At 46.6% G+C, this 52,942-nt stretch overlaps 1 protein-coding gene across 1 annotated transcript; it reads right to left on the reverse strand.

Annotated features, from left to right (window-relative positions):
- Positions 1–239: 239 nt before the first annotated feature.
- On the reverse strand, positions 240–26,097 carry LOC119393612 (cytoplasmic polyadenylation element-binding protein 1-like). The gene is given in 11 exon segments (XM_037660720.2): positions 240–1,849; positions 4,220–4,314; positions 7,881–8,411; positions 10,425–10,604; positions 11,735–11,762; positions 15,852–15,935; positions 15,937–16,009; positions 16,663–16,912; positions 23,019–23,051; positions 23,794–23,953; positions 25,956–26,097. Coding segments are annotated over 11 exon segments (1,629 nt in total). The 5' UTR covers positions 25,965–26,097; the 3' UTR covers positions 240–1,663.
- Positions 26,098–52,942: the final 26,845 nt, after the last annotated feature.

Below are 52,942 nucleotides of genomic sequence, written 5' to 3' on the forward strand. Positions count from 1 at the left end.
AAAGCAGCTATGCTACTGGCTTAGTGGGTTTGCAAGAATAACAGTTTTTAAACACTGCATTGCATCTCATTACTGAGCACATGTCACCTCTCATCTTTTTCAGTGTCTAAAAGACAGAATCAGTGGAAGTGAAATACTTGTCACAACTGTTATTGAACCCTTGCCAAGTGTAATTGCTGCTATCAACAGCACACCTTGGAGCACTGCACATATCAGCAGAAAAGCAATAAAGCAAAGACAAAATTCATATGCAGGAATTTATTTTTCGTAGGATTACAGAAAAAAATGAAACATTGGTCTCGATGTTCCCAATGCACAAAAACATCAAAAATTTGCAGATCCCAAACTTCCATGCAGAAGGAGATGGCTTCAAGGCCTCCGATTGCATTTGAGAAATTTGGTCCGTGATCCATTCCGTAGTCAAATCCGTACAGAGCTACCGGTGTTTCTCACTATATAGGAAAAAAAAGTACCTCAACCTTCAAGCACCCTATTTGCCCAACAACAGCTGAGCCATTAAAACTTTGCACCTGGAAATATTTAAGGCATTCACAGGAACTGTTCATAACAGTGTAGAAATGCAGTAGACTACAATGACACAATGATGTCTGTATTTGTTTTACATAAAGAAGGAACAGTTTCAAATGTTTAAAAATAGACAAAAAAAAGGCTTGACTAGTAGAATGTGCTAACGGTGGAGGATGTCGTACAAAGAAAGGGCACGTATGTAAGAAAGGTCTTAAGAGCAGAGCCGGGGGGTGGTATTAAAATGGGCTTAAGAGAACTACAAAAGGCAATCACTGGATTTTAAATCCTTGCCCATGTATGCCATCTGTACAAGTAAAACTAATAAATATTCCCCCGAAGAACTCTAGTAAAAAAAAAAAAAAAAAGAATCACGTTGGTATCGCAGCACTTTGTGGACTACAGGGCTTTGAGAAAAACATTTGCCCCTGTGTAAATAAAAACACTTGTTCGAGCAGAAAAAAAAAGGTACACAAGAGGTGCTGGTGTAGGCAAACAACCTCCAAAGAGCATAAAAAAGGACTAGCAATTGGGAAAAAAAAAAGGCACACGAGCAACGACGAACATCCACCCTGCCAGTGCGTATCGACCTCCCCTGAGGCAAGATTATATTTTTTTTCTATGTTAGTACTCCGTACTAGTAAATGGCGACACACAAAAGGGAAAAGCGTCTGCAGACACGAAAATAAAGGCACAGCAGTAGCAGAGAGGATGGACGTGTGGGACACTTGCCCCTGTTTCTTGTACAAAACAATAGGTAAAGCACTTTTTTTTTTAGTTATCTAACAAAGGGAAGGAAGAACGATCTAACAACCACACATAACAACCAGTGCACACAGCTTAGAAAAACATGAGGGAAAAAAAAACATTCCCCCCATCTCTCTCCAGTCATCTTCGGCGGAGAGCGAAAAGGCAGGATGACAACAGAAAACAGGTAACAGCAAGAGGGTTAAAACAAGAGCGGCGTGAAAGAAGGAAAAAAAAGTAACAGCGCGAGAAGTATGTGCACAAACAACAACAGCGGGTGGTTAAAACAAACAACGGGGGTCACGCTGAATAAGTGGGAAAATGCTCGAGCAAGGAGGCTGCTTCCTAAAAAATACGGGCTGCTGGGGTTGTGCAGTTGGAGGGATGTGGCTCAGCGTGTGTTGGCTTTGTTGCGCATGAGAGGCTTGTGGTTGCGCATTCCATCAACGTTGTGGTGCCAATTCCAGCAGGCACGGCAGTAGTAGCGGAAGCAGACCATATCGCGGCAGAAGATGGGACCCGGCTGCTTCTGGCACGAAGAGCACATGGAGTCCTCCAGGTAGGGGTCCACTTGTACCTGCACGCAGTTTGCATGTTTACTTCGTGCAGATCCTATAGTTTCCTACAATTACCTAGAGGGAGCTCTGGAGCTGCGATCATTGAGTCACCATGGGAATGATGGGTAGTACACGGATTTGCCTAAACTTTGTGCTTGCAGCTTCAAACGCACTTGTGACTTCATTTAGCATTACTATGTTTTGGCATTCGTTTCAGATGAAAGAAACGATTTGTGAACTTAGTGACCAGATTTGAATTGGTGAGCCTAAAAAGGCTAAAGTGGTGAAGTGGAACTGCTGACTTTTGCTGAACTTTGTCTTGCAACAAAGCGGATGCAGGTGACACAGAGCCAAACGGAGCCGAAAGAAAGAAGTTGAGATAAATCCGTGTACTACCCATCATTCCCATGCTGGCTGAAGCGCCATGCATTGAAGCGCCCATAGACACTAGCGCCAGAGTTTCCTCTAGTGTATCTATAGGAAACTATGATGTAAACATTTGACAAATCTGTCTGGCTGGGTGTAAGATGACCAACCTAGTCACCCCCTGAGGAAGGGGTCCCGAAACCAGGCTCTCTATAAACTTGGTTGGAGCCATTTCAACCTCCAGGAAACTATGATGCACCCCACCACAGCCCAATTTCCCATCTATGTGCTGATATTATAAATGGGTGTTACGGACATCTTATTTGAAATCAAGAAGAAATGGGCATGGGCAGGGAATGTAATGCGTAGGCAATATACTGCTGGTCATTAAGAGTAACAGACTGGATTCCAAGAGAAGGCAAGTACGTGAGAGGAAGGCAGGAAAGTTTGGAGGGCAGATGGGATTGCAGATGAGTGGGCGTAGTCAGGCTGATGATGTGCGGGTTAATAATTGCTGGGGTATTCGTGCCAAAATCATGATTACGAGGCACACCTTAGTGGAGGGATTAATTCTGAACACCTGGGGTTCTTTAATGTGCACGTAAATCTAGGCATGCAGGTGCTCTTTGGGCTTCGTCCCCCAAGAAAAAAGCGATGGCCGTGGCCAGGAATGGAAACCGTGCCCTCGAATTTGGTAGCACAACACCTAATGTGCTAGGTTACCAAGGTCTTTAGAATGATCACTACTATGCGAACAAATTACTACGGATAGTAAATACAGTCATCAAACATCATATTTAAGAAATTCAGATCCTTTCTTGAAACAGTAAGCTTGAATCCACACCTAACAGCACTTGCACCACTTCCATGATACTACAGTCCTCCAAGGCAGAGGTTCATGGGGAAACGGAAGCTTGAAAGGGCCAGAAAACAGGCTCCGAATTGTTTTTTGGATCTCCCAGACAAGCTCGTGAATTCGTGCAGAAAGCCGCGGCGATCACATCTTTGAATATCACAGCGCTGCGCCCCTCTCCAGTGCCTGTCCAGTCCTTGTCTGCAAAGTGATGTAAAGTTGCCCATGGGCAGGTTTATGTAGCACCGACTTGATTGGTCCTCTGCACTACGAAATGGCACCTTAGCCCTTTGGTGATGCGGTTTTGGTAGCGCATTTACCATACTTCTTCACCGCACCATTAGGGTGGTGACCTTAGCACCACCCTAACGAAGGCGAATATGCTTGAGGCTTGTGTGCTTAGATTTAGGTGCACGCTAAGAACAACAGGTGGTCGAAATTTCCGGAGCCCTCCACTATGGTGTGCCTCATTATGATATGTGGTTTTGGGACATTAAACCCCAGCAATTGAAAATTATGACCGTAGTGCCGCTCTGACACGAGCGACACATGGAGGAAGCCTTTGCTCGGTCGTTTGTTGCGTGCCAATGACGTAACGCTGACGTGTTATGTTGCCAAGGTGGGCGTAATCACAACAACACGCTACGCATACCCCTCTTCACTGCCGAGAAGTGTGGGAAGGCAGAACGAAAAACCAAACCAAGCAAAGCGGTTGTTCCTTAACCTTTAACTTCCTTATTACAGCACTTATTCACAAAATTCTTGCAGCAGCATGTTCACATCATTTATGTGCGCAGTTATCGCACTTGCGCAGTCGCAGTGCGCAGTGCACGTATGCAAGTGCGCAGTCATCACAAATTTTTACCGCGGGGTTGTTTACTGGCCCTTGAAGAGGTGAAATTCTTGAACATGGGGTGTCACTGGAGCAGCTTTGGCAAGCAGTCTTCACTTCTCCAAGGCAGTCATTGTCTGCTGCCTTGAAGAAATAGTGACCGCGTGTCAAAACTGTCAAATTTCAGTCTCTACAGTCCTCTGGTAGCTTAATTCCTTCTTACTTTCATGGGAGCTCGAAACATGTCCACTCATAAAGTTGCCAATTAGCAGTCTCTGATTAATAAGCAAAATCGCAAGTCAAAGTTTCTTGTGTGAAATTGAATGCCTGTGTACAGACCTTTTTTGAAAACCGGGGAGTCTTGATCTCCACGAACGATGCTGCCACAGCCTTGAGATAACTCTTCTGGTTATTGAATGTCACCCTGCCAGACCCTGTACAAATGAAAAAGTACGGACTCCAGTATGAGGTACCAAACAGTACAAGTATCTGGATGTGTTAGTCTTAGGTATGCACAAGGAGGACACTTGTATTCGTTAACCGTCAAAATGCCGTGAACTGTTCTGCTATAGTATAACTTAGTTCTGGTTTTGTTTTGCAAACTAATTTGTTTCTGCTTTTAGCAGAGTTTTGGTTTCTGTTACACGCAAATTATCACTTAGCACTTAAATATGTCATAACTTGATCAAATATAAACTGTTACTAAGCTGTCACAATCTGAATAGGTCCATCATCTCTGCGGTGTTAAACATAACTTCTCAGAACAAACTCAGAACAAACTAGCACATAATCAAGTAGTGCCAACTGTTGGATAACAATGGTAGTGTACTAGAACTAACATAGTAGTATAAAAGGGAGGGGACCAGGTCGTGTCATTAATAGACTAAAAGCAGTCGTCCCGTTGGAATTATGCAGGTGCTGTTATTGCTGAAGCGACTGTAAATCTGAACGATATTATTACCTTTTTCCTGCAGTGCACAAATCTTGAACACTACTCACGCGTGACATCGTTGTGTTTGGCATTAGACAGTCTTGAGCTGCCTGTATGTTGGAAAAATACTGCAGATGAAGCAAGCTTTTGAATAGCAAGATTTTCACCAGAAACTTTGACGGTTTGTAAACAAAGTAGTCCGTGGCACCAAGTGTTGGTTGATTACAGCCACTCAGCCTCTAGTGACGATCACACCTTACTAAGCCCTTGATTTCACGGCATGCAGGTTTTGCTGTTGACAGCGTTGGTTTTAGATGTCGAAATGTGGTGGTTTCCAGACAGCATTAGTCAATGCAAGAGGTTTGTGTGAACTAATCCTGCGCCATCAGTTTTATTGTATCTATGTCCACAAAAAGTCTTTGCCACACAATTCTTTTCTGGTCTCGGTTACCACTACAGAGTAACTGGCTACCTCGTAAATTTTAATTTAATAGAATGTTCCTGATGTGCAATACATGTATGTAATCTTAAAAAATGGAATTTAAAATTTTCAGTGCAACTGTTGTGGTATCATTTTGCCATAATATTTAGTTACATTTTCTAGTGTTACATTAATCTATTTCTATAGGCTCATGCGATATCTTAATAGGAATTTTAAATTGTTTTTGACAATGCTCAGATAAGTTTCTTAAGTGAAAAAGAAAAAAATACTTTGAACATTTTGAGTGTTTTCAAAATGTGTCACCTTCGCAGTAACACACCTTTTCTAAATTCAGTCAATGTGTGACATGATGAATGGTGAATGCGAATATTTTAACATGTGGTCTTGTATGAGTCCTTAATTGCACGGACAGGTGGTTACCTGTGTGCAAAGTATGAATTACTGCTCCACACCGCAGTTTCCCCGCTCCAAAACACCAAGGGAGACTTCTTTCACTGCTACTATCTCCTTCCCAATTATTCAACTAGCATAATAGGTAGTGCCTATTTACAAACGTGTAAAGCTGGCAAGCTAAGCATTACATGTCTGAAACATTAACGTATTACCTTTACATGCCCAAAGCTCGATACAATTACCTGAACTACTTTTCCAAGTAATTATCTATTGGCCTCTGTATCGACATTTGTTGCCTCACAAATCCATCGCTGCAAAATTTTTTCGTATCCATCAAGAACAATCAGTTACTGGGATTTGTCGCACAATTTAAGCGCTTCCCGATGAGCGTGCTGGAAGCTACATGGAGGGGAAGCGCTGGGGAAAGAAGCTACGTCACGCGTGCGTCATGACCTTGAGCAGGCATCATGAGACACCATCGCTCTTTCCAAGCGTGGTTCTGGAGCGCATTACTGTTGTAGCTATGTAATTTTAACAGACTATAGAGTGCGGCGCATGGCATGTGGCGACACCCCGTGGCAAGAAGCACCTCTGATGCAAATGCTGCTCTTGGTTTATGCCAGCTATCGACCACAAGCAGCAATCTATTGTGTAACAGAAGATCTGCTGTATGACAGCCCTTCGAAGAGAGCGAGTATGGGCCTCTGTATGAAGACAGGGTGCTTGAGAAAGTGGCAACTTCAAACTCCGCTTGCGAACTTTCCTTGCCGCACATGACTGCGAGAGCTGGCCAAGCTGTTCACAGCAGCATTTACTACTTTCCATTGTACGTTTTTTCACCAAGCACGTGAGGTGGGTTCAGGACGCCCTTAGAGTAAAGCTTACACAAAATTTGTGAATGTTTTTTTGCCCGCAATCAATGGCTCCAGACTTGTTAATCATGACATAGAAAGTCATTCGCCCCAGTGCGAGACCTAATGTGTAATTGTATGCTCGATGCTCGTGTGTCACGACTGGTGGCAGTTTCAATTTCAAAGGGCACCTCATGGTCAGCAGCTACAATGTTCTCGTCACCGTCCACCAGAGGACAATTTCAGTGCGCCGTAGAGCCGCCACAATATTGGACTTGCAGAACTGTCTTCAAATCAAGTTGTTGGAAGGCAACATGTCAAAAACTCAATTAACATACATTTTAGGCTGCATTTGTGGCTGATATTGTACAGATGACACCATTTATGTTTCCAGCAATGCGATGTTAAATTTTCGTGTCTGGGCTCCTTCAATCATTGCTTACGCTGCTGCTGCTGCTTACAACTATAATGCTAAACGCTCCAAGTATGTGGAGTACTGTAAGGCTACGCGTTGCTAGCCGCAGGCTGCTTGCAACATTGTGATGTTGGTGCCCTTGAGTCTAGAGGCGTGCGAAGGTGTTTTAAAGGTAAAGTAGGAATCTAGTACTCTGCTATTTACTGTGAGAATGCATCATTCAATGTTGCTTCAGATACTGTTTCCATTCAAAGTATTTGTTTCTATATAAGGGATAATGGTGTTGAAGAGAGACCAGTGGAAGTGAGGACTGTCGTGAGCATTTCTGCTTCAGCGGAGCTATGGTTACTGCGCAGTGGTATGATTATGTACCCTAGTGAATGTATGGGGCTCAACTTCTGCTCAGTGGTAGTCATCTCTATTAATGCTTTACTTTAAGGTAGCCTGCATGCAAATTTATTAGCTTTAGCCAAAGCAGTTTTTAGTTTGGTCATTTGCACAGGTGTTTCCTATTCACTGAAAACACTGTGCAGTGCTGTAGTATCATTTCTTTCCTTGAATGAACTACACTTATGTTCATGTGATGGTGAGCTGTTCTCTCTTTCATTCACTCGTCCTCACGGTGCTCCAGATAACTAAAGCAGCCGTTTTCGATTTACAAGCTCCATGGTTGACGGCATGTCTATTTGTGGCATTGCATGCACCGAGTTTGCCTCTAAACAGTCGATGTAAATATGGTTGGTAGGCCTCCTTGTTTGTTTCCCAAGACCAAGGGCATTCCATGCTAAGAGTGTGCTTCACTGTGTTCAGTAATATGTTAAGTATGTGGAGGCTGTTTCTATCTACATATTTACGTTTCATTAGAAGATTTCACTGCTCAAACACTCCTAACTGAGTCGCTATGCATGAAACCAGTTTGTACAATATGAGAATCCAAATGCAATGACAAAGAAAGGTGTGGGCCTCACCAATAGGGTACTTGTACTTGTCCGTGTCAATGCCTGCGTACAGGACTCCCCCAAAGAGTTCTTCCATCACAAGGGCCAGGCCCTGAGCATTGAGCATGCCGTGCAGGGCTCCCACAAACACAGTCTTTCCCGGGTCCAGCCGCTGCGACGGGCAGCGCACATAGTTGCTGTCACTCAGCACCCACGGGATCACTTGCACCTCCTTGCAGCGCATGCGGCGCGACGATATCTTGTAGTACCAGTTGCCGCCATTCATGAAATCCTGACTGCACGAACGCAGCAGCATCTTGACCTGCTTCTCGTTCTCGAAAATGATGTACACGTAGCCCGCCTTGGGAGGGAAGCTCTGGCTCCGCTCGCGGCTCGGCCACTGAACCTTTATGTTGCCAAAGGAGGCAAAGGCCTCTACGAGGCCAGGCTCAGATATGTCCCAGGGCACCCCTCCCAGGAACACCTTGCATGACAGGGACGAGCTCTTGAGAGTGCGCGGAGGCAAGGTCCCGCTCCAGCAGCAACTGGCCTCCGAGAAACCTACGGGTGTCGCAGCATCAGCATTAACTCAAGGGACACTAAAGTGAAACAATAATTAGTTTAGACGACCAAATTATGCTATGAATATTCTAGTGTTAATTTCGTCACCATAGGTTTTTTTTAACAGATGAGAAAATCAATGTCAAAAGCTTCACTTTAAAATTTTTCACTGAAATTCCTAATGGCAATGTCATGGATTTCAAAGTTCGTTTTGCATTCTGGCAACACTAACCAAATCTCCTGAAACTTGCTATGTTAAGTCTCCGGCTCCTTCAGAAGACAATGCAGTTCAGCTTTACCTATTAGGAACTACATAGACCTGTAGTAGATGCAGTTAAAATCTGATGTCAGGGTGACTGGCGCGGGTACTTCAAGGTGTAATATGTTTTATGGGAATACGAGCTTCTCGGTGGAAAGGGGCACAGGTTTGCACAACAGTTCACTTTAGGGCAAGACTAGACAAATGTGAATTCAGTAATGAGGTACCAGCTAATAAATGCACCTGCATATCATATAATGTTCAAAGAATTCGTATTAAATTTTTGAAAATTTTCATATTTGCACAATGGCCATGCTTAGTTCGATTAGTAGTTGCAATTCCTACGATCACACAAATTCAGCTAGCTCTTTCACGATGCTCACTCTACCAGAAGTATATTTCCATTACCCCTCCCGTGTTCCATGTTGACACACTGCTTACCTCTTAGCTCCTTATCATTTCTTTTCTATAACCTCTCAAAATGAAAAAAAAAAAATATTTAACTAGGCTAGAACTTAGGAACGCCACCTCTCAAAGATTGCGACAGCTGTGATGCAGCAACAGCTATGATGCAGCAACAGCTATGCACTTGTGTTGCGGTTGACATTGCGCAGTTATCAAGATGACAGATTTTGTGCAAGGTGTGACGCGTTTATGTGAAACCCAACATCCCTCTCGTTTTAGACACCTTCGAAATGGGTGAAGGCTTTCCTATGCTGCCATAAAGAGATGTCTGACCGGTGGTGGGTTCAGCATTTATCTACTAGCAAAGCAGTTCAGTGCTCTAACCAGCAGACCATGACTGCATGCATCTAAGGATCCATTTTAGCACAAATAAGAAACATAGCTGAAGAAAGAAGAAAGCAACAGGTCGGTATTTCTTCCTCAACCATGTTTCTTGTTTGCGCTACAATGGACCCCTTGGATGTTAACCAAGTCACCCAGCAACAAGTCCTGCTCGACTGCATGCACATTTCTCTCATGCTGAAGTTGACAACCAATATTGCAGACTCCTAAGAGCCATAAAACCATCCATATAAGCAACTGCATGCAGTTTTATTGCCCTGAACCATCTCAGCCACATCCATAATGGACCTGAAAGCCTGCTAGTGATGACACCTATCGTATGTACTAGAGTGCACGCGTTTATAATTAGGGAACACAAATGACAGTAGCTCCTTTCCATTCGTGGAATGCACATATGCGTGACCGTACATCTCTCACTGCGGCGGATCTACATGCAAGAGCAATGGCTTCAGTTAGTACTCTTTCAGACTCGTAATCACACCATAAAGCATAACAAATCAAAACGCAAATGGTTTTGACACCTAAAATTCAGGTGTCTTTGCACATTAACTCTATGAGGCATGTTGCAACACTGAAAGTGCTGAAAAATCAGGAGCAGTTAATTCAGTCATTCACCGTAGTTGTGCAGCTACACCAGTTCGGTGTTTAGGATTGTACAAAAACAGATTACACTAGATTTTCAGTTTCCAGAATTAAGTGGCACTTTTAGGCTGTATACAAGGATTTCTACATACCGACCCAAATGGAATGTAGGCCCTGTGGATGGGAGTCGAACAAACGACCTCGCGTACAGTAGCAGGATGCCACTACCACTGAGCCAACATGGTCTGACGAATTTCCAATAAAGTGGTGCCATTCTCTGAACACTCATTTTCAATTCATTTCTGAGCCGTTCCCTCTTCACACACACACACCACTTAATTGATACAGTAGGCAGCCAAACTCACTCGCAGCAGATCTGTGCAGCTTAGCCGCCTTCTCAATGTTGTCCGCATCCTCCACACTGGAACTGGGAGGGCTGCCAGCAGGCGACCAGCGCTGGTCCGTGAGAAATGAGAACGGGTTGCTGAGCAGATCCAGGTCTGTGCGCATACTGAAGCCATTTTGGATGAGAGTGGGCTCGAGGGCTAGGTGTTAATACCAGGGAGTTCTGCAATAGATGAAACTGGGTTACGGACCGCAAACACTATTCAATGCGCTATGTGCTGTTGTAGAAATTTAAAAGCAGCATGCAAGCACACTATATAACTGCATAGTTGTAAATGGGCAAATAACAGGGGCACAATGAAAAAAATTGGACATGCAGAGCATAATCCCAAATGAAAGTTTGCAAAAGGTAACATACCCCTTCTTATGCAAACAATGGTCACATGATGTCATCGTTCGTGAACTTTGAGCGATAACCACCACAAGAAAGAACATGAATTTAACACAACGCTTTATGTTGCACTTCTAAAACAATGCTTTATGTTTATGTCTTACATTTACTCATCAGGTCATGCCGAAACGAGGCACACTGTTAGCTGGGGCCTGAACTTAAGTGGACAACTATTTTCCATATTTTGCCCCTACTGAAATAGGATAAGTGGAAATGTGAGGAAATCTGTTTGAAATACAAAGGAAGAAAAATTATGACAAAACTTGCTAAGATCTTACTAAGGCGGATGAAGACATGCAAAGACCGCATACTTACAAGTGCTTCCTGCAATGGAATTAGCAAAACATTCTCTTAGAAAGTGCTTCTCAACCAATGTGGGAATCTACAAGCAGCACAGGTGCATAGTTCATGATTTCTATAGGGATGCAGCTCATCAGTGCACTGTTTACAGAATAAAAAAAAAAATGAACGAAGGAGTGGCAGCACATGTGGCAACGTTTTAGTGTTCAACTGCCGGACTCGTACATGGAATCTGTGATTGGTTCTTGTGCTGAGCCTATGATCACGAATGATTGCCTTTGACACTGGTGGCTAAGTAGAACGGTCACTGCAGTTATAACCTTGTGTGGATTGGATGAAGTTAGAGCAGACACCAAAGGCAAATACCAATTCATGCTGCACTAATAGAGTAATGCTTGACAACATTTAAAAAGTCAATAATAATAATTGTTGGGGTTTTACGTCCCATAACCACGATATGATTATGAGAAATGCCGGAGTGAGGGGCTCCAGAAATTTCAACCACCTGGGGTTCTTTAATGTGCACCTAAATCTAAGCACACGGTCCTCAAGCATTTTCGCCTCCATCGGAAATGCGGCCGCGGCGGCCAGGATTCGATCCCGCAACCTCATTTAAAAAGTCAATATCGTTGAGAAGAGTGCTTCAATTGGAGAAATTAAGGTAAAGTTAGGACTTGCAACTCCAGTGGAGCAATATAGTACACAACCACTCAATGAAAATATCATTACACGAAATAAAGTGCTGATCAAATGTTTCTATTCAATTCATAAAAAGTAACTTGTTGCCCTTGACAACAATGTGGGTGGTTAAGAAGTTTCCTTTTCACCTGGCTCTGTCATAAGCACTCAAGTGTCAGTAACGTCAACGCCTAGTGCTGCACTGGCTTTGCTCGCTTGCGAATGTTAACTGCAAGTAAGAGAAAATGCTGAATTCCAGCAGTGTTTGCACATGTGTTTAGTCCCGGCTGTCGGACAGCAAAGGGTAATGATTGCGTATGACACCTCTCGTCTCTTCATGTGGGTGCAGTTTTGATTGTTGTAGGGGTAGATACGACGCAACAGGCTCAGAAAACTATTTTGGTCATTGAGGATGAAGTGATGAAATTTGGCATGTAGATGCGATTTGTTATGCTGATATCATAACTGAAATCGATTTTGAGCTACCTGTTGTAGTTTGAGTTACAAGACTTTGATAGATTCATTGTCATCCTAAAATTAATGAATTTGACATAAGTTCGTCAGAATTCTTGCATAAGGATATTCACAGGAGTACACTCAGTGACGTAAAGCTATTGGTTTACTTTTAATATTCAAATAAACTCGCAAAAAATTTTGAAATCACCTGTACATATTGTCTTACTAACAAAAAGCCAATTATAAAAATCTGTATGATGTGCAGGTAAATATGGACAGCTTTACTGCACTCACCAATATTTCAAGATCTAAGTGCAAAAAATGGAATGGTTATATATTTGTTGTGAAATGGCACAGGAATGACTGACAGCAATTGCATATAAAACGAAAGCTGAGAAAACTGAGCTCAAAGCAAAATGGAGCTCAAAGCTAAGAAAACAGAACTCTGAAGGGTGCGGGTTTTATTTTTCATTGGAGAAGTGCAACATTATGGCTACCTTGAGCTCTGATCTCTCCTCTTTACTATGATGCCAAGATGGCAGCACCGTGCCAAAGGAAAGCTGCAAGATATAAATTTCTAAAGCCGAATTTCCTCATAGTTTTGGATGACAGCACACCAGTTGTACTTTTTTCTCAACTTCTACTGCTTATTTTGCCCTAATATTTCACCATGATGCAAAATGGTCCGAGGATTGCAAAAAAAAAAAACGCCAGGCCTGCGCGGAAAGCACAGCACAGTCGCAGCGAAAGCTGGAAGAGCGGCATTTCTAGAGCCTGTTGTAAAGTCTCTTGTGGCTAATAATACAAGTGCATTAGCAACGTATCCACTGCACCACAAACCATGATTTTTGTGAAGTTGTGAAGCACCCACCACAACATTATTTGTCATTCTGGGGATGATGATGAATCAACTTTTTATTAGGCCCAACTGTGCTGGTAGTGCACGCAGGCACCAGACGGGGTGGTTCCCTAGTTTCGGGACCTGTATGTATCCAGCAGCTCCTGGCCCCTGCGCGTCAGTGCAAGCTGAGTCGGTAGGTCGGGGCTGGATAACAAGGTCTCCCATCGCTCAAGGGGTTGGGAATTGGGGGTGTTGGGGGGAAGGGAAGGAGCGGGGTTCTTGAGTTCTGTGCACTCTGTCAAGATGTGCGGCAGGGTGCCATTCTCTCTCTTGCAAAACGGACAGAGCGTGTCGTGTTCTGCAGGATACATGCGGTTCATCAGTACGGGATGCGCAAGCGATCCCACCTGCGCTCGACGCAGTATCGTCTGTTGTTGCCTGCTGAGTTCGGGGTGCGGTTCTGGGAGTCTGCACCTTTCCTTTCGGTATATCCGGGTAATGTCCTGAAAGCTGGTAACCGGGTGCGGTAGCTCTTCCGGCTCATGCTCAGCCCAGAGTGACATTTCTCGGGCATGATAGTCGGCAATGGTGTTGCCTGCTACCTGCGAGTGAGCCGGGACCCACACGAGCTCTGCGGCTCTTCCCGGAGGCTTGCACTTGGATAGAATGGCTCGGGCCGCGGATGAGATTGCCCCCCTGCGGAAGCTTCCGTAGGCTGTCTGAGTCAGTGACCACGGTGTCCACACTCGGCTGCACAAGTGTGAAGGCCACGGCTGCTTCCTCGGCAACTGCGGGGTCTGTTGTCCTCAGGGACGCGCTGACGATCAGCCTGTCTTTGGTCGTAACCACCACCGCCGCACGGTCACTGTGTTTTCAGAGCGAGGCGTCCGCGTACAGGACCCTGGGGTTCTCTTCCAGCTTTCAAGCCAAGGTTCTGGCCCGTGCGGTGCGCCTCTCATCGTCCTTGCCCGGCGTCATGTTCCGGGGAAGGGGTTTGGTTTGAATGGTCGTCTTCCAGTCTTCCGGAAGGCAGCCTTGATGGGTACTGGCTCGATCTGCCATCCTATCTTGCGTAGGACGGCTCGTCCGTGCTCCATGTGACTGAGCCGGATTCTCTGATTAGAGAGGTGGGCTTCGTTGAGCTCCTCCACCGTGTTGTGGGCGCTCATGTCTAGCAGCCTTTGCGTGGACGAGCATATTGGCACGCCCAGTGCTTGCTTCATTGCATAGCGAAGCATCGTGTTTAGGGTGTCCCTATTTGCCTTCGTCAGCTGGAGATACGGAGTGGAGTAGGTAACCCGCGACACGACGAACGCGCATACCAGGCCTCGGTTTCTATTAGATACCCTCCGAATCATACCAAGTATCTGTTCAGTTGTAGCCTTGATCTTTGTGGCGGCGGCTTGTGCCTTCCTGTCGCTCTGAAGCAGTAGGCCGAGAATCCTAATCTGCTGTGTTGGCTTGATGGCCATTCCGTCGATGGTGATAGTCACGTTAGGCGGCGGCTCTGGGTTTTCCCAGTTGGATCATGAGCAGCTCTTGATTTCTGGGGAGCGCAGCTCAGTCCACAGGACTTGGCGTACTCGTGCACGGTCGCCGCCGCCCGCTGCAAGGCTTCCTCAACCCAGGCATCGGACCCGGCTCGGGCCGTCCACAACGTGATGTCGTCGGCGTAGAATGCGTAAGCGAGGTACTACCACATGTAAGGCATTATGTGCACTTTGTTGAAGCAACGGTTGATGACGAATTATGGCTGAGCCCTTTGTAATGGTTTGGAAGATTTAAACAACCCACTAGTTACGTAAGTCGCATTGTATGACGCCCGGTCGTTATTTAACTCTCCCACCACGCTTTATAACATACATTAACATGAGAAAGAGAGGGAATTAACTTTACTGAGACCCTGAGAAAATGGATCATGGGAGCCTTATGGGCTTCCTTGGCAACCAACAGAAGTGCTTTACAATGAACCCACTACGCTATAACTCATAATTTTTGTGAAGTAGGAAAGCAGCCACTATGCAATTTTTTGTCATTCTGCAGAGAACTGTGGCACCCGCTAAACACCTGCAAGGCATTATGTGCACTTTGTTGATACTGTGGCTGATGAATTATGGCAGAGGCCTTTGTAATGGGTGGGAAGCATTTAACAATCCACTCGTGCAATTCGCATTGTGTGACGCCTGGTGACAGAATTCGCGTTGTGTGACGCCTGGTTGTTAATTTTACTCTTCTACCACACTACATCACATGCGTTAATGTGGTTCCTTGCTGACATGAAGCCTGTATAGGGTCTTTTTGCAAAGCAGTTTCAAGCACTGGCATGGCTCTGAGGTAGAATACTGGACTCTCACGCAGAAGGCCCAGGTACGAACCTCGTTCCATCCCAGATACCTTTATTTAGTTTTTTTTTTTTTTTCTTATTTCACGCAATAGTGGTTACGTACACCGGCGGCAGCGGTGGCAGACAACTACAGCGCCAAAAACTGCCCTTATTGTGATCTCATAACAGCTTTCGCTGTAATAACATTTTCACCAAATTTGCCATTCCCATTGCACGTCCCTCTTAGAAGTCAAGTAGCAGTCACTATTTGCCTTTAGTGTTTTTTTAAGATCAGAAGATGTTGCCATCGCCACTGCTGCCTAGGTAATGCAGTGTTCCATGCAGTTTCGTGTACGAATGTGTCACAGCGGGACCACTGGAGCCATATGTATGGCGACAGTCTTTGAAACACGTACCATGAGATCCGATAAGGTGCTTATTTCTGTGCCACAGCTGACACCACTGGAGTCTGAATCAGGGGAAAAGGCTCCTGGAATCCCGGAATGGGTCACATCCATAGGCTAAAGACCGCTCTGCAGAAGGGCTCCCTTGATAGCTGCACATGCACGAGATGACAGTGTAACATGTTCTCCAAGCTTGAATACACTGTAACAGACTTGGAACTTAGGTTTGGTGGTACAGTCTTTGCAATGAGTACTGCAAGGTGAACAAGGGCACAAGAACAAACAAGCGCCTTGTGTCATCATTAGTTTTAGTGTTCCTACTCATTACAGTGATAAATTTTGTTTTTAGTACCTGGCAGTCTTCCACATAAGTAGAGGGTGCTGCAGATAAAATATGCCTTGCCAGGAGTAATGCCCGATTCCCTGGTATACGTATCAGTTGTATCAACCAAGAATGGGTGTGTCCCCTCTCCAAAAAAATGGGGGGTGGGGGGTGACATGCTACTACCAATTCTACGAGAGCTTAAAACTGCCAATATTATGCCCACAGAGGTTCATTTCCTCATGGCGTGCTTGAGGTGTGTATCGAAAGGCGAAGCCTGCCAGCGAATGAGAAGGCTGTGCCACCTGGGCCTGAGTCTGCTATCCCTTTCTACTTTTGAAGGTGAAGCGTAAGCGTCCTCCAAGCTTATGTGAACAGGCTCAGTATGTACTTGCGTCTGTAAAACTTCTGCGCACTAGCAGCCAAACCAGTCATGCTTTACTCAAAGCACCCATTCTCTCATTGCGAGACAGATATACGTACCTGTAAGGTGCGTAAGGCGATGCAGAGCGGATGGCCCGAGGTCCTGTGCCAACAGGCGAGGTTTGAAGAGTGCCCTGCCTTAGTAGCCTACTTAGAGAAGCTTCAGAGAGACGCATGTCACTGGAATATAAAGAACCCAGACCGTTGCCATTCTGGTAGGCCGCCAAGTAGGCTGGGTTAGAGAGTAGGCTAGACAAGGCGCCTGTGCTGCCTGGCAGCACACTGTTCCTGAGGCCACAGTTGCTGTGCCCTGCAAAGAATACACATCACCATGCACAGGGTCAGTCTTGTACGAGTCTTGCTTGCGTGCAAACAATCATAGGGGCTTAGTGGAGCAGGAGGATAAAGAAAAAGTGACAACTAGTGCAGTCGTGGCCACCCACAGTTCAGGGATCGCGTAGTACAAAATGACCCATCTCTTAGCGAAAGTGCTTGCACCAGTATGGATCTCCCACTTTCAGTTGTGCTGTGCCAGTTTTCAATGTATGAGGGCTATTTCTTTTTTTTTTTTTAGCAGCGGAATTGCTTAAGCCGGCCACAATCTGTTGCATGCAAACAAGAAACCTCGAGCGGGTATGTGGCGCAGGAATTGGAAAAGCCCCACTACCGAATACAGCAGGTGCGAGCGTTAACGAAAATGAACCCGTGAAAGAGAAAAATAGAGCAACAAAGACAGAGGTAGAAAGACAGACAGTGAGAGAAGGAAACAGACAAAAATGAGAACAAACAGAGCAAGACAGAAAGAGAAAGAAAGGAAGGGGAGAAAGAAAGACAAAAACAGGTACAAAAGCAGAAAGAAAGAGAAAAAATGAAGAGAAAACCAAGAAGGTCAGTCAGCTGCGCTCTTCCTTCAGGCTTGGCACCACTAGTGCGAAGCTGCCGTAATTTTTTTCAAGGTACAATCGTTCACAAAATAAAAAACCACAGTGAAAATCAAAACTTCTTTATTTGAAACATTTAGGTACACATACCAGCCACTTCTCTGCATAGTCGCTGTTTTGATCCAGACATTTTTCATAGCATGGCACCAGCCTTCCTATACTCTCCTTGTAGAAGGCAGCCGCCTGCGCTTTTCAACCAGTTGTGTACGCTCTGTCTGCATATCACTGTCCGAGTCAAACTCCCGTCTTCCTAGCCAGCTTTTCACGTGAGCGAAGAGATAGTAATCTGAGGGAGCCAAGTCCGAGGTATCAAACACTTCCCACTGAAAACACTGCAGGAGATTCTTTGTTGCAGCTGCACTATGTGGCCATGCAGTGTCATGAAGGACAATGCCTGATGACAGCATTTGTCTTCGCTTGTTCTTTATTGCCCCCTGTAAACACACTATACGAGGCTACAGCGATGGTCGTGCCATATTCAAACACCACTTCTGTCCCAGAACAGAGCAGCCATATACTTCTTGCTTGAGAAAGTTTGCTTGAACTTCTTTACTCTCGGGGAATCTGAATGCTTTCAATGTTTGGATTGTGCTTTTGTTTCTTCAGTTTCGAAACTGACCCACGTCTCATTCCCGATGACTATTCTGTGAAAAAAATCTTGTCCATCATGGCAGCGGTGGGAAACGTTTGCTGCATCTTCTCAAGGCTTGTCAGCATCTTGGGAACCCACCTTGCAGAGTTTGTGGTACTAGTGTCTGATGGAGCTGACCGCAAAATTTCAGGAAAGTAATCACTGAGCACAGAAACTGACACGACAATTTTCTCAGATCGCCTGATCCACTGGTGGGACAAGATCATCGGTTGACACTCGCTTCCTTCCCTGTCCGCCTGCATCATAAATGTCTGTGAATCCCAATTTAAATTCCCTTCACCACTGCTGCACCATGCTGTCACTTGTGAAAGTTGTGTGCGGCACATTACTCATTTGTCAATGAATTTGAGCTGCATTGCGCCCTTCAGCATGCACTACACTTGGTGGCAGACTTATCAGACACGCGTTTACAGTCCCACTGCGTGCTCAGAACTAAGAGCTGCTGCGACCTTATGCAGTCAGACTGGCATACTAGAGGGATTGCGCAACCTGTATGCATTGAGCCATCAGATTTTCAGTTTTTTTTTTTTTTTTTTTTTGTGCCAGACTTGGAAAGCTTCCACCCAAAGAGTTATACGAGGGCAGAAAACTGAGCAAGACAAACTATGTCTACAGTTGTAAAAAAATTATATATATATATATATATATCAGTTGTTACGATATGCTGCAACCTGCAAGTACAGCAGCGTAGATTCTCTTGCACTAAGTTCTACATACTGTCAAAGTGACGAAAAAATTCGGGAAGCATCAAATTATTGAAGATATGCAAGGCTAACCGAGTTAATTGGGCAGCCCTCCGCATTTTCGTCTACATTCTTGCACCAGCACTCACTTATGCACGCATCATCTTATCAGTGCTATTTTGGGCCTTTAGTTTATTGTGCTAAATCTTTAGCGTATCATGCACAGGAGGCCTATACCACATTCAGAAGCATCGGACAGATTCAGATAGCTAGCTGCAACATAGCCTCTGTAATCTCTGGTACAGAATGTGGCTCTACACTGCAGATTTTGAAGGCCATGCATGTACACCAAACAACTAGTTGCTCAATAGATTTCATGAACTGCAAAATTTACTCATCAGACAACCAGGTAAAAATATGTGCAAGTGTTACCATGTCATTAAAGGCAGCAATTCTGATAACTGCTTCGGGAAATTCAGACTGGGAACTGGCCAAAGCATGATGGAAGGAACTCAAAAAGGATACCTACTATCAATCAGCAGGAAAAGCTTATGCAGGTCTCTTAAAATCCTTTCACTGTTCTATGCAGTGGCAGAACGATGAGCTTAGATATATGTAAATGGTATGAATAGTACAAATAGTTGTACAATACTGCAGTGCATTTAACATGCACCACAACAGCACTACATCTGTAGGCAGCTGTAAGTAGGATTTAGTTTCTTGGTGTCTACATTAAAAAAATTGTGCACACTTCCAACGATTATGAATAGACTACTTTATTTTTAAATAAAGATCACAAGCTTTCTCTAGCCCCTTCATGCACGAGTATACCGGATTCGTTTGGGAAGTTGTCACTTTATTTCTTCGACAAACATCTGCAAAATTTTAGCTAACACGATGTGCAGCAGCTTCATTTGGCTTTCCCTGTCAGTGTGAAATTGCTGTAATGCAAAAATAATGCCGTTGAGGTGGCACAGCAATGATGAGTCATGCACATAGCTGTGTACAATGATAGTACACAGTCTGGGTTCTTGTCTTGTGCAGAGTGAGAATTGGTCGTAATAGACAACCATGACATATCCATTTTTAAGCTATACATTTTTAGGTACAACATCACAAATTATGTACCCCTGCTTGCTGAGACTAATTTAAGTTAAAGGGGTCATGAACCATCCCTTGGGCCTGGTGAGAAAACATCTGCGGATAGCAGACACTGCTATGAACATCTCAGTCCAATCTTTTAGTCGTGCACAGCAAGGAGAACTTGCAAGCGGAAGCCGAAGGTGCTATTTTCTCAGGTGCCCTCTTTTCATACAGAGGCTCGTCCTCACTTGCTTCAGAGCTGCCGGCACCTGCTGCTTGTCGATAAGCGGGTAGCACGCTATTGGCCAATAGCCGACAAATCATGTGCAGCGTTTGGATCAGATGCACCTTTTCCACGTGCACAGTGCTCTATAGTGTGCTAACATTACACAGTGAGCCACACTCCGCACACAAAAATAATGGGAGAGAACGATCGCATTTCATCACACGCGCTCGAGGTCATGACATGTGGCTGACGTAACTTCTTCCTGTGCCATCCCTCTCTGCTTAGCTTCCAGCGTGCTCGTCGGGACGAGAGAAGGTGCTTACAGTGCGTGACAAACCCATGTAACTCCACTCGTTCTTGGCGGATTCGAGAAATTTTTGTGGCAATCGATTCGTAAGGCAATAAACTCTAATACTAAGGTCATTCGATAATTTCTTGGATTCATGACCCCTTTAGAATAATTTCTGGAAGCAGATATGGATATAGCCTGCTTTTAAACCAGAAACAACACCAAATTTCTTGAAAAAAAAAAAAAAAGAAGATGCCTTTTTAAAAGAAGACTCAATTCGTGTACGAATACAACCGATGAGCGAAGCTTCTTAGAAATGGGACACGAATGACTATGCGCCTGATCTCGCTGCTGGTTTTCATGATGGTGGTAGGGTGGGGAGAGCGTCTGCTGCGTTCAGTGGCGGGAACGACTGAGCGAGTGAGTGCGGCGTGCGCAGCGCAGGGAGAGGGAGACAGGTGGGAGAGGGGTGCACTGGCCATGGCAACCCAAGGCTATGCTTTAGAGAAGGGAGCTTCAACGGCGATGGCGGGGTGCAGGCCTAAGGAGCTGCGCTCCTAAAAATGAACAAGCACCAACTAGCCTAACTTGCCATTTTGTCACGTAACCCCAGACCATAAATTAATCGTGATTTAACAAAGTTCGCATCATTGTGAACTATGTTTCACCAAAGGTGCAAGAGCAGAGGATCTTAGACTGGCTTTTTTGCACCTGTATATAATGACACCAACCGTACGGCTAGCTAAGCTTGCTCAAGCCATGTCAGTGCCCAAGCCAAGTCCTTCGTATTACATGAATGCAAACATCCGACAAATATGGCTGGTTGGGTAGAAAATTTTTGAGGCTTCTTTCAAACATGGCAGACAACACTTTGAAGGCTAGAAACTGCTCCCACTGATCTCAATCATGTAAAATAAAAATGTGCGCCGCATAAAAGATACAGCTATACATAATGAATTGCAATGTGACATTCTATCACACTTATGTGTAAGGAAAAAGATTGCATGGGAGGTGCAGGTCTAAAATGGTTTGCCACCAAACGAGCACAATCTCTGGTTTGTGCAACCAACAGCTATTCACAGCATATTGCTTGTGCACACTAAAGCTTAGTCACGCAATGGATGTGCAGTGGTTCCTTTACGTGCACCAGAATGTACATTCACAGAGGTGTTTTTGTGTTTAACCCCCATAAAAATAAGGCTGCCATCGCCTGGAGTATATTCATGTCCTTGAACTTCGCAGTCCACTAAGTTGTCACTGAGACTGCATTGAGGAAAATCCTTTACGCAAGGCAAAGTAAAGGGGTGCGTGAAAAATGTGGCAAAGGTTGGGGATGATGCGCGAGTGAGGTCATTGGTGAACAAAGAATGTGAAGGGGTAGTCTCCATGGCCAAAACAAAAATAACACCACCATGTGGTGCTATTCAATTAAAGTAATAGTAATATCTGGGTATTAACGTCCCAAAACCACGATATGATTATGAGAGACGCCGTAGTGGAGGGCTCCGGAAATTTCGTCGACCTATAGGGTTCTTTAACATGCACCTAAACGTAAGTACACGGGCCTTAAACATTGTCGCCTCCATCGAAAATGCAGCCGCCGCGGCCGGGATTCGATCTCGCGACCTTCGAGTCAGCAGTCGAGCGCCATAACCACTAGACCACCGCGGCGGGGCCTGTTCAATTAGGGTCATGGCAAAAGTAAAGTGAAACTTCACTTTGCACAGAGCTCCCATTTCCATGCACAAGTGCTGTGTTTTGCATGTACGAGTGCAGCATTGTAAATTTGCATGTTTCTTTGCAACTGAAATTTCGCTAGATGAAAGTATGAACATTTGACAGTTACTTTCCATCCTAAATATACATGCGTCGCAGAGCAGACAAGTGTCTGGTCCCGATTCGTACATAGTCTTGCCACAGGTCTTGCACTAGAACGTAGTGCTGCACCTCAGCCCTCTAGTGCCAGGTTCTACTTTGAATGTGTCATGCCAAATGTGTTATGCAGGCGCTTTGGCGCAGAGTACTGCAGCACCTGCTGGGAAGTCTGTGCAGCTGGGTTGCATGGCGTCTGGCAGAGAAAGCTAGTCAAGGCAACGTTTGCAAACACAGTGCAGGTCTCTCACGGATAATCTGAGTCTTTAAAAATTAGTCCACAATACTATGCGGACACAAATAGCTTTGGCACTCCCAGTGTTCATGTGGGCATCGTGCACTAATTCATTTTCCAGTATGCGTCTAGTTCACTTAAGTAGAGTTTTCAAAAGTGTAATGTCATGGCTATCTTAAAGTAAAAATTTAGACTAGACGCTCTTGCTCATGTGAAAATTCACCCAGAAACTTAATCCAAGCCGGCAACACAGCTCGCACTTTCTAGCTTGATTCGAAGTGCATGCAGCACTGAACCAGCGTTGCTTCAATGTTTTTTCTTTCAACGCTGCAGCTGTGAAGCCATGCACATCAAAAATAGCTAGTACTTGCTAGTCAGCTCTGATACGCTTACATGCAGTAGAAAACAAAAACACAGTGGTGCCACCCAACTTACCATTAAAATTAAGGCATTCCTCAGCTGTGTTATCTGGAACAAGATAAAAGCTACATTTGTGACATGTGTGACAGTGACAGACTTACCACAGGTCAAAGAGGCACACTTGCAGATTGCATTTATTCAGAAAACAAGCATAGCCCAAATACATGCACTCTAACATGAGAGTGTGGTGTAAACACTGACTAACGGCACCTTGAGCAGGAACGGTTTATTTAATAATGGCAAAAATCAACGCACGGTAGCAAGGTCCATAGTAAGTAGATGAAGATATGGTCAGCACCCACAGCAGTGAAATATCAGTTTTGCTAAAAAAAACCATGCCTTAAGATATATCTGACAGTTTCCCTTTCTAATGAGTGCACAAGCAAGAGCTGCAAGATGTTTGGAGAATGACATAGCAACCACATAGAACCAAGGTCGTGGCCAAAGGGCGACACACCGGGCACATGCCCCTCCCAAAATTGATGCCTGCTGTAAGACTCCTAGCACAACATGATACTCGTGAACACCTGCCCACTCTACAGTCAAAGGCGTGCCCCAGAACAAGATTGGACTGGTCCTTTGCGCCAGAGAAACTTGCATGGTCACCCCACACGTAGAATACATTCAGAGTGCTGTGACCCTTCAGTACAATGCCGTTTAAATAGCTACAGTACAGGAAGCACTTGCAATTGATGTCCTACAATGTCACATGCACGATTTGTTCTTCGGCAAACCCATTTCTGCTTGCAGACAAAGGACATGCCTGTAGTCAACGTTGTTAGATGCTCACCGTATTGTCGGCTGAGGGGTCGACGATCCACCAGTGAGATATCACCGGCGTTGTCAAGCATACCGTTAAAATTCGGCAGCACTCTGTTATAGTTGTGATCGCTTAAGGATTCCATGAGTGCAATATCCTCATCCAGAAAGTCGGTGGGTGGCTGATGAAGCTGGAAGGAAATGACAGAAATTGTGAGATCTGCAATAATCTTGCAAAAAAAAAAAAAACGGAAGACCAAAACATAGCATCACATGAAAAGTATCAGTTTGGTTACTTATTAACATTATACAGCGTGAATATACTGAAGCCAACTCTACTCGAGTGCATGCACACTCAAGTTGTAAGTACAAAACAAGCACAACACACTGCCCCACACCCCCCTCATAAAAGCATGTAAACAATGTAAAGTCATAACGAAGCAATGCAGAGCGATATCACATAGGCGCATACATAAATAACTGCGTAGTGCCGCAGAATCACGGATTTGAGAAAGCCTATAGCTTGCATTAAAGAAAGGAGCAAACACGAGGCATCGCATTTGCCACGAGTGAAGATTCGAACGAAAACGATAGACACGAGACGATCTCCTACGTGCTGCACGTGGCCACAGTGGGCCGAGTGGCTAAGTACGGTGCATCGGTGCGGAATACACGTCACTTTGCAGAATAGTGAAACGCCTCGCAGGTCACGCATGCAGTGAAGAAAAATAGGCGAATAAAACGAGCATACGCGGCGGAAGAATGGCTCAGCTGTATCGGGTAATCGAGGATACGCGCTCGCGGACACAAATATACGAAAAGGAAAAACAAACGGCGTAACGAAGCGCCGCTTGAATCATCACCTTCTATGTGCGCCACATGTGCACACCTTGCGTTCGGGAACGACTTATAGGCCAGGCGCTGCTCGTTTCGCGAATCAAACACCGCTGCTGCTGCTGCTGTTGACTAGTCGAAAGCGCAGACGCATGCGCCTCGCCTTTTAAAAGGCCGGCTGCCACTTTTTTTTTTATATATATCGCTTCTCTCGCCCCGAAATTTGTTCGTTCGACGGAAGGACTATCGAGGGACCTAGACACCGCTAATGAAACCGACGGTACGCGAGAATAACGGAAGTTTTCTGACTCGTACAGCCGACGTCGAAAGGCAAAAAACGAACACGCACTTTCTACGGTCCACCTTCGTCGCAGCGAACGATGTGTCGCATGTGCCTCCCCCGTGGCCACATGTGCAGAGTGGGCCTCGCCTTAAAAGACCACTAATTTCGCTCGTAAGCGAAACTATCGAGCGACCCACTATGCACCCAATTCGGCGCGGCTGCTCGTGCGAGTTAGAACAGCTGGTCAGGGGACGAATGCCGACTGCAGTGGAACACCACCACGAGAACGCCACGCTGCTTTCGCGTGTGCCGGTCAAGGACACTAACCCTGAAGGAAATGTCAGCAGGGAAGTAGGAGACCCGTAAAATGGGCACACACCTGAACGAAGTAACGATTCGCTCGGTAGCGCTAGGTTTCGGAGCTGGAAGCAGAAAAAAATCGGCTGCTTAGAGCGAACCGAAGGCTGACGCCGTGAGAGCGACACGCCTGCTCCCGATACTAGGGTATTAAATCCATCGAACGTTTCACTTTTTTTTTTCTTCGTCGTGGTTTATGAGGGTGGGGTGGCCTGCTCGTCGTTCGAAGTGCCGTAATTCGCGGCTGCGTGGCTACCGCTTCGGAGCCCGTGCACAACGCGGTGGTCGCAAAAGGGATGGAATATACTTCACCATTAAAACCGCTCTTTGACGCTAACACGTGGCAGGACCGAGGACGAAATGCGGTCTCCTGGGACGGGACAGCGTCGCCGAAAACTTTGGTGCCGCGTCGGTGGTCGGGCAGCGCTTAAAATCAGCGCTCGGGGGGGCTGGCTGCTCGGAATTCGTCGGTCCCTCGGTTCCGACGCCGGGCAGAAAATGAGACGAGCAGCGGCAGGCACCGTAAGCGGAGAGGGGGAGGTTATCGAACCACGTGCTTCGTGCGGCATAAACAGAGAGTACGACGAGCCGCTTCCGCTTCCGTCGGCGGATTCGGCCGCCCCGCAGGTTTATTTCGCACACGCAAGTTTTAGTAGTAGTCGCGGCGTCGTCTGCTGCGGTGGGCTGACCTGAGCGGTTGCTTAGCCCTCGTTGCTTACCGAGTACATCGTGGTAGCTGCGTTGCAGTTCAGTCGGGCGGTGTCTCGACTCAAGGCTCGGCTCCGCTGCTACTGCTGTCCGCTGGCGCGCAGTTGAGCCCCGTAGCGCAGACTGGAACGAATGCGCGTGCACGTCACTTGCGTGGCTGCCCCACCACGCGTTGCCTCTACAGTGCATTGTTTTTTTTTTGTTGTTTTTTTTTACTTCTGCGAATTAAGTGAAGCTCGTGCCGCTCGTGTCTATCCACTGGCTCGCTTCTTCTTTTTCTTGCGTTGCAGTCGGTAATAATAATTTTTTTTAATGCGATCGTACGCCTCACGTGAGACCGATACCCTGCAGCTACATACAAACAAGCGCGTGCAAAAAACAATAAAACAAAACAGTAAAGAGCTTGCGACAATATGACCTGCGTAGCGTAGATAGGGTGGCCAGCGTAGAGAAGCCACTTCACTGCGGCGGTGGTATGAGGAATTTTTCGTGGCAGGTTCACAGGCCGGTGTCCTTAGAAATGTCCGAGTAATATTCACCGATTAAATCAAAACAAAACATGAAATACTAGTTTTATACGTCGCTTTAGTGGCTGGAAAATGTTTCCTTTTTACACTTTTTGTTTTCGAAAGCTCATATGGCATGCCCACGTTTTCGTCTTTGAAACCACGGGCCATCGAAAAGCGTCGCCTTTTGCAAATGAGGTTTGTAAGCCCTGCTGACTTGTGAGTATTACAAGCAAAGGTAAACATCACGGAAACTACGATCGAAAAAGACGACAAAATTTTTTGGAGAACACCTGATAAACTTTTTCTTCCTTTCTTTCTGTCGCCCGACCGTCCATCCTCCTCATATGGGGGCATAATAATGGTTCGCTATCATCATCAACAACAACATCTGGACATTCCGAACGTCTGTCGACAAATGGCGAGCAGGCGTGTATATCAATAAAAATTTTGCCAGTTGTCGTTTAGTCTTTATCGCTTGTAGCATACACAAAATGTGCTTGCAGATTAGGGGCCTGGCCAAAGTTGTATTTATTAGGGGGGGGCTCCGATTCTTCTCTGCAGGTGCGTGTGTGTGTAACACCGCGGACCGCATCCCCCCCTTCTCTCTACCTCCCCCCCCCCCCCCCCCCATTTCTTCGCTTTGCCCATGAAGCAAGTAAATAGCTAATACAGATTACTACTGAATTAAAATGAAACGTACAAGTTTAGATCCATGCGTAGATCGATCACCCCTAGCAAATTTTCTTCTCATATGAGACAAATTGAATATCGAATTCCACTCGATTAAATGCTTTGAGACAGCATCACTACTATCAGAGTCCTTCAATAAAAGCATTGAAGGCCTCTGCTACTATCGTCAGAACGTTTGCTGACATGACTCAATGGCTTCGAAAGGTGTTTGTGTGTTCGTGCTTCGAAATGTTCGTGTGTGATAGAACGCTAAGTTAGGCTCCGGTGTATGGCAATGTTCTTCCCGCTCACGTCATATACGAGGGGCGTTCAGTAAAGATTTCCCCTGACCGACTTCCTGTGGACGGAGAGCAACGAAACTTTACAGATTTATTAGTCCTTCTCCACGTAGGTGCCAGCCAGCGACACACACTTCTCCCTTCTTTTTATGCAACTGTAAACACCTCGCTTGTAGAAGTCGACAGGTTGCTCCAAAAACCACGTTGTGACTTCAGAAATCAGAGTCTCATCATCTGGAAAATACTTGCCCTTCAAATATGACTTCATTGTTGGAAAGAGGTGGAAGTCCGGTGGTGCGAGGTCGGGTGAATAAGCGGGATGCGGTAAAATTTCAAAGCGGCAGGAGCGTGCTTCCACCTGGGCAACATGTGAGTTGTGAACTGGGCCATTGTCTTGCAGAAGGCGGACACCTTTGGTGAGCATGCGACGTCTCTTGCTTTTGATGGCCTCCCGCAATTTCCGCAGCAGTGAAGCATAGTATGCCCCAGTAATCGTGGCACCCTTTCCTAGGAAATCCATCAAGACTACTCCGTGATGGTCTTAAAGGACTGTGAGCATGACGTTGCCCGCTGAGGGCTGGGTGCGTGTCTTCTTTGGAGGCGGTGACTCCAAGTGCTTCCATTGCATCTACTGGACTTTAGTCTCCGGATCACAGTGATGGACACAGCATTCATCCTGTGTAATCAGTCTGTTGAAAAAGTCCTGCTGGTTTCCATGGCACGTGGTCAAAAGAGCCTGGGAGCATTCGACTCATTCCTGCTTTTGGAAAGGTGTGAGCAGCCGGGGAACCCAGCGTGCGGGTATACCTTACGCATATGAAGATGGTCCTGAATGATTTTTTCCATAGACCCCACACTAATCTTGACATTTTGGGCTAGGTCTCGAACGGTTACGCGGCGATTTTCCAAAATGGCGGCCTCCACTTGCTGGATGGTGTGTTAATCGATAGCGGAGTGGGGTAGCCCTGCAATCGGAGCCGTTTCCACCGAAGTCCTACCGTATTTGAATTGACAATGCCAGTTCTTCACTACATCATATGATGGGGAATCCTCCCCATAAACCTCTTTTATATCATCGAAAGTCTCCCTTGGAGTGCGGCCTTTCAAGTAGAGTAACATGACGGCTGCTCTGTGTTCCACTGCATCCATTATCACACCTCACACTACTTCAGCACCTCTAAAAGACAGACCGTTATTAGTTCAGAGTTGCAATTTGGCACGTGACCTACAGTGACCTATGTCAATACACATGCGCAGTTTCAGCATCCTGCAGTAAAGAGAAGTGAGTCAGGGGAAATCTTTATTGAACGCCCCTCGTATGACCTAGATAAAAATGCTTAAGTACATTGTTTCAATTTATTACATCTTTCTTTTTTTTTCTCCTGCCCGACTTTCGAACCTTTTTTTTTACGTAGAAATATTACGTTCTACTTACCGTACAAAACGCTGAAAGGCTTTTCCGAGCTGCGTACAAAAATCTGCCCTTGATCAGGCGTAGATGTGGTGACGATGGTAATCTCGGATAATGTAGCAAAGGCCCACTGCAGGATATTTTACTGACCGAGAATCGGTGAGGGTGAACATATATTACTTCTTTTAATATTGTTGAGTTATTAATGAACATATCTCATAGTCGCGGTATGTGTAAGTGCACGCACACACACAAAAAAAATGATCTGTACGGACTCTATCCGCTGTATGTATTGGACTATGTATGCCCTTAGACTCTGCTCATGCTTTATATACGCCACATATTGTATATGTACATTGTGCTTCTGATTATTTTTTATTTTCTCATTCTTTTATTCTTCCTAATATTTTTCCTTGTCTTTGTGTGTTTCTTCAATACTACTACCATGATAATGGGATAGCCGGCTCTAACGTAGCCTAGCTACCCATATTTCTTTCGTATATAAATTTAAAATATATATATATGTTAAATCGCGGATACGTTTACAACAGGACGTAAGGGAAAAGCAAATGTAGCCAATTAACGATGCATTTTTTTTTCATGTCTATTCTTTTATTAAGGTCGCGACCGCGCTGGTCGTACTGTGCCGCTGCATTGTTGTTTGATATCTCACATGTGCTGCGCTGTGAATGCGTGCATTTATCGTCTGTTTTTGATGAATCAACTTGGCTTGGATTGCGGCAGCAGTGCCAAAATAAACGCATTGACTGCGATTACAGCAAAACAAGGGTTCTGTAATCGTATAATAAGGCTTCATTTAACCGCTAGCGCGCTGAAAACGACTGTTACATTCATTACGTTAGTGTTCAGCGAAAGTAAAGTAATCCTACAGAAATCAGGTGTGCTTTCGGTTTTAATTTTTACTGGCACTACAGTCGTCATCGCGTCCACCAACCAGTGTTGTGGGCATGTTTCACGCCAATGGAAGAAGACCGAACGCAGATCGAAAAATTCTGTTTTAAAAATTTCTGCTCGCTTTCCAGAGAAACCGCTGCAAGGTTGGACACTTCAGACGGTACGCTTTCTATTGCGGTACAAAACAGAAAAGCGATGAAGGACGGTAGACAGTCCCTTTAAACGGGTACTAATGCAAAACTTTTGGCCTCGCGTTTTTTTTTTTTTTTTTTGCTGCAATGTGTTGCTGGGGGCATATTAGTCATAACACGCCACATCGTTTGCTGCATCGCGCGACAAATAATTAATTACAGGCTCCTCATTACCGACCAGTGTCAGTTTCGGTTTCAAAAACGACAAGACTCCGAGTGCAAAAAATGGCGGCTTTGACGTCATCATAACTTGTTACAGCGTGGTCACGTGATGGAAGTAGGGTCACCAACGGTCACCTTTGAGGGTGTCAGTAGCGCGAGGAATGCATGTGGTTGAAGGAAAGGAAAAAGGCACTATTTTCTGCAGCCCTTGCGGGATCACGGCTCAGCGCCTTATAGGGGTGGGGGTAAGGAGGGAATAAAAGAAAAGTAGAAAGAAATAGAGAAGGAAGTGATAGGGGGTCGGCAGACGCGACGAAGAGAAGACAGGAAAGATGGGAGCCGGTCACAGGAGTTCGAAGGACGGGACCACGATTCAGCCAGGGGCACGATGCGCGTCGGTGACGAGGCGGCAAAGGCCCCGCCGATGAGAGGCGCGCGGCATGGCGGTCGAGGCAGCCGTCACGGCGCGTCGGTCAGTGAGAGGCACGAGGACTAGTCCGTAAGGCGTCGCGGGCGACACGTCCGTTTACCACGAAATCCAGCGAGCAACTCCGTAGCGCGAGGGTGTCGATCGCTCACGCAAACTTCAAAACTCATTTAAAATACCTTCCAAGCTACAGTCGCTCTCCCCTCACGACCACTCAGCAACAAGTTATGATTACGTCATAGCCGCCATGTTTTTTTGCCGCGTTCGCTCTATAGTTCACTATAGTTAAAGTGAGCTAGAATAGGGTAGTGTGCTCACTCGCCGGCCGGCGCTATGCATTGCGGTGACGCCGCCAATGTCACAAAAACGTGCTTCGGCGCGCCTCCGCGGCGCGGCGCCACCGTCGCATCAAATGTAGTCAGCGTTGGCGCTGGGGCAGTTGCTGGCTGTTTGGAGTGGCGGTCGGTGTGTGCGAGTTTTGTTTTTTTGAGAACACTTCGTGCTTTGCATCCTCAATCTGCTAGGTCCTTCTGCGAACAGCGATGTGGCCTGACAAGCAGTGACCGTCTCACGAGGTTAAAATGCTTCCGCGGCGGCAAAACCACTGTTTTGCGCCAGGCTGTCGGACAGGTTACGTCCACGTGAAGGGCAGCACGAAGCCGTCTTTGTTAGGCGTTCCGAAGGATGCAGCCCTGAGGAAGCAATGAGGAAGCCCTGGGAAAGGAATTTGCATCGAGCGGACAAAGCACTGGACGACACATCTGCCGTGTGTCAACTTCATTTTGAGCCGAAGTATGTGCTACGGTACTACATGCATATATAATTGAAGGGAACGAAGTACGCACACCGCGTGGAAAACCTTGCCTACGAGAGGACGCTGTGCCTACAATCCTGCCTAACTTGGCGTCGTATTTGACAAAGAAGACACCACGAGAAAGACCGACCCGAAAGAGAAAGCAACTGGGAAGCGTTCAAGGCGAGAAGAAGGTACGTTCTCGTGCCATTGGCGATAATGTTCAAGCAAGCAACTGTGCCCAATATATGATGAATAAATGTTCATGTACTTGTACCCAGTACCTGAGGAGAGTGGCTTCCTGTTTTTCTTATCTGTGGATTTTTACAGTGTTTGCATAGGAATATTCAGTGCAGAAATGGCCAAATTACAGAGCCAAGGTACTGGAGATCTGCAGAAAGAATGAGCAGCTCCAAGTTTTTAAATGCTGTGGAACAGCGGCGTAGCCAGGGGAGGGGTGGGGGGTGCAACCCCCCCCCCCCGAAAATTTTCAGTTTTGCTTGCGTATATATACACGCGCACATACAAACGCACGCACGAACATACATAAAGTATGGTTGACCCACCCCCCCCCCCCCCCCCCCCGCCCGAAAAAAATTTCTGGCTACGCCCTTGCTGTGGAATGTATAACATTAAGAGCTCGTGGTAAACTCCCGAGTGTGTGTCAAGGTCAGCATCGGCAGTAATTTCACACGCTCGTAAAAGGCGTGCGTGACGAAAGTAGTGCCCAAGAAATGCAAAGAATCCAGTTTACAATTGATAGCCGCAAAACGCGTAAGCTTTGTAAAGTTCGCCATCGCTGCTTATCACTCGTAAGAGCAATTTATTGCATCTCAAATTTGCGCAGCATCCCTTGCATGCAGTTTAATCGCGCGTTCGCGCGAGTTACGGCGACAGAGTTTCAGAAAAGAATGTTTTCTGCAGCTTTACTCGCACGAGTACTAACGGTCTTCCGTGTGTTTCATTTAACATCAGATAACTAGATAACAGCAGAGCTGCATACACCATGCTACAGTGTTCTAGATGGTTACCATGCCTTACGCGCGCATGTAGGCCAACGCACCTAGCTCGCGCTAGTTTTTTTCTTTATTTTTTATTGTCTCAGCGACATCAGCATCACCGTTTACACTGCCGAAATTCGCGTACATTTCCGTTCAGTGCATATGATAACAGCGCACAAAAAAGCATGGCATCAGTTGCGCACAAACGCCTCCGTCAGGCAGTGCCCTACATTTAAGTCGCTGGTGGCGCCACCACACATGCGACATACCCGGCGTCAAGCAGGGGACCCCAGCAAGCCCACTACCCTCTTCTAGCTCACTTTACTATAGTTCGCTCTAGCCAACGTTACTAGACTTGGCCTACTTATGGTACATTCGACTGCAGTCGTTTTCGAGCGCTCCGCAGGCGCTGAAAAAAGTATGTAAAATAGCAACTAACCATTGCTACTAACATTATCGGGTCAAAACATGATCAGGAAGGAGAAAGATGACTTGCATACCTGCTTGTTCTAGCTGAAAAAGTTTAAAGCTGTTTAATTCAACAGTTTCAAACACAGTCAGAGCGCTCTCAAACGACCAGTCGAACGTACCATTAGCCTACTTCTCGGCGGCTGCTCGCGAACCGTGCGGAAGTGCGTCACAGTTCTGTGTAGTGACGTGATCGAGCGCTGCATCCGCTAGGTGTTGATAGTTGGAGGCTTGTCGTTTTTGAAACCGAAACTCACACTGGTCGGTAATGGGGAGCCTGTAATTAATTATCTGTCGCGCGCTGCAGCAAACGATGTGCCGTGTTATGACTAACAGGCCCCCAGCAACACATTGCAGCAAAAAAAAAAAAAAAGAAAAAACGCGAAGCCAAAATTTTTGTGTCAGTACCCCTTTAACCTTGTTTCGGGGGCTGAGCTGGCCATTCGCATCGTAACAGGAAGGAAAACGCAAACACAGGCGCCTGTGTTTCTGTGTTGTTTTCTGTCGTGCCGTTGAAGCCTTTTAAAGTATTCGGTACGCGTTTACTGTGTATAATAATAATAATAATAATAATAATAATAATAATAATAATAATAATAATAATAATAATAATAATAATAGCGCATAATAGCGCGTGCTGTTTAGTTTCGCTCTACTGCTATCCGTGCTTACGTGTTCTAACATGGCCTCCGAGATTGTACCGGCGAAAGATGCGCCGGTGCAGTCGTGAGACTACGCGCCGCCGCTAAACACGCGGCGGGTAGTAGCTTTTACCGTAGTAGTAGCTTCCACCATTATCTACTCTGTGGTTTTTCTGAGCTGAAGGGGAGTAAGATAAAAACGTCATTGCATGGGTAATGTTAGTTCAGCTTCAGCCGTGGGGGACGCATTTTGATGTAGGGCGAAATGACGCAGCGTTCGTATGCTGAGATATAGTGTACTAGAATAATTATTCTAGTACACTATATGCTGAGATATGAATACCCGTCAAAGAATCCCATGTTATCAGAATTAATAATGTAGTCTTCCAGTAGGCGTGCCTTATAACCATATTGAGCAGTTGACATACGAAACCCCAAGATTTGGTTTTGAAATATTAGCGAAGAAATAGTTTTGCTTTGGTCAACAACCACTTCACCGAGGTTCATATGGTTTATTACATAAAAAAGAAACAAAGAAGCCTTAATATCTGGCGACTGCAGGAAACTCATTCTTTTAAGTAGTCGCTTTACTATTAATAACTACCTGGTGTTCATTAAAGGGCACATAAATTAACTACAGGATGTTTTTTATTGCATTTGTAACTTACGGATGCTTTCGGGGCCGTCCATCACACACTTTTCCGTGCCATCTGAGTAGCGCCGTTCTAAACTGTCCATTGCCTCGACGATGACTAAGTTCCTGCATAGAACAGTTCCTCTTTTTTATGCTGGTATCACTCGTCTGCAAACACATGACTATACACGAACATTGAATGTGACACGCTCTGGATGTCATTGACACGACACGTATACCCTTAATGAATGAACATGGGGGCGCCTCACTTTCATTTTCCGTCACACACACACACACACACACACACACACACACACACACACACACACACACACACACACACACACACACACACACACACACACACACACACACACACACACACACACACACACACACACACCAAAAGTCTGTTCCGATAGCGTCTTGTCAAAGGTGCAATTGAGACAGACAGATGCTTTCAAAATTTCAATATCTTGCTGTTGGGAGGATGGTCTGAGGTTGAAAGAGCCTTTTATCGGCGGCTTGACAACGAGTCCGGACAGTCATGAACAGGTTTTAAGATCCTTGAATGCTTTTTGTCTTTGTCTTGTTCATTGCGCATATGTATTTCAATACCGCTATGTTATACTGTAAGCACCGCTTCTTCCTCCGCAGTGCATGCAAGCTGTTGCGAAGTGATAAATGCAAAACGAACAATTTTGTTTTGTCTCCCCGGTGAAAATACCGAGAGAGAACACCGGTATACGTTGAGAGAATGTGCTTAGGCCCGTATTCCATTATCATGCGGCACGAGCTTTCGATGGCGCTCGGGCAAGCCAGCGGTGGTTAATCGCATTTCGTGACCACATCGGCCCCGATCATCGGCGTCGATCGACTCCGCGGGCCCCCGTTTCCTTCCGGTCGCGCTAGAGCAACACGGAGGCACGCGCGATCGGCCGCCGAAAAGGACTGCGGTGCGCACGTCCTGGTGCATATGACACCTCATGTATGCAATAAAGAGATAACAGTACAATTGTATAGCTGCACAGCTTCTATAGACCGGCGAAGGGGGCACTTCCTTTCTGGACTGTGACACGGCAGTACAAAGAGTGACGTCATTGCCTCGACACTGAATTTTTTTGGCGGTCACGTATATTTCCACAACCCAGAGGGGATTATGGCGGCGTCCAGGGAGCCTTCGTTGTAAAGGTACTACATGCAATGCCAAAGTTGACGCGTGTATACCGGAAGATGGGGATTGGTAAGCCAGAAGTACACATAAACACACAGCCAGAAATGGTGCGAATACGGAAGACTATAGCGGCGACGCCGCTGTAATATTTTGCGCACTATAGCGAGCCGTGACGTCATTGCGTCTGCTCGGGTTCTAAATGTAGAGAGAATGGAACTTGGCAAGTTCGAAAAAAAAGAATAAGATTGTTCTTCATTTTAGTGAATAATCGACGCTTTTCTGCAAGAATAACGATGATAGAGCTTCCGAAGAATACCTTTTTTTTTTTTATGTACGGACTGATTTAGTGTTTTCACTTAGTGTACCTCTGCTCGAGCGTTTGTGGGTGGACTCGATCAAAGGAGCACTGAACATTTCATTATTATTAACCTTCGCTCTCGGTCGCTATCGCCAGGCGATTGCGAATCGCACCAGCGCAAATTTCGCTAAAGTGAATGATAACGACGGTGGCTATCTTCAGAACAGTGAAGACTGATTAGAACCAGCTTTGATGCCTTTGACCGAAGGAGGGGCTTTTGCACACTGCGGCATTCTATATATAAGATACACATATGTGTGTGTGTGCTTATAACTAATACTACGTAATCGCGCATGCAATATATGAAGATCGCTGATAAAGCTGCTGTGAACTCACATTCGCGTACTCAAATTTAAGCAGATAAGTAAATAGGAGGATCACTGATTAAGTCATAGCGCTACGATGAGAGCTTAATCCGCACACACGTTAGCCCGTCGCAATTTTGAACATTTATCGGGTAGTCGCCGAGCGCCGTACTGTCACGTACCTCCACTAAATCTGTAGAGCCTCCACACTGCGCATCGATGCCTGGTTTACGATCGATCAACGGTCGGCCACTCGACCCGTTCTTTGTCGCTTGTTCGATCGCATCCACTGGGATATCATCACTCGGAGTTCTGGATGCAGTCAAAAAGACACAAACTCAGACAGCAAGGATGGAAGGAGGAGAGAAACAGCTGCACTTGTCGGCCGTCGGTGCGCAGGACTTTCGTGTTGGGCGGATGACGAACAGTTATATAAATTCTGAAGTTTTCACGACAACTGATCGTTCTTCGATTTCGTAACGTTGCTTTATGTGCTTGGTATCTAAAGTGGCGCCCTGCCGGCGCCGGACTTTCTTAATTTGAACATCGTACATCTCTGATCCTCACGAAAGTAGGCCGGAAGAGGCACCCGATAGGACCTTGCCTGCACGGACTTCGTCCGGACGAAGTACCCGTTTACTGGTTTTTGATACGCCGCCATAGTTGCCATTAAAGGGAGGGCGACGCGGCTGTGTTCGCCTCTACGGTGGTATTCGGCATTATACCGTAACGACTGCACTGAGGATGTTTTTGACGGCCGAGTATACCGCGAGAACCAGGACTTCCGGAGTGGTGCGCTTCTAGCTCTCTGGCTACGACCGGCCAGCCAGCCGGTCGGCATGCCGGCATATCCCATAGAGTTCGCGAAGAGACGTGGCCTTTCGTCATCACCGCTACGGCTCTCGCCGTACTGTAAGCCCTCCGCTTATATCCCTCCCTCTAAAGCCCGTTCGCCTCATTCTCGGTCCCGAGATCCCGAGATAAATGCTAGTCCGCCTGCATGGGCCCGCTGCAATTTGCCGCAGCGCCTCAGCCCAAGGTAATCAGCGAGGTGGGCGGAATGCGAACTCGCCACAGCGCGCTTGTAAGTACCCACAGCAACCGCGGTCGCTCCGTAGTGTACTTTCGTGCCCTTTAAAAGTGCGCGCGCGCGTGCGTTGATTTATGCGCGCGAGAGCGCATCCCGGGCCGTGTGCGTGTGTGCCGTGGCTCAGCTATGTGGAGGCGGGGTTTAGGCTGAGGTTAACCTGAGTGTGGCGCCGTCCCTTTTGTTCCTCCCGCTGGCCTTTTTCTTTTTTTTTTTCATTTTTTGGAACGTCACGCGCGGCTGCAAGTTCGGTGGTTGTGTTTTGTTCAAACTTTCGTACAGCACGATGATCGTCGTACGTCCGCTCTTCGCCAACTGTGCCGCCTATAGTGGCACCTACGTAGACGAATACACGCCGCAGTTGATATATCTGTAGCGGCTTTCTGTTGGTCACTTGGCTGCCTCGTAGAGTGTTTTATAGCACCACTTCGCGCGCGTCCTGCGCAAGCCCCTCCCCCTTGTGAGTTTGGCGAGATCGCGCGAACGCCGTCGGCGCTGCCCCGAAGCGCGACTATGCACGGCCGGGGTAGACCGCACGCCCGGGTCTAGCCCGGCCGTGGACTATGCAAGAGGTTGTGAATGTGTGTAGTATATCGGAGCTGCGGCAACCTCGTTTTTTTTCGGCCACTGAAGCAAGCGCGGCGGCGAACGGACGCCAGCGCGCAGCGGAAGTCGTCTGCTGCTGGATCACGGTGTGAGAACATTATATATGAGGACTCCCGCCCGCGCCTGTCGTTGCGATACAGCCCCACAGCTTTGAGGAATGGCGGCGAGATCACGGTTGGGCATTACAGTTGGTCCTGATTTTTTTTTTTCTCGTGCTGCATTCCGATTTTGTGGAGTGTTCCTTAATCATTTCTCCGTTAAGGAAAAGATGCCGGAGTACGCGTACTGCGCTTGGGGGCATGCCCAGGCCGCTCGCTGTTCGCGTGGATAAGGGAAATATTATGAGAGGAGGTTCAGATTGTAGCAACAATGCGCAGGAGTAGCAGTACAGCCACTACTTCAGACCCGTTACTACCCATCATCATTGGAGGAAATGCACAAATCTGTCGAAGTACTCTGAACACACTGACTAGTGCCGTGCTTTTACCAGCTGCTTCTCATAATAAAAGCGGTAAACCCCGCATAAGTTAGCAACAGCATCCAGCGTGCTACAAATGAAAACATTTTTTTTTTTAATTTCTGAAGTGCGTACGCTCACCATTATATTTGTGTCGCATCCTCCGTTACAAGAGGACGGCCGCTGAAGGATAAATGTGCGCATTGCATAACGGTCGTTCCGCTGAACGATATGCTCCTCGATTGAGGGTAGAGAGGGCGCCACCGGTGCGCCAGCGGATTGTTTTTGTTTCTGAAGTTTGTTGTGGCTGTGGGCTGGTGGTGCGTGTCTGTGTATCGCGAGCGCTCTTTGGAATGTGAGCAACAAGTTACTTTGGGGTCTGGGGTGAGGGTGCTTTTACATCTGGTGAGCGGCAAGCCCGTGCGGCGTACTCGTGTGCCGCCGCTTGCCGAGCATCGGCCGAGAAACATCTCGCATTCTTCGAAGAACCTGCCAAGGAGGAGGAGGGTAGTTGAAGGCCTAATAACGTCCGTGCGCCTGACGTTGACATTTTTGCGGTATCCGGCGAAACATCGCACCCCGAGGCTTGGATACAGCTTGTTTTTTCGCGTTTTGAATGAGAAACGGACCTTCTCCAACGTGGTAAGTGACCCGGGTCGTACGCTGTCGCGGACAAGCTGTCAAAACTGTGACATGAGTGCAAATCCGAGGGAGCCGCTCGTGCTGTTTTCGTCCCGAATCGATGCTTTTGTCTTCGCGCACGCATGGTCGTGGAACATTTTGGGTAGATGTTGCCGCGCCTTCTCATTTATAAGTTCGATGTAACGCAAGGAACAGTTCGCACTTTTTACAGCTGATAGCCAGAATACACAATCTGTTTCGACTTCCGCTGGGCGCCCCGGACTGACAAGTACGATTTCTCTAACCTCGTTTGGGACGCTTCAGCGAGCTATGTTCGTTGCAAACGCATACACCGAACGCTGTATTTGCCTAGCACTTTTCGAAAAGGTTGTTTTTCCGAGTCATATATATGATGGTATTCGCACATACCTCGACGAACTTCTCGTACTGCGACAAGGAAGCCTAGTGTTTGCCTTGAAAGGGACCCTGAAACGGTTTTCACGATTTTGTACGAACACATTTACAGACCGATTTAAGCTCTCCGTGTAAACTGTGTAATTTATTACAAGGCTTTAAAGGGGTACCGACACAAAATTTCGCGGCCGAGATAGCCTGCGGGATCGATTCCAGTGAACATGCGTATATCATCTGCAAAATAGCAACAGCGAATATAGCTTGGAAGTTATTTTAAATTAATTTTGAAATTGGCGTGAGCGATCGACATCCTCGCGCTAATGACACCCTCAAAGGGGACCCTTGGGGACCCCCTACTTCCCTCACGTGACCACGCTGCAACAAGTTATGATGACGTCGTAGCTGCCATGTTTTTTTGCCGTGTTCACTACGGCCATAGAGTTTCCTACAATACTTACTAGAGGGAACTCTGGCGCTAGTGTCTATGGGAGCTGCAACGCATGGCACTTCAGCCAGCATGGGAATGATGGGTAGTACACGGATTTGTCTAAACTTCGTTCTTTCGGCTCCGTTTGGCTCCGCGTTCCCTGCATCCGCTTTGTCGCAAAACGACGTTCAGTAAAAGTCAGCAGTTCACCACTTTAACCTTTTTAGGCTCACCAATTCAAATCTGGTCACGAAGTTCACAACAATCCATTCTTTTATCTGAAAGAAAACAAAAACGCAGCAATAAACAAAGCCACAAGTGCGTTCGATGCCCGCAAGTACAAAGACTAGGCAAATCCGTGTACTACCCATCACTCCCATGGTGGCTGAACGATCGCAGCGCCAGAGTCCCCTCTAGTTAATATTAGGAAACACTATGATTCCAGCATCCTACTTCTCTGCAGCACCTCGGGAACCGCGCGGAAGTGCATCACAGTTCTGTGTGCTGACGTGATCGATCGCTGCACCCACTAGGTGGCGATAGTTGCGCCCGGAGGCTTGTCGTTTCTGAAACCGAAACTGACACTGGTCAGTAATGAGGAGCCTGTAATTAATTACTTGTCGCACGATGCAGCAAACGTTGTGTCGTGTTATGACTAACATGCCCCCAGCAACACATTGCAGCAAGAAAACGTGAGGCCAAAATTTTTGTGTCAGTACCCCTTTAAAGCTGCGAATCGCCACCGATCACAGCGGCTCATTCATACGCATTTTCGACTGCCAACTTCCAGTCACGTCGTCTTGGAAGCGCGACGTCACGCAGGCGTCTGATCTTGGATATGTCCACGTCACGGAACCTCCGTAGGCAGCTAGCGTCGTCTGCCTGTGTTACAACGTGCTCAGTGTTGACGCGAGCTGAGCGACAGTGTTGATCTCGTGGTTTCTTTTCTCGGACACAATGAATTGCCCTAGCAGTGTAATGTGCCACACATCTAGCAATCGGTGACTTGTAAAGCTGCGACATGGTGTAATGTTTGTGAGGCATCTGGTGAGCGGAATCGCTTTAGCTCGATGCTGCCATTAGAGTTACTGTATGTGCTACCTTTAGGTAGCAGAGTTGCGCATAGGTCTGGCCAGTAACCACAGCTATGCGGCGAAGACACACTCCGTTTTTTCAGGCGACATGCCTACCAGGTCACCGATCGACATCTTCGGCGTGTCGAACACCGGTGATTAACGTTACTGTGAATGACTAGTATCAATCCAGTTCGCTGCAGTGGCGGCATCGAGAAATACAGAAATTGGCCTGAGCGTCAGCTTCTTCGCAACGCATGGTTGCTAGCGTTGTATGGAAGACAGATGCGCAACTCTGCTACCTAAAGGTAGCATATAAAGTAACTCTAGCTGCAATGCGCGTCGCGCATGCTCTCACTGTCTGGTCAACGCCACGATCCACGTGTCTGCAGCTGTAACTTCACCCCTGAAGACACAACCACATTGCCCGAGTCTAGGCTTATCAGTGATCATGCTTGAATTATTTGTTTGTCCGCATGCTTTTGGAGGGTGTAAAATAAGATCGGCTGGTAGTGTGGCGGCATCTATCGGAGCAGATATCAACCACTCCGGACACTTCGTCTCTGTTGCTAGATGGCGTGCTGCCGGGCGCACAGAACCATGGCCTCCGATATTGCGCGCAACTTGTCAGCACGCAATATCGAAGGTCATGACTGGGCGAAGCTCAAACCGTCGAGTGCGCTGGTGAGAGCGCTGCGATCGCCAGTGTGTCTCACGAGTTGAGGAGGCAAAGCAGGGGTGAGAAGGAGTATATAGATATAATTGTCCGTAGTGGCCTTGGTACATGGTGCGTTGCTTAATTTGAGGTGCGAATGATTTGACGATGTGCTTGCCTAAACGCTGGCAAAACTTCAAAAGACCGTTTCAGGGTTCCTTTGAGTACACTTTGTTCGTGCATATTCTTTGTTTGACCATTGCGAAATATGTCAGAGGTGGTGTACTAATCACTCCACAAAAATTGTTCTGCCAACGTTAAACAAAAAGCATTTAATAAAACTAATGAGCTGTAGTGTCCCCACTTCACTTGCTCATAGGCTCTTTTTCATTAGCTTAATGGGCACATCCACTGCTGTGCCAAAAAGCCATACATGAAGTTCAAGGGGACACAGCATTTGCATCAGTCTGGCTTTAATGAGGGCAACTTGCGCTTTGATTCCAAATTTTATTTTCAAGCCGTTATGTGAAGCTTTACAGGAGGCTAACACATACAATAGGGCTCTTGTGGTTCAAAAACCGTGGGCAGGACTACCGCTGAGAGTAAAAGAAATGAAGGCCATAGGTTTACAGGTTGATACGAATTAAAATATCAGTAATTCACAGCAAAGCACCAATCACTTCAAAGTCAGCTGGAACAGTGTTCAAAGCAAATGGTGTTAAAGTATGTACAAATGCTTGTGACCATCGGCACTTCTGAGAAATTCCACAGTCTTGCCCTCTCTAGCTGTGACATTTCAAATTCTACCACACAGATACTTGCTTTTAAAGGGCCAGTAAACAACCCCGAGGTCCAAAAATTGTAATGAAGGGAAATATGCGCACTTTTGCTATGTGAACATGCTGCCGCAATAATTTTACAAATACGTGCTATAACAAGGAAGTTACAGGGGTTAGAACATCCGTTTCAGCTGGTTTCAAATTTTCGCGCGGCCTCGCCACCCTTCTCCTCCACAGGGAGGGGAAGGGTGGCGAGGCCGCCCACTTCGGCAACGTGACACGACGTCAGCAATAGACGTCATCGGCGAGCGGGATCAGTCGCAATGTACTTCCGCTTGCTGCAGCTCGTTGTTTATTGTTTACATTGTCGCACGTGCTCCACAACTTGACGGGCAGTTTTCGGCTTTTCGGTATTTTTGAACCTTTGTGACAGTTCACAATGCAGCAGGAATGCGATTTAAATGTGAACATATTCGACAGAGGTCTGTCTGGCTGGGTGAAAAATTCATACGAAAAATAATAAACTCTCTAGCTGGTCTACGAGGTTCCATGCACGGACTGTGACGCCACTTACATCGGTGAGACAAAAAACTTCCCCGAAAGGATACGGCAACATCGAAACAACGTGCGTAGCTTCAACGCTGCGCGAAACGCCCTCGCTGAACACAGCGAAAAGATGGACCACCGCATCAATTTTGACGACGCCCGGGTCATCGACACGGAAGGCAACCACACAAAAAGGCAGTTCTTGGAATCCTGGCATATCCAAACAACACCGGGAAATGTCAACCGCTCAACTGGAACCTTGCCGAGTGTGTACGTGCACGGTCTACGGAACCAGTGGAAGAAACACCGCGGCAACAAGAACGGCGGGAAGAAGGACAATGGAGAGGGGGACACCACCAAAGAAACTCGCTAGCTTCGGAGCCGGCCGAACAGTCACCCCTGAGGAAGGGACCGAATCGGTCCCGAAACGTCGGGTCAGTTTTATAGCTTTTAAAGTTTAACTTTAGCAAAGTGGCTGGAGAGTTTATTATTTTTCGTATGAGCAGGAATGCGTGCTTGCTTTCCAAGACGACGAAGGGGCGCGAGAGAAAAGCGTTGAGAACCCCGCTTGCCTCAAGGGCGACCCGTCCGAGCTGCCGGAGATTCCCCCTTTCTCCACTCGATTTGCAGCCAACAACTGAACAATGCTTCGTCCACGAGTTGCTCATGTCGAAGGCAAACTGCGTGCAGGTGCCATGCAGTGCGGGGAACATACAGTACACTCTAACTATTTGACTCTAACAGCGTTCTGCGTGGCCGAAACTTGGCCGAAACCACATCACCGCAGGGCCATGAAACAAGGCGCAGTTTCGTAGCGGTGGGTGGGAACAGGAACTGACGTTAACTCGACTACCGTTTATTGAGACCTGGCTTAGACCAATCGACGAGCTCAGTGCTATGTCAACTCGCCGATCGCCGAGTTTGCGTCACTGCGCGTACGAGGAGGATTGGTCAGGCGTAGGAAAGAAGCGCGGGAATTGTTTTTCGAAATGAAGGGTCTGCGCGCCGTGCAGCACTGTAATATTCGGAAAACGTGATCGCCGCGGTCTACTGCACGAATTAGCGAGCTTGTTTGGGGGGTGTAAAGAAAAAGTCGCAGCCTGTTTACGGGCCCTTTAACTACAAAATGAGGTGCTCTTTTCTTTTTTTGCCATCACTTTTACAAGTTACCTGTTAGCTGTAAATTGTTATAAGATGCACAGAACTGCTTTTTATATATTTAGTAGTAAAAGTGTCATGCCACATGGTCTGTACAATGCCACAGCAACATTTGAGTGCATGGACTTCCTCTTTCTTGGCTCGACATAGTCATCTTGCTTCTACTACCTTTACAATGTTGCTGTGTTTTCATCCACCTTACCAAACCACTTGCAATGTCTCTCACATTGGTTTTCAATGTGTGCTGGAGAACCGATGCACTCTTGGACTGCTCTAAATGTAATTTTGGCAGTTGTAAAATTGCTGTCTTTGGACACCTTGTTAACATTGCAAATATCAGACCAGACCCCAAAGGTACAGTTAGTTGTGGGTTTCCCCATGCTGCAATTTTACCACTACTTTTGCAGTTTTGTCAATTAATTAATTAATTTATTTATTTATTTATTTATTTATTTATTTACAGATTACGTACATCGCCATGTAAGCATTACGTGGGGGGGGGGAAACAAAAAACATAACCAGTACAAAGGAACATGTTGCAGAGGTATTACACACACATACAAATATCACTAACATTATCAGAAGTAACATAAGTATGGATGACCAAATAAACTTTCAAGACACGAACGTAGTACATAGATTTGATAATGCAAGAACAATTTCACAACATAGAAAAAAATAAATCATGCGTCTTCTCTGGACTCAAATAAAGTTTGCATCATCATCATCATCATCATTGTCTGTTATATTTACTAAGTCATCTGTTAAACTGTTCCACTCTCTCATTGTTTTATCTATGCTCATATTTTCGTGGTTTCATCATGAATTTTGGAACTATTTCCTGGCCGTGTGCAGATTTTTTAAAAGACTTTCCTTTTTTCGGCGGTCCACCAGAAGCCTGAGCTCTCAGTGCACTGATCACCCTGCTCACTTTCTTTGCTTATTCTAGCTCACATTGGAGACCATGCTCCAATGGAGGACTGTATCAACACCGGTGGTCATAACATCGGTGGTTATCTGGCACAAACACACAGACATGACTGCATGATAGCTTATGCCAGCCATCTTTTTCATTCCAAGAACTACTTTATTACTAAGATGGAGTGCCTTTCTTCTGTCTGGTACATCAGAAATTTCGACCCTGCCTGTATGGCTGACAGTATTTTACTACTGTCGTGTTCTAAAGTTTACTTGCATACAACTACATATGATCTCTTTTCAATCTTATCTGTATGTATACTCTTGTTGCTTGTTCTAAAGAGACCCGGCAACACCTTTCCAAGTAATCATTGAATTGGCCCACTCAAGGAGTGTATTGCCTCTCCAATCTCTTGCCAGATAAGTTTTTCTAATTCGTTAAGCACAAGCAGTGTTAAAGCTTCATCGCATGCTCCGAGTGCATTCTTTCTTCTTTTGTCCTGATGAGTGCGCTGAAAGCTACACAGGAAGGGTTCACAAAGGGGCAGGGAGCTATGTCAGCACATTTCATAGCCGTGAGCATTTCAGGTGAGCTTTGTGGCTGCCATGGTGCCTAAACAGCAAACCAGCTGTTATACTAAAGTGTGCCAAAGCCGCACGAGAACCTGTTGCACACTGGCATCGTTCTGCATCAGCTTGACCTGATGAATAGTAGCAAAATCCAGATATGGCATTTTAAAGCTGTTTCAGTGGACCTTTTTCGAAACTCGCATACCCTAGCAAAAGCGAGCCGTAGAGCCCGGATGAAAGCGTGCCAGTTTCATCACAGTCTGCTATTGCCATGTATTAGAATGGCTGCTATGACAAACACCAACATCCCGAAATATTGCTGGCTGTTTTAGGTCAGCAGTTAGTGTGCAAGCTTCCTAAATTCTTCCATTGCATGCTATGTTCTGTCATGAATTAGAGGCTCAAAACATCAAGTACGTCAGCAGTTTCCTCCATCATTTGTTACTGAAAGCACGTTGTAGGGGTGGGTATGTTTCTGTATGAGATATGCACATACCGCAGATGCATTTCTGCTCAAATACTGCTGGAAGTTTCAGTATTATTGTCACCACCTTTCAAAGTAGCGCTTGGCGTTGTTAGTTGCCTAGTTTCTGAAGGGAAAGAAAACTGGAAAGTGGTTTGCGTCGGTGGTTCGCAAATACCCCCAGCTAGTTCCTGGACTCCAATCTCGAAGGTGATGCTTTACCTCCATGCAAATGGACCGATGTTCCAAAAAAAAAAAAAAGACAGAATTCGCACAAGACCTGCATATTTTTATTGGAATCCTTGAGTATTACTTTTCATGTTAACTGGTTTATTTGTAAAGGTACTGTAAAGAACAGAGACCGACGGCATGGCTGCCTTCTTCTTCCACCTTTAATCCCACACTCCACCTAATGATGATTGCAGGCGCGCGGTGCGCGACCGTCATCGTCTTCCATTTTCAACATCTTCCCACCCGCGACAAAGAAGTGAAAAGGAAAGGATGGCACACAAGCGAAAAAAAAAAGAATGGCACAATACAACAAAACACTGCCGAGCCACCGCACTGGATGGGCGGTAGTTCGAAGTCACGTCACTTGTAACGTGTATCGCCATATTTTCGTTTGCTGGCTGCAGATAGGTCGATGCGCGATTCACTCAACGTGCATCGCGCACTAACCACCACTTAGCGTTCGCAGATTCGTCTCGTACGCACTTTGACGATCCTTTCGTTCGGTGAAGTCAATTAAACGCAGTTCGCAATAGTCCTAGTCCAGTCCGTGGTCGTGCAGTCAAGTCGGAGCTGTCTGGATGTTAGCGAGAACCTTTCTTTTCCATCGATGTTTGGAGCGTTTGGAGTGATCTCGAATTACAGTCACTCTTCCTGCGTGAAGTCGCTGCTTGCAGTTGGTTACGTCAATAGGTGCCTCGCGCGTTCGTGGTATGAAGTGTCGTCTTTGGAGGTCCTTACGTGCTCTTACATTCGTTGCTTCCAGGTCTTCTTTGGCTCTCACAAGAGTAGACCGCCGTTTCGTTCTTTTCCTGAATTTCTTTCCTTTCGATGGCATCATTCTGCCTTTCCAAGCCCCCAGATGCTTTGGTTTTCTTCTTGTGCCATTTACGCCTCGAGCCCAGGGGCGGCGCCAGTGGGGGGTTTGGGGGGGCTCCAGCCCCCCCAAAATTTCCGCCTGCCCCCCCTTTGCCCCCCCAAGAGCAAGCATAGTCAAAATACAATGCATATGTTCCCAGCCTCTCTGCCCCCCCCTGAAGGAACCCACTTGTCGTGGGTGCCCCCCCAGTAAAAAAATCCTGGCGCCGCCCCTGCTCGAGCCCGATGGCTGCGTCTCTTCGATTGAAAACCACGTAAGTGCACCTTCTCCTTCAGGCTTGACGTCTTGATAGCCGAGGTCGTGATTCGTGCGGCTGATAGTGATCCACACGTGTCATGTCCAACAGTATTTCCGTACTTGTTCTCTCGGGAACTTCCATTTTTCCTTGGCTTGGTCTTCGTGACACACGTTTGACGCTTGTGTCGCAGTCGTGTCGGATCTGTCATGAACTCCACTTAAAGCATTACTGGAAATGTCTTCAAGGCTCCCACAACCGACAGACGATACAGCATCAAGTCCTACGATGTTATTTTTGGTACAATCGTTGGAACTTTTTTCGGGCAACTTCTGCTCAATCGGAGCTTGCATCACTTTTTCATCTTCTGCACAGCTTATTCCGAGAGCTACATTACTTAGGTCGTGTTGCGAGTTGGCAGCGGAATTCCTCACACTGACAGTTTTGTCTCTGCTGCCGTCGACAGGCATTCTCTCGCCCTGCGAGAAAATCCACCTCGGTTTAAACCTCGTCACTGAACTTCCTGTTGGTTGTCCGAGTGCGCACAACGGTCTTTTCTCTAATTCTGATAATCGCAGTTGAAGGTCTGATATCGCTCTTAAGATGTCGAAGTCAAAGTTTTCACAACTTTCGACGTCGCTTTCTAGATCTTCAAGAGGCATAGTGTCATAAACCTTGCGATCTACTTTCTTCAAGTCCTGTCTCATTAGTTCGAGATGTAGGCGTAATTCCTTGAGTTTACAGATCATCGGGGATCTAGAGAAAAGTACTACTTCACTCTTTTCATTACTTCTTCAATGGCTGTTCGCAATGATTTCCGAATATCTTGGAGTCGCTTCATGTTCTCGTCAATAATGTCTGTCTCTTTCGCTGTCGTGATTCCATAGTTCTTACGCGTCAATATCCACGATGATGGCGTGGCGCTAGCCGCTCCAAGGGTAGGGCCTTCGCATCTACTCTCACTAAAAGGCTTCAGCATTTCGACTTCGGGACCCTTGAAATGACTATCGTCACATGAGCACTGTGGATGGACTAAGGAACATTCGGTAGCTTCGAGGGCTAGGCCTGCAGTACTGGCGTCATCGTAGCGAAAGTTCATCGTCCTGGCCTCGCGAGCCTCGTAGTTGTCGCCGAAGCAAAAATGTAGTGGATGGGCAGACATACCGTTAGCTGCTCCGAGGGCTGGGCTGACAGGATGTAAATATTCTTTCTTCAAGGACATCCTAGCCTTGCGAACCTCGGGCCGTCATCTTGAAGGGCAAGGGCAGACCAGAGCCGAAGTACACGTGAAGGGCTACCGCCTCGCGAACCTCCAAGCGACGGACGCTGCCTCATCGATCCATGAGTCGCCGATTCGGTCTCAGTTCAGGCCGGAATCGTAGTCCCGGGTTTCACGGCACCAAATGTAAAGAACAGAGACCGACGGCATGGCTGCCTTCTTCTTCCCCCTTTAATCCCACACTCCTCCTAATGATGATTGCAGGCGCGCGGTGCGCGACCGTCATCGTCTTCCATTTTCAACAAAATGAATGGATATATACGAAAACTGGTATAACGAGACATTTCGACATGACGACCATAACTGACACGTGGCAACATGAAAATCATGACACGCGTGTCATGCGCGACATAATTTACATGCCACGCTCATGACGCACTCGCGGCCGTTTCGCTAGGTTCATATACACCAAAATGGGTATTGCGCGATGTGACTGTATGAAGAATATGAATAACAGGTGGTAACATGAAAACCATGACATGCATGTCATGTATGTTATGATTTACATGCCATGCTCATGGTGCATTCGCGGCCGTTTCGCGGGCTTGATATACACCAAAAACTGGTATTGCATGAACGCGACTGTATGACGAACGTAAATTAGAGGTGGGTAACATGAAAATCATGACATGCGTGTCAATGTACATGATTTACATGGCACGCTCTTGGTGCGCTCGCGGCCGTTTCGCTGGATTGATATGCACCAAAATTGGTATCGCGCGATGTGACTTTATCAAGAACATGAATAACAGGTGGTAACATGAAAACCGTGACATGCATGTCATGATTTACATGCCACGCTCATGGTGCATTCGCGGACGTTTCACTAGCTTGATATACGCCAAAATTGGTATTGCGTGACGCGCCTGTATGACGAACGTAAACGAGAGGTGGTAACATGAAAATCGTGACAGGCAAGTCATGTGCGACATGATTTACATGCCACGCTCATGATTCGCTCGCGGCCGTTTCGCTCGCTTGATATACACCAAAATTGGTATTGCGCAACGTGACTGTATGACAAACATATATGACCGGCGGTTACTTGAAAATTATGATATGCATATTATTTACGGCATGATTTACATGGCACGCTCATTGTCCGATCGCGGCCGTTTCGCTAGCTTGATATGCACCAAAATTGGTATTGCGTGACGCGAATGTATGACGAACATAAATGACAGGTGTTAACTTGAAAAACCATCACGTGCATGTCATGTAGGGCATGATTTACATGCCACGCTCCATGGGTGGACTCGCGGCCATTTCGCTCGTTTGATATATACAGCCAAAATTGGTATTGTGCGATGTGACTGTATGACAGAACATAAAGGACAGTGCTAACATGCGAATTATGTTATGCATGACATGTATGGTACGATTTACATGACACTGTCATGGTGCGCTTCCGGCCGTCTAGATAACTGGATATATACCAAAATTGGTATGGCATGACAGGAGTGCGTGATGAATATAAATGACCGGTCATGCAGTGTATATACCAGAATATACGTTTCATTCGCATGGTATATATCACATTGTGCATGCACGCGTGCACGGAAAACATGTGATATATGGTGAACTAGATGCCATGGCATGAATGATTTCATTGGCTCAGAAATAAACAAAGCGATTTATGCAGCTCTTTGCTGGCTGCTTCGCATTACATCGATTTCCCACAGTGCGTGGGATCTGCCGGATTTTTATCGTCGGCCGTCCGCTCCTCGACTTGCTTCTAACTATTCTCGACAAACGTAACCTGTCCGAATGGCATACCCTTGACGACAAGCCTATATGTTTTAACTACCGACGCGTCGGTCATATCGCTCGCCACTGCCGCAACCACTGGGCTCCACCGGCACACTAGGGTCTCAAAAACCAGGGCCAGTTCTGTCCAACCAGTCCTCAGCACTATGCTTTCTTCTATGCAGATCACATTATCTGCTCCTCTGCCGCACCTCTGACGAGACCTCGCTACGACCGCTAACCGTCCCCTGCTCGCTGTCAGTGTCCTTCCCGCCCACAACGCTGTGCTGCTTGTACGACCTATGAGATGCGCAGACAGCTTATGGCGGAGTTCAATCGGATCGTGTGCGGCGGTGACCACCCTTGCGGCGCATGCGAAAACCCTCTCCACGCACCTCCTCTACACTCCCCTCTCTCCCTCTTCCCCTCTCCGCTCCCCCTCCTCATTTAGATCAAGAAGGCTCCGCGTTAGGTCGTACACCACGCTCATCCTGCGCCGGCTGCGCTGGTATCATGAGTTCTAACGTCAACGGCGGGCGCCAGTTTGCAGTATACCTTAATGCCTGCCGAGATAGCGAACCAGCGAAGGCGCGACGAGCTGAAGCGCTAGCGTAAATGTAATCTCTGTAGTCCGTAGAATCGCGGCATCCCTGTCTCGGTATCCGACTCTGTTTTTCCCCGATCGCTCTTAGACTGAATACTGAGGGGCGCGCGCCCGCCGATGCCAGGAGCCCGAACGAGGGAAAGTAACCGCCACTGACTGACAAAGAATAGCCCGCCGGCCATGAGGGGCCCAAACGTGTACGCATATCTTCCGAGGGGCCGTCGTCTCCCGCCGTCTCCCCCCCCCCCTCGTTTTCAAAGGCATTGAAAGCACGGAGCCACGTTTGAACCATCGTGGGCGCAGAAGCCCTCAAGCGACAATTGTTTTATGTGCAACCACCACCGCGCTACCCCACTGTCGAGAGGAAAGGACGCAAAATTCCCGAGCAAAACATGGCGTCGCGCTGCTTCTCCGCCCTCCGGAACACCGATCACATTTATTTGAACTGAGCACTTCTGGGTTGCGTGAAGCGTTAAGAGTGCAAAAATAACTGATCGCTCATTTGGAGATTCCGCTGGCAATACCGCAGTCTTGGACAGCACATCGCTGTAGTGCGCGCACAAAAAAGCTATGATCCTGCAACCCAACTAGTCGTGTAGCAAACCCAACAATACGTGGTGCGGTTCAAGTCACATGAAATGTTTTTACTGTTCGCCGCTAATAAGGCCGAGAATAATTTCGGTGCGCGTGCACAAAAGCCGCTCCAGCGCAAATGCCCATTGCGAAGCAAGCTAGAGTTCTATTCTACTTCATTAACTTATCAAAGCTATATACAGCTTCAATCAATGTAAAGGAAGGGTTTTTTGTTTTGTTTGTATAGAGTTTAATGTATACGCTGGCTGTATCACGCAACGTTAACTTTGAATAAGCATTGCAAAGTTACATTTTTTATTCTGTTTTGCATTTCCTTTCTCATATAAGCATTTGCAGCAGCTCGCAAAACTAAGTTGAGAACTTGGTACTTATTTTATTTTATATTGATCAACATCTGTAAAACAAATTTTGTCCAGCTATTTAGCAGATATTTCGTGCCACACTGAATGCCAACTTAGTAATGAAGACCATGTGTGTGCCATAGTTGCCTTTCGTGTTGAATGGAAGTTCCACTTTTGCTTGTTGACTCAACGATGTCGTGTTTTTGCCATCTTTATACAACGGCACTGCCAATATTGTAATTTGGCTGGCAACGGTAGTCCATTGTTGCCGTTCTTATAGGATGACTCTGCCAATATTCTATGTTGCCTGGGAACGATGGCCCTTTGTGGCCGTCATTGTATGATGGCGGTACCAATATTGTATTTTGGCTGGCTACGATGGATCATCGTTGGCATCCCCATAGGCTGGCTTTGCCAACGTAGGCTTTGTAGTGGCTTGAATGGGCCTTCATCGGGACATCGTTTGCCAACCTATAAACAATATTGGCCCAATGTGCTGTGCTCCCTTATAAAAATGGATTTAGACAGCCTATAGACTGTCTAAAGAATGGTTTAGACGGACTATAGACTGTCCAAATCCATTTTTATAAGGGCTACCTGGGATTATGCGCCTCCCGCCTAACTCCGTTACTAACGTCGACTTATCCTCCATGCCACCTGTACCTGATGGCCCTTTGTGGCCGTCATTATATGATGGCGGTACCAATATTGTATTTTGGCTGGCTACGATGGATCATCGTTGGCATCCCATAGGCTGGCTCTGCCAACGTAGATTTGTAGTGGCTTGAATGGGCCTTCATCGGGACATCGTTTGCCAACCTATAAACAATATTGGCCCAATGTGCTGTGCTCTGCCAATGATGACTCTGCCCATTTCATGTGACTTGAACCGCACCACGTATTGTTGGGTTTGCTACACGACTAGTTGGGTTGCAGGATCATAGCTTTTTTGTGCGCGCACTACAGCGATGTGCTGTCCAATCCCAGGTAGCCCTTATAAAAATGGATTTGGACAGTCTATAGTCCGTCTAAACCATTCTTTAGACAGTCTATAGGCTGTCTAAATACATGGTTGCACCGATCCCTGCCGTGATGCTTACGCGTGGTGTCGCTGTTCCGCCCACGATTCTGACCATTACTGGAAACCTCACCTGCCTTACCCTTGTCAATTTCGCACTCACTGTACAAGTGCCCCCAGAGAGTATCTCCCTGGCCCAAATTACCGCTCTTCAGGACCACCACGTCGAGCCCTTCAGAGGGGATTATTGCGGCAGCGCAGCCCGCGGTTCAACTTCATAATCTTCCTCGGGCCGTCTACACTGAACGGATGGTTTTCATCGGACCTCCCGTCTGATCAAGC

This window comes from Rhipicephalus sanguineus, chromosome 5 (assembly GCF_013339695.2).
Source record: "Rhipicephalus sanguineus isolate Rsan-2018 chromosome 5, BIME_Rsan_1.4, whole genome shotgun sequence".
NCBI lineage: Eukaryota > Metazoa > Arthropoda > Arachnida > Ixodida > Ixodidae > Rhipicephalus > Rhipicephalus sanguineus.